The following is a 72,089-nucleotide window of genomic DNA, read 5'->3' on the forward strand; positions in this document are numbered from 1 at the left end:
GGTAATCTTTCCAATTCAGAAACTGCCCTACTGAACTGATTTTCCACAAGTGGAAGAATTAGTGTGGAGGCAATCTGGGGGAGCTGGTAATGATAATTAGCCATGTACCCTATCCTGGAAATATCTACAACTACTAATTGACATCACTACATTGCTTGGCTTCATAAATTACCATGGCTGGATAAAAAATTTAACTTGGCCAAAGAATGTTGGTCACCCACTTAAGGCAATGGAAGACACAGTTGTGTAGCAAAGTTCAGTGACATTCAGCAAAGATGTAGGGGTGATGGTGTGTGAATGTGTGTATGTATGTGACAGTATGTGTGCATGTCTAGGAGTATGAATTGACGTGGATAAGTATGTGTGCATGTATATGTCTATGTATTTGTGTGTGTGTGTGGTTGGTCTGTCTGTCGGTCTGTCTGCATATCTGGTTGCAGTCAGGCAGGTTTGGTTGGGAAATGAATATGCGTGTGTGTGGATGTGGGTGTGTGAGCATGTATGCAAGTGAATGGCTGAATGCGTCCAGAAGACCAATAGGATGTTGTGGGAAGGTGTTGTTGAGATGGTGTGTGTGTGTGTGTGTGTGTGTGTGTGTGTGTGTGTGTGTGTGACACACATGTAAGTGAATGGATGAATATGCCTGTGAGTGGATTCAAGTGTGGTGAGGGGGTGTGTTGTTGTGTCGATGTATGTGTGTGCGTGTAAATGGGGTATGCTTCGATGTATGTGTACGCACATAAATGGGGTATTCTTGTGCCAGTGCAATGCACCACCAGGGGACACAGCTGCAGTAAAGTGCTGATAGCATGAGCAGTAAAAAGATATAATTCAGAGACATGCAAATTAGTCAGTAATGAGGTATTGCTCACTGTGGCTAAAGCTGCCTCTGAGTCATATTTTCCATGATTGCATAAACAGACCTACCTGATGTAGGCAGTTTTTTTGACAGCAGACAATGTTTTCTAAATCCCAGTGATATGTTTACTTTTTGCTGAGTATTTTTTGCATCATTTCACAGGTGTGTCTGTGGGACTGCATTTTGTCCTCAATTATGCAAATCTGTTTATGCAAGCATTTGAACATCATATATTCATTGTATATATTTTTTATCTTAATAACTTTATTTGTTATGGTCAATATATACATGATCTTATTTTTGTGTAAGAGCAGTTTCTGATTTTGATACTTTTTGAAAAGCTGCAGGACAAACAGTTTGAGTAATGTTTAATAGAAATTCACTTGCAGTGTGTTCCTCGAACATCTACTGTTGCAGGTAAGTAGGAGTTACACAACTGTACTATATTCAAAAAACAATTCCTTACTGATATATGGGTAGATTACCAAAGTTTACTCGACCTACGGGGAGGAAGGAGAAGGGTCCAAGTGCCTTTGGGGTACTGCCCTAGTGAAGCCTGCTCTGGATTTAGAAAAGGCTTCCAGTTTGTAGTGCTTCATAAATGTATGGTCAGAGGAAAAAGTTGAAGCCTCTAGAATACTTCTACAGTCCACTCCTTTCCAATACACCACTGAAGTGAAAAGGCCTTGGTGGACAGTGCCCTTACCTTGCTTGGATTCACCTTGCCTTGGTGGATGTTACAAAAAACAATAGCAGAGGACAACCAACTAGCAGTGGTTTGCTTGGAGACAGGTTGACCCTTCTTTAACCCTGTGTAGGAAATAAAAAGCCATTCATCCTTCCTGAAGAGTTTTGTTCTGTCAAGGTGGCACTTGAGCTGCAGATGTACATCCAAAGTATGAAACATCCTCTCTCCCTTATTCATAGGTTCTGGAAAAGAACAAAGGGAGATTAATATACTGACTGAGAGTGAATTATCAGATGACTTTTGGCATGACGAGGGGTTTGTGTGTAACACAAGTCCATATACCTGTAGAAAATCAGGTAAGACTGTCCCACCATAAGAGCTTGCAGCTCAGAAACTTACTCTTCAGATGTCAGAGCAATAAGCAAAACAGTTTTCCACATTAAGAACTTCAGATCAGTTTGAGCTGCCAGTTGGAAAGGTGGTAAGGTCATTTTCTCCAAAACAGAGTTGAGATCCCATGAAGGAGGAATTTGCTTGCAAGGGTATCTCAAATGCAATACTCCATTCATGAGGTGTTGTACCAAAAGATAAAAAGCAGACAAGCAGAGATGTGCATTAAATTCACCTTAATGGACAGAGATGACAAGCCATCCTGAAGTAGCTTGCACACATATTTCAAGACCAGAGGGATGTTTCCATTTAGGAATAACTCAAGAAACTTCATCTATTTGTAAACATAAGGTTTTCTAGTAGCAGTTTGTCTGGCCTCCTTTAACACCTGTTACACATCCTCATGAAACAGGTATCTGAATGGAGTCAAGACTGAATCATACAGGTTGTCAGTTGTAGTTGCTCCAACTTGGGTGCACCAGTCACCCCTGAGAATGTGTAAGCAAATCCAAAGGATGAGGAAGTCTATGGTAATTGCCCCTGGCCACTACCATAACAAGAGAGAACCAAGATTGCCTGGACCAATAGGGGATCACTACAATAATCTTCGGCATTTCTTTCTTAACCTTCAGAAGTACATTGGGAAGCAGTGAAAAGGGTGGAAATGCAAGCAGGAACATCCACATCTAAGGGAAAGAGAATGTGTTTGTCCTCCAATTATGGCTGCAAGGATGTCTGGAACAGAATCTTTCCAACTGTCTGTTTTGAAAGAAGGTGAACAGATCTGAACACACCTAACTGAGGTATTCTCTACATCTGGACTAGATCCTGGAGCACCACTGCCTTGAGCTGGCACTCATGTGTGTCTGCCCAGGATCTGCCTAGTCTGTCTGCCAAAATGTTTTGCTCAGATATGATGTGTGATGCCTGAAGAGTCAGAGAATGCTGTAAAGCCAGCTCCAAGGCCATCATTACCAACTGGCACTGAGTGTATGACCTTGTACCCCCTTGTTTGTTGAGGTACCACATCACTGTGATGTTGCTCATAACCACAGGAAGAGGACCTGGAACATTTTGGGGGGAGTGTAATGAGTTGGCAGACTTTAAAAATTCTATGCAGACTACTTTGTCAGAAATACTAGGTGATCAAATTGGTGTAACTAAGGAAATTACCTTTTTTGAGCTGTGATAAAGAATTGGACTTGCTTAGACATAGTAAGGCCTTCCTGAGTTTAATTCTGGTGGCTGCCAAAAAAAGCAGTGACTGCAAAATGGAAATCAAAGTCTAAACCATCCATACTAAAAGTAGTAAATATAGTAACAGATATAAAATAACTTGAAGTGTGATCTTTGGAAAAGGGTAGGAGCAAATTACATAGAAAAAATGGGAATTGTGGGAACAATACATGCAGAATAATGTTTTAGTGCCAGCAACTGGGATTCCAAAGAATGCAAGTGTTGGATCCACCAATTTTGAACATACCACTGAATTTTCCTCATGTGAAGATGGGCCACTGATATGAGAATCATGGACTCCACCAGTCAAAGATTTTTTAGGAACTCTCTTGACGAAGCAATGTTCCTCCTAGAGAATTCCTGAAACACCATCTAGTAAAACAGGATCTTGTCTTCAGAAGGAAAGGCCATTCTTTTGTTAGTGTCAATTAAGCACTCCAGTGAGACAGGTTTTTGCAAGGGTGTTAAGTTCTACTTGAACCCTAGTTGGGAGAATAAGCAGGAGACCATCTCTAGCAATTCCAAACACCTGGATACAGGCTCTGCACAGATCAGCAAGTTATCCAAATAAGGAAAGATGTGAATGCCAAGAGTCTGACAGGGAGCCGCTAATAGGGCAAGTTATTTAGTAAAGATTCTAGGTGCAGTGGATAGCCCAAAGGGCAATGCAGAGAACTGATAGTGCGAACCAGATACAACAAATCTCAGAAATTTCCTGAAGCAATGATCCACGGCGATAAGATAATATGTATCCTTCAAGTCCAGGGTCACCATGAAGCAGTAGTCTGGCAAAACAGGAAGTACTTTCTGCAGGATGAGCATCTTCAACTTGGGGACCTTGACAAAAGTATTCACAAATGATAGATCCAATCCCAATCTTCATAATAGCATTTTGGGAACCAGGAAAATTCTGGAGTCGAAACTTTTCATTCTTTCCAAAGAAGGGACTCCCTCAGCCCAGTATTTCCCAGAATATAGAAGGGTATAACAAAGTCAGGTCCAGTGGGTGAGGGGGAATCTCCTTGAACTGAAGTGGATGTTCCTTCCACTGCCACCTGTAACCTCTGACAATGATGTTGAGCACCCATTTGTCAAAAAAGGTTTACCTTTATAATGCCGATCCTGATATGGGCAACTCGACTTGCACGAAGGCTGAAATGCAATCGTCACCAAAGTCGACTTCCGAATGTGCGAACGGCAAAACCTCGCCCCTTTTTGTCCCATGGTAGCATGGGTGTGGAGGTATTGTGTGGCCGGTAATGTCGAACATTGAATGTTTTTCGACATTTAAAAAAATTCGCAGTTTCGTTTCACGCAAAACGCGTCGAAGAAGTGGCCTGTTGACAAAGTGCAATCTCCTATTTAAAGGTAAACCGTCAAAAAACACTAATGGCTAGGCTGCATTGTTAAGAGCTAACTATCAAGATGGAGCATCAAAAAGTGGACTTGAGAAAGACAGGTACCACACCTTGGCATAGTCATAGGTTAGAAAGAGAGTTATCCTTTTTGAGAAAAGAACCCCTCTTGTTATGTTTGGAGGAATTATTGTCCTGCCATTTCCTTTAGCTACCTTGGTTTTTGTTTGGCTGCAACATCTGCTTGTTGGGCCACTGAAAATTATCCTGCATACTGGAGGGAAACTTGGGAATATGTAACATTTTGACAGCCATTGCATTAGTTTACTTCTGTCATCCTAATGTATAAGCATCTGACTAGCTACTGTACCAAACATACAATCAGAATGAAGTGAATCATTCATAATCTCTATTTTGAACTCATCAGAAATGTTTGGCTGTGCAATAAAGCATATTTCCTTATCACCATTGATGTGACTGCATTTCTGGAAATAGTATTGGTTTCCCCTTCAAGGCACTCTTCAAAGCAAGTTTGGACACTTGATAAAAATTAGAAGCAATATCTTTGACACAGACTTTTTGCTTAGCAGTTAACAATGTAGCAAAGTCATCTAAACTATATATACACCTCTACACAAACTTTCTTATAAAAGACTGGTGTTTAAAAACTTTAAAAGCTACCATGTGGACTGTGCCTGCTTCTTTCCACGAGATTCTAGCCACTTGCCTAGTTTATCTGAAAGCACTGTGTATCATGAAGCTGTAGCCTTTTTACTGGAAGAGGTCACTAGGGAAACAGAAGAAGGGTCTGCACTCAAGTGGTCTCAGAAGCCAGTCATGGCTGATGCTCAAGTGGTCTCAGAAGCCAGTCATGGCTGATGCTCAAGTGGTCTCAGAAGCCAGTCATGGCTGATGCACACTAAATTTCTTAAATACTTTTTAGGCAGAGACTCTTTCAACAGAGGAGAATTGCAAGCTATATTAAAAACATCTTCCAACAGTGGGTTCAATGGAGGGAAGGTCACCATGTCTGGGGCCTCATCCTTCAAAAGTCCATAAACCTTGCTTATCGCAGGGGTGGCTGATAATTCCTCCCAACTGAATACATCCCTAAATCCAGCCATCATTTGAGAAAAATAAATTATCTGTTTGGGTTTATGAGCCTGTTCACCTTCAAATGAAACTGACTGATCAGACCCTAACACTTCTGAAATCTCAGACTTCAGATCCCCTTCAAAATCAGGATCCTTGGGTGGTTGAACAGGGGTGGGAGTGCCAGCATTGCTCAGAACCTGGATTTGTACCCTGCAAACAATTGCCTGAACAATGGATTTAGTTACTGGCACCAGCTCAGTTGGACACGCAGTCAGAGACTGTTGACCTGCAACATGATGGGTCTTTTGTCTCTTTTGCATGCACTAAACTAGTGGGAGAATCCCCAGGGGGAGATTATCATGGGCAACAGCTTCTGCACTTCTGACTTCCCCTGCACCTAAAGAGTTTAGGTCTTCCATACTTTAACCAGACAAAGGCACAGTCCAGGAAGTCATGTCTGACCCTCCTGTCATGCACAGTTGTAGCACTAGCACCATACTAAGGGACTTGAGGTCAAAAGAAGGCAAGGCCTGATAGCCTGCCCAAGGCTACTGCAAAGTCACAAGCCATAGGATAAGGCATAGTTCTTGATTTATTTCTATGTTTTTAGGTGCACAAGGGGTAGATGGTGGGGGGATCCATATTTCAATCCATCAGGTCAGGGGGCAAAAACCTATCAAGATGAAATGCTGGTTGCACTGTCATCCAAGCAAAAAATGGACAAACTCCAAAACATTACCTCTAAACAGCGATGTGAAGTCTATTTATACAGGAATAGTATTCTGAATACTGCACTGAATAAAATGACAGCAGTTTCAGTAACACAGTCGAAAGCGCAAAAGTCCTTCAACTTCAATAAAATAAGCTAGTTTTATCCTCAAATGGTTAGAAATAGTATAAAACAGCTTTAGACAAGGAATAAAGTAAACATTTATAAAAAAAAATCCTGTTAAAAATGTTTAACATACAAAATGGCACCAAAATTACAATTTGAATGATACCTTAAGCCTACTCAGTCACCTTAAAAAATCATAACCCCAAAGACAACACTGGAAAAACTTCAAGTTTTCCTGTCAAAACTTTCAACGAAACTTAAAATAAATAATACAAAGCCCATACTGTAGGCAAAGTAAAACCCCAAGTATATATAATTTTCCAATCGGAAAAAACAAGCAGATCTGCAGAATACACTATTCAAACACTGACAGAAAAAGGCAGAGACAGAAAATAAAACCCCAAAGGGTTTCTTACCTGAGAACAGGAGCTGAAGAGATCCAGTGTAAGAAACAGTCTTCCAACAGATCCTTCTCTTACTATAGCACTAGAAAAATGAAATGGTTTTGTCTTTAGGTCTGAAAGGAAGACCCTGTACTGCCAGGTGATTGGTCCATCACACCCACATACAGCCAGTGGAAGGGACTCTGTGAGCTTTGGTAGACTGCCAGAGGGAGTGTAGCAGAGCACTACCCATATGTCAGTAAGGCAGTGGGTTTGTTAAATGTCAATAAAAAAGCAAATCTGCCTGGGACTATCAGAATGGTATCTTACTTAATATGTTCCATCTTCAAAATGAATTTCATTATCAGGGGAAATCTTGAAAAAGTAGAGATCACAAGGCATCAGTCTCACCATGGCATCCTAACTCCTACCACTGGACAGCAAGATTACAGTAAAGTATTTGTGTAACTTATCGTTGGCTGAGGCGGCAAATATGTCACAAACAGAACTCTCATTTCCATTTCTTAAAAAAATCTTCCTGGGAATAATCAGGCTTAATAGTCACTTAAGGGTGATGATTATACAGGAGCTAAGACTGCCCTGTACACCAATGGTTTTCTCCAGGAATGTGCACTGTCAGCAACATGTGGTATTTCTTAAAGGCCCACTCACACACTCTTATGGCCTTTCTGTTCAAGAGGGAAAAATGTGTTGCTCCTTCGATGATGATGCAAAATGGTTGCATATTGTCTGACTGAATGGAAACGTAAAGGAAAAACTCCAGCAGAGCTAGTAGCGAGAAGCATCATTTTCATTTCAAAGATGATATTTAATTGTGTCTCCTGGTTAGACCATAGCCTTTCAGCCATCTACTGCCTGTAGTGCCCTACACTCACTCATCCACCCACCCACCCACAGCAGACATAGCTGTAATAATATGGACTACAAAAGGAACTAAGAGTATTTTATTTTTTATAGTTTTATATTTATTTAGTGGGAAAGTGAAATGGACCACAGTGGAGCCATTTCCAGTCATAACCTAGTTACTGTAAAAATGAAAGTGAAATAATATACAGAATATCAAATTATTACCTTAAAAATATACAAGTAACAATACAGTGAATAACATATACAACCGCAGTAACAGGGAAAAATTAACACAGATATATAGTAAAATACTTAATACAATACAATATGCTCCAGAAGGCAGTACTTCCGGGTAATAAAATCACTAGAAAACTGAAGGGGTATTGTCTGCGGGTCTAAAAGGAAATCCCTGTACTGCCAGGTGATTGGTCCATCACACCCACAGTCAGTCAGTGGGAAGGACTCTCAGCTTTGGTAGGTTGCCAGAGGAAGTGTAGCAGAGTACTACCCATATGTCAGTAAGGCTGTGCCTTGTTGAAGGGTCTATATTATAACATCAAAGTGTCAAAACTTCGAATGTTATAACATCGAACCCAAAACCACGACAGCTGAAAACCCCAAAGACTGAGAACAGCGATTTTTTTCCCTGAGAAAAAAATCGCTGTTCCAGCACAAAACACGAAACACACAAACACTACAAACTATTTCTAATGTAGGGGGCTGTGCCCCCTACTTAAATATACCAACTCCAAGATCACATCACAGTGGAGGAAATAGCAAAGCCACAGAAACGGCCCACCAAATTCTTTCCCTGGGAAAGAATTTGATGTTCCGCAGCTTTGATAGTGTCAGTCTTATAGGTTTCCGGTTCGATGTTATAACATTCGAAGTTTTGACACTTCGATGTTATAATATAGACCCCTTGTTGAACATCCAAAATAATTGCATTCACTTTGATACTGTAGGTACAGTTTCCATTGTTTAAAGAAAGAGAGGAATAAGAAAATGTAGGAAACCAGTGGAGGGTATCTGGAAAAGAGTTTCTAATAGTGGGACCTAACTAACAGAAAGCATTGTCAGTACGGTAGCTAAAAAGGTGGATGTGAAGAGTGACAGCAGTTGAAATGGAACATATAAGAGCTGGAGAATAATGACTAGCCCTATTCATAGGCAAATCAGGTGGCCACTTAGGGTATTGCTCTCACTGTTCTGGTAGAGGTGCTTTCCCAGTAACTATGTATTTGCTTATTTTCCCTAAATAAAGAAACATGTCATTTCTTTACTTTTAGAAAACAAATACATACTTACATACGTACATACATGGCATGCAACATCCCTATTCCATTAGATACAGCAGCTGCCACACCCTAAGCAGGAAGTGGCTATTTGATTTGTTGTCCTCCTGCTCCATCCCACACATGACCTAGATACAAATCTGGCAGATCATGAGCAAGATTGAACAAGAAGACAACAAATTTGAAACTGTGTGGGAATATCTGTTGCATGGGTTCATAAGGAATTACTAGGCTAACAGCTCAAGAGCCTTTACAAGCCTAGCCGGTTTTATCCAGATTTTACCCAATTTCTCTCCCTTGAGAAAGATAACAAGGGTCAGCAAGTAGAGTTTTGACTATTTTTACAGACTGTCTCTGTCCATAAGAATAATACGTGTTTATTAAAATAAGTATAAATACAGTTACATAAAAGACAATTACATAATCAAAAAAGCATCATACAGTATTGTTTGGACAGGCACCACCAGAGTGAATTTGTGATTTCCTATCCATTGGTCCAGATTGCACTTGAAGATGGTCAGGAAAGAGCTCTGCTTCATGTGAAAAGAAAGCCTATTCCAGAGGAAGAGTATTGTCTGGGACACATATCTGTCTCTCCAGCATGATCTATTCATGTCAGAGATCAGGTTTAGAGCCTTCGAGTGAGTAACCCTCATGCAGTTAGCTTTGCAAATATGCAACATTTCCATCAGGGCTGGGTCAGAGACTGCCTTTGTAGGTCAGGCACAAGTCAACCTTCAGTAATCAACATGAAACTCAGTACAGTGATAAAGGCTTTTAATTGGTCCTCATATGACATGTTGGTTATACCCTGTATTTTTTGGTGATAAACATCTGAGGACGCTCCAACTGTTGCAGGTGCCTGGAGAGGTACATGCCAAAGGGTGCATTGTACTCAATTATTGATCTGATGAGGGCTGAGTTATGTGATACTATGACATTCCTAGATCTGGTTGCCATGCTCTTACTTATAAGCTGAGCCACATAGAAGGATTTCCTCACCACTGTGGACACATGATGGTCTAAGCTCAGATTACTATCTATCTCAGTACCCAGAACTCTCACCACTGGGCCCATTCTTAGAGGGTACTCTCAGTGTTGTAATTTGTAGGGGTATTTGATTTCCCAAAGGATATTATTAAACACTTCTTTGCATTTAGTTTGAGGCCATGACTCTGACAATCATTAGTCTGCATCAGACATTTCAGTAGGATATCAATATCATTTGGGGAGACAATGATTCCCCCAAGTTGCAGTCATCAGCAAACTTGGTCAGCCAAAGAGCATCTGTATTTGCCTTGACATCTGAGAAGTATATCCCAAACAGAAGGGGACCCAGCACTGAACCTTGTGGTACTCCACTGGTGACTGGCCTCTTGCTGGATGTGGATTTCCCAACGCTAACAACATGTTCCCTGTCTGTGAGGCATTTGACTATCCATCTTGTGACAAAAAATTTTATGCCCAATTTTGTGAGCTTATCTATAATACCTAAGTGGGGTATTGTGTCAGATGCCTTGGATAGGTCAAGGTAGGTGGTATGCACTATCCTACACTCATCCATGGCCTTCATGATCTTCTCAAAGAAGTCCATCAGACTGAGCAGGCAGGACCTGCCCTTGATGAAGCTGAACTGGGTTGGGTCTACAGTCTGGAGATTTCCTATGTTGCTGTTAATCAGGTCCATGATTATCCTTTCCATAGCCTTGCATATGAGGCTAGTCAAACGTATGGGTCAGTTGATGGTCCTCCCTTTTGCAGAGGGATGACTGTTGCTGTCTTCCACTCTACTGAGACAAAGTCTGTCTGGAAACTGTGGTTAAACAGAGATTTGAGTGGATCGGTTAGGTCATGTTTCAAGATATTTAATATGCACCCTGGGATTTCATCAGGGCCCACTGATGCCATGTTTCTAGTTTTAGAGAACACAGTGATGACCTGTTCTTTCATGATAATAGGCAAAGGAATGATAGGGGGAATTTCATGGGGAATGATTGTAGGTGTTGAGGGGATGAAATATGAGTTGAATTTATCAGCCAGCAGGTTTGATATTTCTTCTGGCTGAGTATAGGTACTGCCATCTACAGTCAGCTCAACACATTGTTGAGTGCTTCTGTTAAGATTTCAGACATAACTAAAAAATATGTGTCTATATTAAAATCTTGAAGAGGCGTTACATCGAATGCCTCTTCACCGATACATAAAGACCAAACGCACTAAACTGCAAACAGTCAAAACAGCGATTTCTTTCCCTGGGAAAGAAATCGCTAGTACCAAACATACACACACACACACACACACACACACACACACACACACACACACACACACACACACACACACTATTTAAAACATAACTGTTCCCCCCACATCCCCCTAACTAAATATACCAACTCCGAGATCACTCTACAGTGGGGTAAAGGGCAATGCTACGGCTCAGATCAAGCTATTTTTTTCCATGGAAAAAAAATCACTGGCCTGAGCCTTCACTCTTTTCAGATTTCGGTTTTTATGTGTTGCTGAAGACGCGTTTGATGTAATGCCTATTCGCGATTTTAATATAGACCCAAAAAATACTTTGTGGTTATCCTTTGCTTAGGAGGTTACTTTATTTTATTTTGTATTTAGCTTTTGAAGACTTGACTAGTTACCCGAGTTGCCTGCTGACAATAATGAGGGATTTTTTTCTCTGTTGTACACCCTCCCACTTACTTCTAGTCAGGAATTTCTTCCTTCATTTATATAGACTAGTTATGCCAAGGGTCCACCAGGGGAGCTAGACCTGAGTTTAGTTCATTCAGGTACTGCCATTTCTATACAGTTGTTTAAATGGTTGTACAAGGCATTCATGTGTACTTCTGCACAGGCCAGTTTAAGGGGAGCTTTAAAATTACCTACGGTATTAATTTTTGCCTTGGAAAATTTTTTTAGAGTTTTAGAGTTTGATTGGGATTTTATCATTACATTTATTTCAAAGGAGACCAATTTATGATCTGATCTTATCAATGAAGACATTACGTTGAGGGTGGGGGGAGCAACGGTTTGTGAGTAGTATGTCAAGGATATTTCAGCCCCTAGTGGGAGTGCAAACCTACTGTTCCAGAGCATCTGAATTGATAATGTCCAGGAATCTCTGAACTTGCATGTTAGTAGTCATATATGTTTCCCAGTTTATGGAGTGGTAGTTAACATTGCCCATGAGTAGTATGTTGGGCTGAATATTAAGAGATTCTAGTACTTTCAGGTATGTGGAATGGTTTTCATAGTTCATGGTTGGGGACCTGTAGCTAGTGAAGATATGGAGGGGGATTTTGCCTCTGGTTAGCTGTACATGGAGTAGCTCATGTGAGCCATCCTGCTTAATCACACTAGAGGTGTGTTTGTTTTTTTTATGTAAATGGAAACCCCCCTTTCAATTTTAACTTTTCAGAGGGTGGTCAGAATGTGTGATATTCATTGTAGCCTTGCCCTGCTGGGGTGCTATCCACAGCCTTGAACCACATCTCTGTAATTGCACAGATGACAGCATTCTCCAGGGCAAGGACAGCTTCCAGGGAGTGCAGTTTCTTGTTAATACTCCTAGCATTGAGGAGTAGTACCTTCAGCTTAGCATTAGAAGAATTTGTTACATTGGTAGGTCTGTTGGTCTGGCACTGCCTAAAAAAAGCACTATTGGGGTGGCTAATGCCTTAGCCAGTATTTGAAAGCCTAGCACTGACAGGTGCAGACCATTTCTAGTAAAGCAGCATGGTCTGTTGATAATGTCATCCCAGGCTGATAAATATTGGATCTTCTTGTAATGATGCCAGTAGCTAAGCCAATTATTGAAGTCAATCATTTTCTGTTTGTATTGTGGTATCATTCTTGGTTAGGATAGAATGCTGCTCATTGTGAGGCTCATACCAGTCTGTGACACGTATTCTGAGAGGTCCATCATGTCTCTCTTCATATAGTCCAGGGGGGAATATCTCAGGTCATTCATACCTACATAGCGTATGACTGAGTCATACTGGCAACTGTGGCCGAGAGACCTGAGTGCCTGTGAGATCTGGTGAATCCTGGCCCTTGACAGGCAACTGACTGTAACCCCCTTTTTGTCAAACTTTGTGAGCGGAGCATCCGTCTCGCACACGATGGAGTCTCCTATGACTGATATGTTTGAATGTATGGTGTTTTGCCTTATGGGCTTGCCTGTGGAAATACTGTAATGTATATTTTTATGTGTAGTGTTTGGTGTTGACCTGGTTTTGTTTACATTTGGTTTGTGAGGGCAGCATACAGGAGGCCTCTGAGGTTTTGATAAGTTACTTGTGAGTATCTCTGCATGTGTGGCTTTATGTGTCAAGACCTTATTTAGTGAGGGGAATTATGTGCATATGCTGACAACCTGTTTGTCATTTGATTTGTCAGTATGTGAGAGTCATGTCTCAATTTTCATAATGTAACTGTATCTCTCACATACTGTGCTTGTCTGTTTCAGGGTTAAGTTCTTGTCAGTATACACAAGACACTTGCTACATTGCCTCAGGATGCCCATGCCCACCAGGCTGGAGACAGAGGTAGCAGAAAAGTGCCTATCCATTGTTTCAGGATTTTACTATGTGTTTAACCATGGAGAAGAGTGGGGATATTTAACTGGACTGGGACGACAGCACATGGACGAAGAATGGGTGTTATGCTCAGTGTGAACTGCACCTATTCAACAAGGTGATGCTGCTCTACAGGCAGCTGAGATGCTCATAGAGCAGCATGGGGATGGGGAAGGTTGAAGAGATTGTTATTCTAAGAGGGAAATGTTAACTTGATAGCATTTGCATCTGTACAGGGCACTGCTAACCTCCACTGTGCGAAGACCTGCCTAGCATAAACATTGGGCTTATCTAGCCTGAAGAGAAAACTCTGAGGTAAGTTTTATATGTATAATTTTATTGGCAGAAAACAAGAAATTTAGGATGGCTAGCTAATCATACATAGTATACAGCTGTCCATGATTTTACAAAATGTCCATGATTTCTTTGGGTATACTTGACCTTGCACTCGTAAATTATTTTGATTTTCTGGTAAACTACTGAGGATTATCCTCAGTTAAAAATGCCAGACATTGGAGCTCCGTGCTTCTTATTACTCAGAAAATGCATATTAATGCAAGATCTGATGTACTATTAGTTAACTGAATTAGAAGCTAACATATAAAAATGTTGGCCAGGCTGGGGGGGGGGGGGGGGGGCTATAACTAACAGTTGTTCTTTGCTCATTTTTCTGACTTTGTAAGATTACTGTAATTTGTGTGAAGCAACCTGGAGTACTGTACTGTTTGTGTATAGCTACTGATTCTATGAAACAAAGCTGAAATACAATACACATTTGCATTTTTTTATTTTGGACATCTGAAGCGCATATGGAAGGAGCTATGCCTGCTGGGTGGGAGATGGAGCTCTGAAGTAAAATGGACTTCTTAACTGGACATGTGAAATGTGCACCGGCATAGTAGCTATAATTATCGGGACTGTCTGTGAAGGAAAATGACTAGTTGCCTGTTGTTGTTTGCTCATTATAATAGCCTTGGACAGCAAATATGGTTCATATGAAGCAATTTGGAATATTTTTAATGTGTGACTGCCTTTTGCATGGAATAGGGCTGAAAATATAGTACCTTGGTCACATACCTCTCAAGAGTCACTAACTTTGGCTCAAAATGTTGCTCTTTCTCTTCTAATCCCTCCTAAAACTGAATATTTTGGGAGGAAAAATTGTGGATTACACTTAAAAAATAATGGCAACATTTAGAGTTATAGAATTCTTTTACTTCAGAAAATGTGTTAATTCTTATTGTCTTATTCTGTCAGCTTCTCAGTTTGACAATATTAACATTTTAAAAAGTGTCTCTGATTATTACTGGATCTGGCTTAGATTCTGGAGGAAAGAGGTTAAGAGCTATGCATGGCCATCATTTTTATGTCTGAAGCCCACAGCTTTAACTGGTGGGTAGGGATGGGGTCTGCCTGTTGGACGTAATTGGTAGCAGCCTGCTGCTGCTGCTGTTTGCTCATTATTCTGGCTTAGCAGGACTAATATGACGTGTAAAACAAGTTAAAATGATTTAAAGTATGGTAACTGTTTCAGGTGGATCAAAGGTGAAATACATTGCATGGCCAGCCTTTTTGTCACGAGGATCACACTGAATTGTACACAGTAGGGGCAATAGCTGGTTGGGTGCGAGTTGTCTGGATGAAAGTAACTAGCCCTCATTTGCTCAGTATAAACAGTCATCTTTCAAAAAAAAAAAAAAAAAAACAAGACATAAAATGTATTCACAGAGCATCCAAACCTTCATAGCTTCTGGGAACCCCCACACCCAAAGCTGCATACATGGATTTTGTTGCAGGTTTTTAGAGATCTCTACCATGAGCCCCACCTACTCTGAAACTGTCCTTTCTCAGAGGTGTGTGCAGGTTATTGTAGCTTATATGGGGGCTGGGGACAATGTAATTAATTCTTTAATCGTCTTCCCAAACATCAGAGATGTGCACAGACCACAAAAGCTTGTGTTGGACTGAAGACATCATGATCATTATTTCTATAACTTTCCTCTAAAACTTCCGAGGTTTTCTATTTGTGTTTTTACAGTTTTATCACAGTCTGAATGCAGAAAATTACAAAGGCAGTGGCTGTCTTTTGGTCTTTTGGGGGTAGAGTGAGGAAGCAAGCTATATAGGTATATGACAGCAGCAACTTGAAACATACGACTGTGTCCATTTGTGCCTCCAACTTCATCACAATCTAACAGTACAGGGGATTACACAGAAGGTGATTATCTTTTTTTTTCTGGTGGGGGTAGGGAGGCAGGTAATATCCTCATATATGATTTATGTATCCTTGCAAGCATTTGTCTTCTCAGTTTATCGTGAACTGCTATTTTGCCAGCTTTGATCATAAGCCACAGATATAACTTATTTCTTCCTTGAAATAAATAATAACAAAAAGACTTATGTTCTTTCCTTAGGATTTTTGTTGAGGCCATAATTGGATTCAAAGGTTGGAAAAACTCTAAAATGCATCTTACTGCATCTATACCTCATGGCGTCTGGAAGCTTAGTGGCTTCCAGTTATTGCAATGAAGTCTTGGTCAGTTAGGGTGCTTTGGAAGGATGCAGCAAAAAGCAGAGTTGAAGAGTGAGACTGAATTTCTTTCATTAATCGGGATTGTTGTTCAAGCCATCATTAGATGAACAGGTTGTTTAAAAAACAATACAATGTACCCAAGGTCATCTTGAACCCCCCCTGGCTTCTGTGAGCACTGCAAACCACAGACTCCTGGCTTAATACAGTTATTTCCTCTATAGTTGTCAGAGTGCAGTCTTGCTTAGGAACGAAGGAATGAATGAGTGCAAGAAAAATCTGAAGAGTAAGACAAACTGTGAGAAAAGGAAGAAAAAAATTATTTGAGTGGTATAGGTAGACCAAGATGGTGGGGGGTATGCCAAAACAGAAAATGTTCTGGGTGAAAGTTCACCTAATGTTGATCCTGTCTGAAATACCATTTCACAAAGTAAGCCAATGTTGGGATTTACAGTGGTCCAAGTAAAGAAGATTATAAAACACATTGACAGTAAATAAAAAGCCATCCTGCTTATCTGACTGCAAAGCAATGATGAAGCTTTCTGCTGGCTCTAGCAGTAAATTCATAAATGTGATTCTGGAGTGTTTGAACTTTCTGTAGGTTTTGTGCGAAGAATTTCACCAATTATGAGTAAGGAGTAGTCAAGGATGGGTAGCACACCCCTGCCAATTGCAAGCTTATCCTAACCAGTTAGAAAATTGCTAATGGCACTGCACACAGAGCATTTTATTAATATTATTTCCAGCACTGTGAATGTGAGTACAAAAGATGGGGGATGGATCAAGCCATATTCCGGGATATTTTATGGATTGCATCAGTTATGGTGACCACTATCAGAAGAAAGCTCTTATAGTCAGATGGGAGGCTGGTGCTTTCTAGTTGGAGTAAATGTTTTTCAGTGAGAGGGTAGGCCAGAGCAAAGTGCCATATAGCACGTCTTACAAACTTTCAAAAGTTTAACATGATCCTTCTCCTGAAACCACTGCACCCTAGGAGTCAACTACAGGACTGTTATGCGATACAAGGCATGCAACACCATGACAATGATCATGGCCATGTATACCAGTGTCCTGGAGAACATACTGAAAGTAGGACATGGCTCTAATGACAAATTAATTTCTTTTAGAATGTCTTGAATTCTGTCAAGTGACAAAAATGCCCAAAAAATCATCTTATCTATGGAACACACTGTAAACATCAGCACCTGAAACGGTGGAAGATAGTACATTTCAGAGTTTACTCTAATGTGTAACAAGTTAATCACGTGAAACATATAATTCCTTTAATGGCGCTACCAAAAGTCAGTCATCAAGGTAAGGGAACATTCTGATGCCCCACAGTCTTGGTTGAGCAGTTACCTCCAAAGTGTTTTTAAATACCTCTAATGTTGAGGTACCAAAAAGTAATGGTGTGAAACTGGTAGTGACGGGTTTCTATTCCGAAACAGAAAATGTCATGACTTATTTGCTATATTTATAAGCATAAATAAAAAAACAAAAGTAACCACAGTGTAAAATATATCTAAAAAAACATCTAAAACATACACTGTGAAGCAGTAGGAAACACTTTCAGTCAGAAAAACTCTTCAGTCCAAGATGTTTTTATTCTTCCAACATACAAAGACACACACTGAGCACTTTCATCCCTTAAACTGGGGACTTCATCAGAATCTAACTGCATTCCATAGTACAGCCTTTAAATACTGTTAAAAATGAGTGATGTCATCAAACGTCACAATCCTTTAAAGATACAACTACCTTAATGCTCAAATGGGGGGGTCAACTATTTTGTATATATATATATATATATATATATATATATATATATATATATATATATATATATATATGTTTTTAAGTAAGTCGATGGACAAGATGTGGTTGATTTTTTATCTTAAAACAATTTTAAAGTTTACATTTGATGAATGTCTTGGAATTTGAAAAGTTCTTTTTTATAAATGATGTTTGTTAAAATGTTCTTGTGTTAAAAGGTGTTTGTAGTGCATTTCATTTTTTTATATTAGTATCTACAAACACTATTTACTCATCAAAATCAATGCCCAGTTGCCTGGGACTGACATACTGTCACATAGGTTCATAGGTAAGTACTAGGCTATCTGCCCAAGGGCATTTATAAGCCTATCCAGAATTTGTTGGCTTTCGCCACCCCCTTAGATTAGTTCCCTGCGCCACTGTCCAGCAGAGACATTAGTTCCCTGCGCCACTGTCCAGCAGAGCCAGTGCAGTGATCCCCGGGGTAAATTTTTTGTTTCCCATCCACCCATCAAGGTTTCTCTTGAAGAGTGTTAGTGAGGGGCTCTGCCTGATGTATACTGGAATCCTGTTCCAAAGCATGGGGAGTCTCTGGAATAGGAATCTATCCCTCCAGCATGTCCTATTTATCTTTGTGGTGTGGTTTATAGGTGGAGCATGTCCATCAATTCTGTGTTGGACATGGCCTTGTTTGTCAGGCAGAGATCACCTCTGAGTAACTGGTATGCAACCGAGTACAGCTGGAGTTTCTTGAGTCAGGCTGCATAGGGCATCTGTTGGAGGCCAGTAATCCTCTTGGTGAGGTACTTTTGTGGCCTTTTCAGCTGTTGCAGGTGTCTTGTAAGGTACATCCCAAATGGGGCATTGTATTCTATGATGGGTCTAATGAGTGATGAGTAGAGAGGCACAATAACCTCTTTTGTTCTAGATGCAAACCCTTTTGTGATTAGGTGGGCCACATAGAAGGATTTTCTAACCACCTTGGCAATATGATTATCAAAGGAGAGATTACTATCTACTTGGGTCCCCAGATCCCTTATTACATTTTCTGTATTTAGGGGACTACCACCTATGTGGTAGTTTGCAGGTACTTTGTTTTTTCCAAAGGGGATGACTATGCACTTTTTGGCATTTAGCTTGAGGCCATGATTTTGACACCAGGTATCCGTCTCAGTGAGACCCATCTGGAGGGTGTCTGTATCAGCCGGAGAATCAATTATGGCCCCTAGTTTGCAATCGTCTGTGAACTTGGTCAGCCGTAGTCCTCCTATGCTTGCCTGTACCTCTGAGAAGTATATACCAAACAGGAGGGGTCCTAGGACTGAGCCCTGGGGAATGCCACTTGTAAATGGTTTACAGTTGGACATAGAGCCTGCAACTCTCACCATGTGGGCTCTATCCATGAGCCAGTTGAAAACCCATCTCGTGACGTAGGGGTTTATGTTCAAGCTGGTGAGCTTGTCTATAATACTAGAATGGGGAAAGGTGTCGAAAGCCTTTGTGAGGTCTAGGTAGGCTGTCCGGACCTCCTTTCCCTCGTCTAATGCCTTGGTAACCATCTTAAAGAAGTCCACCAGGTTTAGGAGGCAAGATCTGCTCTTAACAAAACCAAACTGGGTAGGGTCCAAGGTTTGGAGGTTCCCAATGTCTCTGTTAATGAGTTCCATGATGATGTGTTCCATTGCCTTGCAGACCAGGCTAGTCAGGCTTATAGGGTGATAGTTCCTGGGGTCCATTGTGGCTCCACCTTTGTGGAGCAGGATAACTGTTGCTGTGCGCCACTCTGTGGGTATGTAGCCTGTAGAGAGGCTGAGTTTGAACAGTGTGTTGAGGTGAGGGGTTAGTTCATTTCGGAGCTCTTGTAAGACACAGCCTGGGACCCCGTCTGGTCCCATTGAAGATGTGTTTTTGGCTTTGGATAGGGCTGTTTTAACCTGTGTGCCGGTGATTGATGGGGCCCTACATTCTTCTGGTATGGTTATGGGCCCTTTAGGGGTTGAAGGGGGTAAAGTTTGCACTAAACCTGTCTGCCAGAATGTTTGCAATATCAGTCGGTTCAGTGTATTTTGTGCCATTCTGCACTAACTCAGAGCAGATCTGAGAGTTTCCACTTAGGTTCTTGATATAGCTAAAGAACGCTTTGTGGTTATCTTTGGAGTCATTGGCAATTTTTCTTTCGAAACTAGCCTTGGATGATTTAATGAGGGATCGTAGTTTCTTGCTGATTCTGATCAGGGATGTCTTTCCTTCTTGGGATTTTACTCTTTTCTGTACTAGTTTTCTCCTTCTGTTGTATAGCTGGTTTATGGCAGGGGTCCACCAGACTGGTTTCCTTTTCTTGGAGGAGTGAGTCTTGGTTTTACTTTGGAGAGCACAATCCATGCATTCCTGCAGATGCTCATAGAGTGCCTTTGTAAAGGTTTCAGCAGCTTGGACAGCATTGTCCTTTAGCATGGGGGCTGTGAACCTTACCACCTCTGTCTTAAGTAACGTGAAGTTTGCTTTTGAAAAGTTTTTCATGGTGGTTTCCTTGATTGGGGGTGGGGGCGGAATGTGGATATCCAGAGTGATTAGTCTATGGTCTGAACTAACCAGTGAGGGGTTGACCCCCGGTGTGGAACACCGGTCGCCCATGTTGGTGATGACCAGGTCCAATATGTTGTTCCCTCTGGTGGGGGTGTTGACCAGTTGATCCAGGGCGTTCGAGTTTATAAATTCTAGGAAGCATTGGGCAAGGGAGTTAATACTTGAGTAGTTCTCCCAGTTTATGTTTGGGTAATTGAAATCACCCAGTATTAAGGTGTTTGGTAGGACCTTCATATTTCCCAGTGTCTCCAGAAATGCGGAATTGGGGTCCTGGGCCATGGTGGGTGATCTGTAGCAAGCTACAATTTGGATTGCAGTTTTGCCCATTGTTAGTTGCACATGGATGATCTCTGATGCATTGTGCTGCGCCACTAACCTGGAGATTTGGGTATCCTTGATGAATATGGATACACCCCCGCCTTTTGTGTTTCGGTCCTGGTTCTGTGGCCGAAAGGTATGGTATGAGTTATAGCCTAGTAGTGCTGGGGTGCTCTCAGGAGCCTTAAATCAGGTTTATGTTAATGCACAGATGTCGGTGTTCTCCATACTGAGGAGTGCCTTGAGTGCGTGCATTTTGAGGTTTAGATTTCTGGCGTTGAGTAGCATTACCCTCAGTTTTTGGTTACTTGTGCTATTTATGGTGGTGGGTTTGTCTTTTGAACCTTGCCTAAAAAAGTCATTATGGGGATGGCAAGAGCCTTGGCCAGTATTCAAAAGCCTAATGGTGACAGGTGCAAGCCATCTCTTACGAAGCAATGTGACGTGTCGAGCATGTCATCCCAGGCAGACAAATACTGGACCCCCTTTGAATGACACCAAAAACTTAGCCAATTGTTGAAATTGATCATTTTTTCTTTATACCGTGGCATCATTCTTGGTGAGGGCAGGATGCTACTCAGGGTCAGGGACATACCGGCCTGGGTTACATGATCAGAGAGCTCTTCCATGTCTCTTTTCATGTAGTCCAAGGAGGTACGTCTCAGGTCATTCACACCAACATGGACAATGACAGAGTTGTATTTGTACTTGTTCTGGAGTGACCTAAGTGCTTGTGTTATGTGGCAGATCCTGGCACCTGACAGGCAGCTAACTGTAACCTTCTCCTTGTCCAGCCTAGTGAGTGGGACATCAGTGTGCCTGACTATAGAGTCACCTATTACTAGTGTGTTGGGTATGTTATTTTGCATTAAGGGCTGTGATTGCATGGTTACTATATATGGGCAGCTCCTATACTGAGGTATTACTCTAAACATATGATGGCTTAGTTGCTTACACATTTTCAAACAGTTTATCATATACAGACTACTATTAAGTATATAAGGCAACAAAACCTTACAATGAATTCCATAGCTGTATATTACTATACTGAAGTGACTAAGTTTAAAATTGGCAGGTGCCACCTCTGCAGGTCAAGTGTTAGTTTTGAGACAGTGTGTTTACATTATTACTGAATTACTTCAAACTATGTAAATGTGTGGGCATCTGACATACCTGCACATTCCCCTAGATTAATGAGCAAATCTTGCAACAGTTTTGGGAGGTACACTTGACACTGGGGATACTGTGTATATTGTGCCTTAGATATATTTAAGAAAACATAGGAAAGACAACTTGGGTCAGAGAAGGGAACACTAGACACCAGAAAGACTTTCCATATTGTGTCCTAAAGGCACTAAAAAATATTAAAAACCTGTACATCCATCTCAAGCAGAGGTTATTAGAACACCATGCCCCCAAGTTATTGTCTAAAAAATAAATTATGTAAAGAAAAACAGGAGAAAAGATTTCAAACCCTGTACCCTTGATACAGAGAGCAGCAGCATTAGCCCACTACACTAACTACTCCATTGGTGTAGTCAGGGTTATTTTACATAACAGAAAGTACGAAGTTCTAACATCTGGCATGATTCGATAAGTGTAACAGTCCCATGCGAGCAACAGCAGGATTGTGCAGATGGGGGGAGGGGCTTCAGTACAAAGAAGGAGGAACACTAGATGAAACCAGGGACAGTATTTAAACTATTTGTGGGACTCATTTAAAAAGTTAATAGAGCAACAGTTCTACCATCACTGTCAAGTGTACGAACACTAAGGGGAATGAAACTCTAATGTCTGCTATTATTTACTGAATGTATGGATCCGTGATTTACAAGACCAGGGACAAAACAATAACAAGACACATCAGGGGTATTCTGTCAAATCATGGATAGGTAAGAGTAGGCGGTGTGTGTGTGTGTGTGTGTGTGTGTGTGTGTGTGTGTGTGTGTGTGTGTGTGTGTGTGTGTGTGTGTGTATGCGTGAGTGTGTGTGTGTGTGTGTGTGTGTGTGTGTGTGTGTGTGTGTGTGTGTGTGTGTGTGTGTGTGTGTGTGAATGGGGTGGGGGGGGTTGGCTACAGGAAAGTGATGATTACTTTTATCATTAATTATAGAGACAATGCCTAAAGTCACTGGAAACAAAACAAAAATGACCCCAATCTCCAGCTTTACAGATCAAATCAGATAAACAATCTTACTACACCAGTCAACAAAATATTTATTTTATTTTATTTATTTTTATTTATTTCACATTTGTTGACCGGGAAAGTCCGACTGGATACATGTCCATTTTCAGCGGAGGCCCGGGGAGAAAAGCTCCACAGTGAATGAATATAATGCATTTAGATAATACATAGGACTCAGTAACTAAAGAATACATAGAACTAAAGAACAAACAAAACAAATTAGTTTCCTATACTAGAAAATGGTACAAAGGAGATGTAGTAAAAAAATAAGTTGATCATAAACAATATCAGGGGTACAACATATTAATACTACTTCTAGCATGCTGATTCTCCATCTAGTCTAACCACTTCAGTTTAGATGAGAGAGAAAGAAGTAAGAGCGAGGGGGATGCATCTAGGGAAGTATCTATACTTGTGAGAGAGAGGATTAGTCAGGACTTGAGCATTGACAGAGCCAATATAACTTTAGATGTTGGTTTAACCTTTTTGAAAATGCATAGGGAGGAAGTGCAGGAAAGGCTGGGAGGAAGGGAGTTCCATATTTTGCCAATGGCATTGCTAAAAAGTGAGTCACCACCTACATTGTTAGCTTTGACTGTTTGAACTAGTAGCTTATTGGAGGAACGCAGACTACTGAGATTATTATAGGGCCTTATTAAGTTATTCAGCGCTGGGGTTTTGTCAGGTTGGTTCAGGATTTTAAATGCTTCCATGAGTTGGGTCTGCTGTAACAGGTTAGTGAGTTCTAACCAGCCTAAGTTTCTTAGGTTAACACAGTGGCGTGTTCTATAGGGCATTCCTGTTGCAAATCTAGCAATCTGATTATAACAGTGTAAGTTTGTTTATTTCCCCTGTTTTAACATTCCTGAGTAGAGGGGAGGCATGCAGGAGGGTAGAGAGATGTGAGCGGCCATTGTCACTTTCGCTATTGGGGTTAGAAAAGATAAGATTCGGTATAGAGACACAAGTATTTTATTAACGGTTTTGATGGTCTGATTAATATGGATATCAAATCTAAGTCTGTTATCTATGGAAACTCCTAATAGTTTGGTATAGGAGTCTGGAGAGATGACAGTCCCATTTTTGGATTGGATAGAAAAGGATAGAGGAGTGGTCTTTTGAGTGGGTTGGAAGAGTAGTAATTTGGTTTTGTTTGGGTTAAGGATCAATTTACGTCCTAATAGCCAGTTCTCTACTGCCCTGAAACATGTTTGGGTTTTGGATAATAGGTTGTCAGGAGTAGTGTCAGCACAGACTACAGGTTATACAGGTTATACTAACCCTAAAATATTCTGATCTTCAATAAACAAACAAATTTATTGGCCCTGAACATTTAACCTAACCGACACCCACAACAGCCAACTTAACAGAAAGTATAGCTAGCCAATTCAATATATTCAAGCAGTTGCCTCACTCTTAAAATCCTCAACATCTACCTATATACCTATACAAGAGTCTTATCAACAACCAGATACAATACCACTGAAACCTACACAAACCTCCTTCATCAAAAAATGTCTCCTCTAATTTAAGCCAACCACTTTTGCCCCAAATAACCTTACTTCTGAATATATTACACTAACAGCAGGTGCAGTAGCCGACCCACTAATCATTCTAATCAACCAAGCCATCAAAGAGAATTATGTCCTTTTGTTCTGGAAAAAAATGTTACATTTTGCCACCTCACAAAGGTGGGCACATTACAGACTTCATGAAAAAGAAACTGCCAAGACAAACCAGATAAAACAACAAAAACCAAGGGGAGGTCAGCAAAAAAGTCAAATCACCAGGCTCCAAGCAATAGCGTACCAAAAGTTTATTTGTCCGCTTTCATCAAAACCGCTTTTGATGAAAGCGGACAAATAAACTTTTAGTACGCTATTGCTTGGAGCCTGGTGATTTGACTTTTTTGCTGACCTCCCCTTGGATTTTGTTGTTACATTACAGACTTCACCAACTATCATCATATTGCTATTTTCTCCCCTCTAACCAAAATCCTAGAGAAATGTATCCCTCGCTAACTACTAAAATCTGTACTGAAAAATAATTTATTTTCTCCTCCTACTCAGTATAACTTCTGCCCACATCACAGTGCCAACACTGCACTTTTTAGTTTCTATACTCACATTAACCATCATTATAACACCAGCAAACTAGTATTAGCAGGATTCCTTGACCTGTCCAAAGCATTAAATATGGTGTCCCATCCTAATTTTTTTAAAATAAATTTTTCTCTTGGATTACATAGTCTACCCCTGTCATGATTCTACAGTTACTTATCTGACACACACCAGAAAGTGAAATGGACAACTCACATCTCTTTCCTTCCTCCCTTCCAGTACATGTAGAGGTTCTACAAGGCTCCATCCTTGGACCACTCTTATTTAATATTTTTATTAATGACCTACACAAACCAATGAAAAATGCCTCTTTAGTACAGTATGCAGATGATTCAGTACTCATCTGTTCAGCTAAAACTATTGAAAAGTTACAGCAACTAACACAGGAATTACTCTTCTGTGTAGAGGCTTGGCTTTATAACTCCCAGCTTCTATTGAACTCCAAAAAGAACAAGCTTCTCATCTTTACTCCTAAAGGCCATGGAACATATTATCATGGAATTTATAAACAAAGACAATGGCAACCTTCAAACACTGGACCCCACCCAGTTTGGTTTCGTGAAGTGCCAATCTTGTCTCCTGAACCTGACTGACTTCTTCGAATCAGTCTCCAGAGCTATGAACGAGGGTAAGGCGGTCCACACAGCCTATCTGGACCTCACCAAGGCCTTCGACACCATCCCCCACACTGGAATCATAGATAAACTTACTAAGATGGGCATTAATCCCTACGTCACTCGATGGGTTGCCAACTGGTTTACTGACAGAGCCCAGACTGTAAAAGTAGCCAACTCCAAATCCAGCTCCAGACAAGTGACAAGTGGAGTACCTCAGGGTTCAGTCCTGGGACCGCTCTTGTTTAGCATCTACTTCTCTGAAGTACAGGCCAACACCAAGGGACTCAGGCTAACAAAGTTCACAGATGACTGCAAACTGGGAGCCATTATTGAATCCCCAAATGATGTGGATATTCTACAAAAGGACCTTACAGAAACAGATGCTTGGTGCTAGAGTCATGGGCTCAAGCTCGATGCCAAGAAATGTATAGTTATCCCCTTTGGGAAAAAAACATGTACCCATGAATTACCACATAGGTGGCAGTACACTAAACACTGAAAGTGTGATAAGAGACTTGGGGACACAGGTGGACAGTTCATCTTCGATAACCACATCACCACAACAGTCAGGAAATCCTTCTATGTGGTACACCAAATCACTAAGGGCTTTTCATCCAGAAAAAAGGAGGTCATTGTCCCACTGTACTCATCCCTCATTAGACTTATTTGCTATGTACCTCTCAAGACATCTGCAACAACTGGAAAGGCCGCAGAAATACCTCACTAAAAGAATCACAGGCCTAAAGCAGATGACCTATGCTGACCGTCTAAAAAAACTCCACTTATACTCTGTCGCATATCGTCTACTCAGAGGTGATCTCTGCTTAACATACAAGGCCATGTCAAACCCAGAGCTGTTGGACATGCTACACTTAAAGAAATCCCAATCCCTCAGAACCACATGCTCCAGGGATCTAAACCTTGTCATCACAATGAACAAAACATGCTGGGGGGATAGGTTCCTGACCCAGAGACTCCCCAGACTCTGGAATAGACTGCCCATACATGTCAAGCAGAGCACCTCTTTGGCTCTCTTCAAAAGGAACTTTGATGATTGGATGGGAGATAGGAATTTCACCCCAGGGATCACATCAGTTGCCCTGCTAGACAGGAGTTCAGGGAGGTAAATATTGTGGGAAGAAATAGCCAGGGAATTGTTATGGATAGGCTTGTATAGGGCCTAGTGCCGATAGCCTAGTATCAACCTATGAACCTATAAAATATTCCAAGAGAACAAACTCAACTTCACCATATTCTCCTGCAATAAGAACACAACTGAAACTGTTTCACACTCTAAGCTGTTAGGAGTAGCAACAGATGAAAACATGAAGTTTAATGTCCACATAAAAGAAACAGTCAAAAATGCATTAACAAAATTGGTCTCCTCTGCAGAATTAACCCACTTTTAAATACATATAGCCACAGCAAAGGTGGTTCTAATCCTTCTGTATGAGGCCTCCAGATTTATCAATTTACAAACCACCCAAATGAACCTACTAGAGCACTGCTATAACACAACTTCAAAATTCTCAGATAACCTACTGTTCAGGTCACACCATTCCTTAGCCCTAAAAAGCTCCTCTGGTTAAAAGTCTCTCACTGCTTGTCATACTCTCAGCTGAATATAACAGATACTCTAATCCACAACTCTGAAAAATGCCCAGGCTTAACCAATATTCTTACATGGTAAATTCCAAATAGAACCCTATGATCAAGTAATAAAGACTTACTAAGAGTGACCAAATCAACTAATTCAGCAGGAGACTCTCTATTCTCGTGTCATGTATAAAAAATGTGGAATGACATTCCATTCCTATAAAAGCAGACTCTACCCACAAATCCTTTAAAAAAATCCTAAAAATGCCTCTCCTGGATAAATGGACTTGATTTTGCTCCACCCCTGAATAAAATTCTATTTCTTCTCACTTAATCCTATATTAACTAGCTTTTCTTTTCTTTTAATCCAAGCTGATATCCCAATGCTTTCTTTCCCTCTCTTTCTTATTACTACATCTTCTGCTCTGGCTATTTTATATGGATTCTGCTATCTGTCTTACTCTGTTTGTGCTCTATAATCTTTCTCAATGCACTATGTAAGGTACAATTGTTATTGTTAAATGTTGCTGAATGCATGCCACTAATATGTATTTATACATTATTGAAGTGTCTGCTTATTTTCTGATCTACAACTGTTTGAAAATTGTATTGTAAAAACGTATTAATTCTTTTGTGTAAATTCATGTGGAGCTTTTCTCCCTGGGGCTCTGCCCATTTGGATCATCCCGGTAAATAAATAATAAATAGATAGTTAAGGGTAATTCAGAGACAGGCAAATTAGCCAATCATAAGGTCTTTCCTCATTTTGGCTAAAATGTCTCTCTGAATAGTAACTTCATGTAAACAGTATCTTTCTGCTGCAACCCATTCCACCAGAACTGGGGTCCTTACTGAATCCCCAGACATGACTTTTAAAACACAATATACAATACAAAGTAGAATTTAAGTGCACCATATTTGATACAGAACAAATTTAGTACAAAGTGCGCAATTTTTGTTTAGTGCATAAGCATAATGTCATGCAGTGTACAATACTAAACAGAGCTTACTTGAATTTTTCTTGAACAAGCAAACAAAAAAAGAAGTTATGTCTTACCGTAACATTCCATCTGTGTTGTTCATCTTCACCAGTCCTTAACAGTGGGTTCAGTTCCAAACCCTCAGAACCGACTCGGCAGTATTTTCGGCTCGCGCTCTCCATACTCTCGAGACAGGCTCTACCCATAACACTCCTCACAGAGATTACCTCAGATCGAGTTTGCCAGATGACAGAATATAGCCAAAGGTAGAATGGTTTTAATATATATATATATATATATATATATATATATATATATATATATATATATATATATATATATATATATATATATATATATATATATATGCATATATACAGATAGAGACAAGACCATCTATGAGTTCTTAATGAGAAACTGGGTCAGAACTAGAGAGGTCTACTAAGAGTCTTAGGAATGAGGGAAGGTGGGTATGTCAAGGATTGCTGAAGATGAACAACACAGATGGAATGTTATGGTAAGACATAGCTTCTTTATCTGATGTTGTTAGTCTTCACCTAATCCTTGACAGTGGGACAGAATCCCCAGCTACATTTAACCTTAGGAGGTCTCATGGAAGAATATTCCGAAGCACAATAAAGCCAAAGGATGCTCGACTCCTCGAGACCTGGTCTAATTTGTAATGGGCAATGAAGGTATAATGAGAAGAACATGTGGCTGCTGCACAGATGTCAGCTAGAGATGCTCCGGCATGAAAAACTGCTGATGTCACAATAGCAGTTGTTGAATGGGCTTGAACTGTTTTGGGGAGTTGAAGACCTTGAGATTGATAAATGAATATGATGCAGTCTCTCAGCCATATAGCTAAAGTAACATTAGTAACTGAATAGCCCATGCACAGTGGCGAAAAGGCTACAAATAACTGATCTGATTTTCGGAATTCTTTTAATCTGTAAAGATAAAAATGTAACTGTCTATGCACGTCTAGTAAATGAAGTGCATATTCTCCTTTGTCGGAAAAATTTGGGAAAATGGTAGATATTGTAATGACTGATTAATACTGGATTCAGATACTATTTTGTGCAGAAAGGAGGGGTTTATTCTCAGTGCCACTCTGTCTTTATGAAAGCTCAGGTAGGGCGATTTTCATGACAAGGCTTGCAATTCGGAAACCCTACTTGCAGATGTAATTGCTTCTAAAAAGGCAGTCTTCCATGATAAATAGAGATGACATGATGCTGAAGGTTCAAAGGGAGTCTTGATTAGAGCATGAAGAATGGTAGTTAGATCCCATGGTGGAAATGGTTCTTTGTAAGGGGGTTTAAGTAAGAAAAGCCCTTTTAAGAAGACTTTACAAAGTTTATGAGACATTACAGGAGCATTATTCAAACCTGAATGGAAATTTGAAATTGCTGCTAGATGGACCTTTATTGTAGAAGCAGAGGAACCAGATTGAAAAAGAGAGTTAAGGAAATCTAAGACATGCTGGATAGAAGCAGTAAAGGGGTCAAGGTCTTTGTTCAAAGCCCATTTGGTAATTTTTCACACTTGTGCTGGTACAGTTGTCTAGTAGTGGGTTTGTGGTGTGCAATGATAATATGTTGAACAAGGGAAGAAAGGGAGGGATCCTGGGAATCAAAGGAATTGGAGAATCCATACAGTGAGCTTGAAGTGTCGAAGGTTGGGGTGAACCATGCCCTCTGAATGAGTGAGTAGATCTGGAACTGGGTCCAGGATCCATGGTTTCTGTAAAAGATGAGGCCAGAGGAAGGGAAACCAAAGTTGTCGAGGCCAGAATGGGGCAATGTGGATTATAGAATTCTTCATCTTTTTGGCTTTCTTTAGAAATTGCGAAATTGGAGGAATGGGGGGAAAAGCATATAGAAAACCGGGAGGCCAACTGAGGAGAAGAGTGTCTCTGGGTGACTTCCCCGGAGGGGAAATTAGGGCAAAGTAACTTCTGCACTTGTTGTTTAGGGAAGAAGCAAATAGGTCGCAGCAAGGTTGGCCCCAACGGCAAAAAATCCTGTCCGCCACTACAGGGTTCAGAGACCACTTGTGAGGCATCAGAATTGTCCTGCTTAATTTGTCCGCTATCACATTGGAACTTCCCAGAATGTGCGTTGCTATCAGAAAGCAGTTGAAAGAAATTGCACATTGCCAAACTCGGAGTGCCTCTCAACATAGTGGATAAGATTTGGTTCCCCCTTGTTTGTTGATGTACCAGATTACTGACATGTTGTCCATCTGAATTGCAACTATCCCCAGAGGGAGGGTATCCCGAATGCTTGAAACGCTAATAGCACTGCCCTCATTTCTAGAACACTGATGTGCAAATTGGCCTCCAATTGGGACCATGTGCCTTGGACTGTCTTTCCCAGATAATGCCCCCCCCACTCTATCTAGGAAACATCAGTGGTCACTATGGCTTGCGGCTGTGGAAGGATGAACGGTCGGCCCAAATGAATTTGGTTGGAGTGAAGTCACTATTTTAGGTCCTATTTGCAATGGTTGGTGATCAGCACTAAATAAGACATTGGCTGGCAAATGAGAGACCATTTTGTTGCTAGTAGCCACTGTAGCATTTGCATATGAAACCTTGATAGAGGAACCAGAGTAATTGAAGCTGCCATTAAACCTAAAGTTTGTAGGACAAGTCTTGCTGGGACTCTGTTGCTTCGGAGAATTTGTCTGACTAGGGCCCTGATACTTTGTAGTCTCTCTGGAGGAAGACAATCTATTCCTGAGACTGTGTTTAGATGAGCACCTATGAAATCCAAATGCTGAGATGGCTGCAGATTGAATTTTTTGAAATTTATTGAAAAGCCTAGAGATTTGCAGAGGTTCATGGTGTAATCTCTTGCTTGTACTAAGTGACACCTGGTGGTAGCAGTGAGGAGACAGTCATCGAGGTATGGGAAGACTCGAAGACCTTGCAGTCTGAGATGAGCTGCAACCACTGCAATGCATTTGGTAAACACCCTGGGGGCTGTGGTGACTCCAAAAGGCAGTGCTCTGAACTGGTAATGACTGGCTCCTAGCTGGAAGCGTAGAAGCCTCCTGGAACTTTTTTCCAGTTTTATATGGTAATAAGCATCTTTGAGGCATATAAGAGCACATCCAGTCACCTTTTTCCAAAAAAGGAAGTATGGCTTAAACTGAGACCATCCAAAATTTGGTTTGTTGAACTGCCTTATTAAATCGGCCGAGATCCAAAATGGATCTCAAGTCCCCTATTTTTTTGGGCACTAAAAAGAATCTTGAGTAAACCCCGGATCCTGTTTGGTCTCATGGGACGTTTTGGATTACTCCTTTTTTGAGCAGTTTTTGAATTTCTAAGACTGCTGATTCCCTTTGATTGGGTGAAACATCTGGGCATTTTTTTTTTTTATATTTGGGGGCTACAGAGAGTAAATGTGGTAGCCTCTGGATATTATTCCCAGCACACAAGTGTCTGAAGTTATTGATTGCCTGGCTGCTAGGTGCAGGGATAATCGTCCCCTGACTGCCTCCAGATGAAGGCAATCTGGTATCTGTTCAGGGATGCTGACAGAAGGTGCCAGAGAAGGATTCCCTGGAGCCCTGGTTCTGCGGTCCATTTCTGTCCCTAGGGCGGCATCTTCCGTTGCCTCCCCCTCTGCCCCGGGAAAGTCCTTACCTCATGAGTCATGGAAAGGACCCTTGGATTTTCTAGACCATAGTCTCCCACTCCTTTGGTTCCTTGAGTAAGGCCTCTGAGGGGTGGAGAAACATATGCAACAGCAGATAGGGTCTTGCCATCTTGCTCACTTCTGGCTGGAGTATCTTTAACCTTTGGGTCAAAAAGGGTAGATCCGTCAAAGGGAGCATTGACGAACAATGCTTTAAATGGCTCCACAAAATGGCACAAACACATCTAGGAGTGCCTTCTAATGGCTATACCTGAACCCACTGTTCTGGTCATCCCTTTAGCTGCATGCAATATGAGCCTCATGGACAAGTTGGAAATCGACTCTAGGGTTGCAAGCTGTGAGGAAACTTTGTCATAGACCTCTTCAGCTATTGCTCCTGAGAGAGTATTTGAAAGTTCTTTAATCAAATCCCTGTGTAATCTAGTGAAATGCACCATATAGTTCAAGGACCTCAGAGCGAAGGTCGTTGAAGCATAAACATGCTTCCCAAATCTATCCAACATCCTAGACTCCTTGTTAGGAGGATGGCTAGTAGGACTCTCTTCTGCGAGTTCTCTCTTGTTGGCACCTGCTACCATCAAGGCCTCAACAGGAATTCCCTTAGACCAGTGTGTTTCTTCTTTTGGTGCAGATAGTACACATCAGGTCTCTTAGGTATTGGCGATATGGAGTCAGCATCTTCCACGCCAGCTGAGCAATCAGCTTGACGTGATCATCAGTGGGTGGAGAGATCCAATAAGTGGAGAGATGAGCACAAAAAGCCTCCAGGTATACTGATTCCTCTGATGAAGGTTGGGTGGAGGACCAGCCACCCCTCTGTTTCAAGATTTTCAGGATGTCCCCGAAGGAAACATCATCAGGAGGTGAATTGGGGGTATCTTCCCCTTCATCGAAATCAGTATCTTCAGTATAAGACTCTTCTGAGGAGTCAAGGTGCTTCCTCTTGCACTTCCTCTTCACAGGGACTTCCTCAGGGGGATGCTCTAGGGAAGTTTCCAAAGAGGAGACCACTGAGATGGGAGTCACCTTGGACTTTTGTGCACTCTGTCCAGGGGTTTAGGTCAATGGTAGCTCAGGTCGAGAGGAAGGAGAAGAAATCTGTCCTGACAGGGATGGAAGGACTGAGAATCCCCAATGGATAAAGCCTTTTCCATAATCTAAAAGGCGGGTCCCCAAGTAGAGGGATAGGAGCCCAGAACTGAAATGGACTGCTTTGGAACTGGGGTCACATCTTGCACCAAGGAGACCACCCCCAGACCAGGATTTTGGTCTGAACTACAAGGGCCGAAGCTCCGAGAGGCAATAGAAGGTTCAGATGGAACTGAAAAAGTACCATGCATCTCAGAGCCAACAAGAGAGTCCTGATCCCGGGAGGTCTCCTATCTCCCATACCAAAGGCTCAGAGATACTCAAGGTGGTCGTTGGAACTGAAGACAAATATGCTATCGGAACCAAGTCAGTCAGAGACAGAAGTGTCAGGATGGAGGGCTCCAAAGGATCTGGTAGAGTTGGAGGAGGAGTGCATGAAGGTGTCATTGGGCGTACTGTCTCGATACTGGATTGGCTTGGAACCAAAGGTAATACTCTTGCCACAAGTAACTGATCCACTAACCTCATAATGTCAAGTTCCGAAAGACTTTTAGTAGACCTCACCAAAGACATGAAGGAAAATCTAGGTGGTCTTACTTCCACAAATAGGGTATCTCTAGATGGGTCCACATTAGGAGAATAAGTAGTATGTGGGGCAGGCATTTCCAGTATCTTCAGTACTTGGTGCTCTGTTGGTACTGATGTAGAGGCAGCCATCTGCTCCAAAGTCAATTTTGTTGGTGTAGACAGGTCTCCCAGTGCCAATGAACTTTTCGGTGCCGAGGAAATTTCTGGCATTTTTTTAGTCGGTTCCGAAGAACTCAGAACCAAGGAAGATCTTTTCTTGGAACCATTGGAGGAAGAAGTTCCTGCTTCCCCAGTTTTCTCTTTGGAACCAGAAATGGCCTTGTTGAAGGGAGATTTTAGAAGCCCTTTTAGGATAAGCTTGTTTTTCCTCTCCATTAACATACAAGAGGAGAACCCATGGCAAATCGCACAATTTTCCTGCAAGTGAATCTTGCCAAGACAATAAAAACATAAAGTGTGCCCGTCTGAACTGGGCATTTTACCCTCACATTTTTTTACCCCTCCTGAATCCTGAGGCTCCCTTAGAAGGTTTTGAAGGAGATTGTTTCTGGTCTGCCATTATTGGTGATGAAAGGAACAGACAGAGCAGAAAGATTTTTTGATTAGATTTTTTTTTAAAGAAAAGAGGAGAAAAGAGGAAAATAATACCAACTATGGTAATAAGAGATACATGAAGGGTACTATATGAGGGAAAGATTACCAACTATGGTAATGGAAGAGATTACCGGCCAGTAAAGAAAACGACAGAAATATTAGAAGAACGAGGAGCGAATAGAAGTACTAATAAAGGGATAGTTAGGTGAAGAGTTTAAAGTAAGAAATTTGAACAACACTTACAATTAACTGACAAAGCTCAAGAGATGGAATGAACATGCCTAGTCTTCAAAGCAGCAAACGAGATCTGAGGTAATCTCTGTGAGGATCATTATGGGTAAAGCCTGGCTCAAGAGTTTGGAGAGGGCGAGCTGAAAATACGGCTGAGTCAGTTCTGAGGTTAACCCACCATCAAAGATTTGGTGAAGATTAACAACATCAGATCATAACATTTTTGCAAATTGTCATTTACTCTTCGAGTGACATTTTAATGTTCATTAGAAGTACTACATTTACTTTTGGTATTTTAACAAACAGCCACACTCTAGCAAAGAGGCAGCAGTTCTTTATTTTCATCATAAAACATGGAAGTATTATTCCAAACTATGTTTTTGTTTCTAGCCACTGAGTTTAAACACAGGTATTGTTTGAAACAGTGGCATTCATGTTCAACAAATTGCTGTCAATGAGCAAAAAGTAACATACTGTTAAAAAAAAAAAGTTTAGATGATAAGAATATGATAACAGAAAGGTAAACACAAATGCATAAGCAGAGGGGGAAGAAAAAGCCCAGCTAAAGTTTCCTCAAAAGTTAAACTGTGATAGTGAAATATGTTATCTTAATGTAGTACAAATGTGACAAAGATAAACAATTACCTTTTCATTTTCCCCTGTGGTGTCAGTGGTTCAAGATTTTCCAAGTTTATTTTGAACCCTGTATGACTCCACTATAATTGGTTATTAAATTTGCTTTCTTGTACACCACAGCTACATTTTAACATAAACAGTTAAATAACAGGAAATGCCTTTGCACAGGCTTTCTAATTAAATCATTTATTAGTAGAAACTGATGAAACAGTCTAATAATTGGGACACAACAGGGAGCAAGTATAACAATTAAGAATCAGTCCCTTGAAATGAATGAATGAACGTTTTCACAGGGGGCCCATCCTCATCACATGTTGTTTAGTAATAAGTTATGGGTCATAACACATAGATGGATTTGGCTGCAAAGAGCTCCCATGTATACAATTTAATACCAGATCTTTCTATATCTCTCATTCTGTCTCTCTCTCTCTCTCTCTCTCTCTTACTGTCTTAAACAAATACTTCTATGTTTTTCATTAACCTTTGCTTACTGTTCCATGAATGTTGATTCCAAAGGACTATTCAAATTCATTACTTCTATTATACTTTGCGCAAACTCTCTCATCATATAATACAGATATAAAAACTAGACAACATTCCCTACAATGCTTGTGTTCAGTGTACCACATAATTCATTAATATGATATTTTATTTAGCTTGGCTAGATCCAAAAATGTATTTTTTTTCCAAATACAAGGCAATTAAATTTATTATCACAAACAGCAAACACCTTTCCAAATGAAACAATACAATACAATACTCTCACATTTTGTTTTATATATGACATTTGTACCATATGCTTGACCAAGCACAATCCTCATAAAGTAACTGATAGAGGTTATCCTGGAAAGTGAGTTCATCACTTTCAATTATAGTCTTACTACACTGTGATGGCATTTTGCAAGTGCAGCAAACGTAGCCCCATTAGCAATGAGATACAGAGATTCTTTTAGGTGAAACTGATTAGAATTCAATCAAAAAAAGGAATATGTCTACCACTCCTGTGGTACCAGTGAAGTGGCATGTGCTTCCTAGTCACTAGGTCACATTTGGACTGGCAAAAAAGCATCAGCACCAGAACACATATCCCCAACAATGGTGACAGCTTGCATAATGTGAATAGCTATACACCATCCCATTCCTACCAAATAAGCTATAAAGGAGGTATAAGCAGTGAGATGAGAGATGAAACTGCAATAATATTTCCTCACATCCCTTGCACCCACAACTGTGACAACTGCTTTTCTGTTCAGTCAACCCATTTACTTTTCTTGGCAGCATATTCATGACATGCAATAGAGCCATGCAGTATGTTGGCATGCATGTTTCTTCCCACATCACTGCAAGAAAATGTGAATATTAGTTTGTTACATGCTTCGACAGAAGGCAGCTCAATGGCTTTATCGCTGAAAGAATCTTTCAGCAAATGAGAGATGTTGCACTTTCTCCAGTGTTGCATGACTATGAAGCAGGTAAATATATAGTCTGAGAATATGGGGGGGGGGGTTATCCCTACACTGAGGGGGTGCAAGGCCTCTTGCAAAAAAAAAAAAAAAAAAACTTAAAATTGTGTTTACTGAAAATAATTTTCTGTGAATCATATTCCTGCTTTTCTCCATTGAAGAATAATCCTTCGAAGAATATTCGTGAATCTCAATGCAACAGATTTCTGTCCATATGCTGCTGTGAGAGCAGGCAGCTTAGGAAAGGATTCCAGTCACTGCCAGTAGTCACTGCCGAGGAATAATGCTCCCCACACTCTCCTCCTGAAGAAGACATGCAAGCAGTAGCCACTATTTCCTCCCTCCCTATTTGGACCTCTAATAGCTAAGCTGATAATCAAGTCTCAGGTAATGAAAAAGACAGACTTATGCTTTGCCTCTGAGCCTACAGGCCAGTGGTCAATAATGTCTCTCCCTCTATCTGCTGTCAGCTGTTTGAATATACATTTAATATGATGCATGAGGAGAATTCATTCACAACTACAAATGACAAGAAAATTACAATAATACTTCTGAGCTGCAACATCTACTTTGTCTACTCTTCAATAGTCATCCTGCTTAAAGTCACCTAACACTGCTCCAGAGTATGTACTGAAATAAAATGCTCATTATATGTACATTTTCTGGAGCCATTCCAGTCGTACAGAGGACCCACCCTAATAGTTTGCTGGAAATGTGTATTTGAACCTTTACCTGCATGCTAAAGGACTTCCTAAAAATAAAGACTACAGTGACCAGAAGCCCTTTCTCCTCCCTTAGGAGCAATGTACCTCTGCCCTGAGTAGTTTCCCACTATTAGAGAATGAAGGAGGCACTGCAGTGACCTTGCTTAGATGGTCTAGTAGAAGCTCACAAGAGAACATTTAAAGCAGGGCATGGCAGAAGATGCCTGTGAAATCCTTTGATTTTCGACTGGAAACAGACTGCCTGCCTTGCGTGGATTACTTTCGAATACTTATTAATGCTGTACAATTAAATGTTTTCTATTATTATTTTTTGTTTTGTTTTGACTTAAGACGAATATAAGTTTGTTACTTCTACTACTATTGTCTGATCTGATTAATATACAGTGATTGACTAGAAATATACGGACTGAAAATCTTTCACACAGAGAAGTTTCTTACACTGTTTTGTTTTTGGACCCACTACACTTTAGTGGGTTGTTTTGAGACTTTGGGGATACCACGGAGATTACTTGTTTCATATGAAATATGTAATTACACATAAATTAGAACAAATATAAAATAATAAGCCTGTTTTCACCAGAGAAAATAAAAAGGAAATATTTTTTTACAAAAATATAGCAAAACACAAACTTCACTTCTAATTTATTTTCTTTTAACAGTTTAGAAATGGCATTTCATGGGTATTATCCAGTGCTACATAGGTTCATACGTAGGTACTAGGCTATCGGCCCTAGGGCCCTTACAAGCCTAGCCAAAAAATGTACCCTGGCTTTCACCACCCAAGAAAATTATTTTCCTGTGCCCCTGTCAAGCAGAGCCACAGAAGTGATCCCTGGGGTAAATTTCCCATTTCCCATCCAATCATCAAGATTTTTCTTGAAGAGTGCTAATGAGGAACTCTGATTAACATAGATAGGTAGTCTGTTCCAGAGTATGGGAAGTCTCTGGGACAGGAATCTATCCCTCCAGCATGTTCTGTTTATTGTGGTGATAAGGTTTAGGTCCCTAGAGCATGTAGCTCGGAGGGATTGGGATTTCTTTAAGTGGAGCATGTCCAACAGCTCTGGGTTTGACATAGCTTTGTATGTTAGGCAGAGATCGCTCCTGAGTAGGCAATATGTGATGGAGTAAAGCTGTAGTTTTTTGAGACGGTCTGCATAGGGCATCTGTTTGAGGCCAGTAATCCTCTTTGTGAGGTATTTCTGTGGTCTTTCCAGTTGTTGTAGATGTCTTGTGAGGTACATACCAAAAGGGGTGTTGTACTCTATAATGGGTCTAATGAGTGATGAGTAGAGGGGAACAATGACCTCTTTTTTTCTGGATGAGAATCCTTTTGTGATGAGATGAGCCACGTAGAAGGATTTCCTGACCACTGTGGCGATGTGATTATCAAAGGAGAGACTACTGTCCACCTATGTTCCAAGGTCTCTTATCACATTTTTAGCATTAAGTAGACTACCAGTTATGTGGTAGTTCATGGGTACAGAGTTTTTACCAAAGGGGATGACAATACATTTTTTGGCATTGAGCTTCAGGCCATGGCTTTGACACCAGGTATCTGTCTCAGTGAGGCCCTTTTGTAGTTTGTCCACATCATTAGGAGTTTTGATTATGGCTCCTAGTTTGCAGTCATCTGCAAACTTTTTTAGCCAAAGACCTTCTGTGTTGGCCTGCACTTCAGAGAAGTAGATATCAAACAGGAGAGGACCCAGGACTGAACCCTGTGGTACTCCACTTGTCACTGGTCTGATGTTGGATTTGGAATCCGCTACTTTCACAGTGTGGGTTCTGTCCGTGAGCCAGTTGGCAACCCATCTTGTGACATAGGGATTTATACCTAGTTTAGTGAGCTTATCTATAATTCCAGAGTGGGGGATGGTGTTGAAAGCCTTGGCGAGATCTAGATAAGCTGTGTGAGCCATTTTACCCTCATCTATGGCTTTGGTGACTGCTTCAAAGAAGTCTATCAGGTTTAGGAGACATGATCTGCCTTTTACAAATCCAAACTGGGTAGGGTCCAGAGTTTAGAGATTACCAATGTCTTTGTTTATGAGTTCCACGATAAAAATGTCTTGTTTAATAGAATCATGCAAGGAGAATATATAAGCATGATTTTTCATTTAAGTAAAAGTATTTTTTCTAGTTTGTTAAGAAATCCTTTTAATATGAAAATGGATGGGTCAATTTTATAAAACACAAATTTTTGCAAATATTTATGATATCTTAATCATCCTGTCTTAATGTTATTAATGAGTATTTGTAATGCAGCATTTCAGTGACATTTCTATTACACTTGATGGGTCCCTGTCACAAGTACAACTAAAATACTATAATGCATTTTATACTATATCCAGCATGGACATAACTGAAAACGTTAATAGCATTATCCTTAATCAGGTTTCAGTTCTTTTCTGAAACCACCCCTATGCTTACATAGCCCTAAAGACTGCACTGCAAAAAAGAAAAAGGCACATGATAATTTGTGTACTTATGTAAGTCACGCAAGAATGGTTATCAAATTCTCAATGGACATATTGGTAAAGACAAATCTAAATAATAAAAGTATAATACACTTCAATTTAGTGAGGTGCAAGTTTTTTTTTTTTTTTCTTAATGTAATTACAAAGGCAGTTACTTTATACCGAGAAAAAAATAAACAAAAGACACACATCACTGTCTTATGAAATAAGTAAATATCTGCTATTATTTTCATTAAACTTGATACTGGGGCAATTTCAGATACTGGGGCAATTTCAGTCACTATGTTGTACTTAAAGTTGGCATGAAACTATAACATAGCACTTAAAAATCATATTCCATAAATGTATGTAGCAATTTCAATACACAACTTATTTAGAAAACATTTTTATTTCTTATTTAATATTTAGGCTTCTGTTTCTTAATGTGACATACCCGTACCAGTTTCAATATATTTAATAAAATGCATCAGTCGTCTTGCTATTTAATTGTCTCTAGGCTTTTACTAATGTACATGCCTTCTGTGCATCAGAATGACGTGGGTTTTGACTGGGATAGAACCTTGTACTGACTTCACCATATCTTACAACTGCCTGGATTCATAATGTACATTTATAGGGTTACCACGCTTCGCTATGAAATGCCGAACACCAAAACCCTGCACATCAGAGTGCAAATACCTAATGTCCAAAATACACAAAGGTGAAAAAACGAACTTCAGGCACATTTTACAAGGGGCAAGCCCCTACCCCCAAAACATATATGTGTATGTGTGTATGTATGTATGCATATACTAAGTCCAGTGGCACACGAACTTGTAAAAAGGAGAAATCGCTCATAAAAAGACGTCACTACAACTGAAGTGACACCACCAATGATCTGCTATGGGAACAGTGATTACCATTCTCTTCATCTGTGCGCTATAAGTCAGGCAACTGATGCTCACGGAATCACACTTCATACACTTGTAGAGCAACTAAGCATTGCCTTCGTTTTACAGATAGGCATGGCTCTGCTCCCCTCCTAACATTGCTGCCTTTGTTTTACAGATCAGCATGGCTCTGCTCCCCTCCTAACATTGCTGCCTTTGTTTTACAGATCAGCATGGCTCTGCTCCCCTCCTAACATTGCTGCCTTTGTTTTACAGATCAACACAGCTCTGCTCCGCTCCTAACATTGCTGCCTTTGTTTTACAGATCAGCATGGCTCTGCTCCCCTCCTAACATTGCTGCCTTTGTTTTACAGATCAGCACAGCTCTGCTCCGCTCCTAACATTGCTGCCTTTGTTTTACAGATCAGCACGGCTCTGCTCCCCTCCTAACATTGCTGCCTTTGTTTTGCAGATCAGCATGGCTCTGCTCCCTCCTAACATTGCTGCCTTTGTTTTACAGATCAGCATGGCTCTGCTCCCCTCCTAACATTGCTGCCTTTGTTTTACAGATCAGCATGGCTCTGCTCCCCTCCTAACATTGCTGCCTTTGTTTTACAGATCAGCATGGCTCTGCTCCCCTCCTAACATTGCTGCCTTTATTTTACAGATCAGCATGGCTCTGCTCCCCTCCTAACATTGCTGCCTTTGTTTTACAGATCAGCATGGCTCTGCTCCCCTCCTAACATTGCTGCCTTTGTTTTACAGATCAGCATGGCTCTGCTCCCCTCCTAACATTGCTGCCTTTGTTTTACAGATCAGCATGGCTCTGCTCCCTCCTAACATTGCTGCCTTTGTTTTACAGATCAGCATGGCTCTGCTCCCCTCCTAACATTGCTGCCTTTGTTTTACAGATCAGCATGGCTCTGCTCCCCTCCTAACATTGCTGCCTTTGTTTTACAGATCAGCATGGCTCTGCTCCCCCCTCCTAACATTGCTGCCTTTGTTTTACAGATCAGCATGGCTCTGCTCCCCTCCTAACATTGCTGCCTTTGTTTTACAGATCAGAATGGCTCTGCTCCCCTCCTAACATTGCTGCCTTTGTTTTACAGATCAGCATGGCTCTGCTCCCCTCCTAACATTGCCTTTCCAACTGATGTTTTCACTTTATAACGACTGGTCACTGCAGAACAGAATATGTAAGTATTTGTAATTTTGAGGCACACTCAGACCCATTATAGAGTACAATGCCCCATTTAGCATGTACCTCGCAAGACATCTACAGCAACTAGAAAGGCCACAGAAATACCTCACTAAGAGGATTACTAGCCTCAGACAGATGCCATACGCAGACTGTCTCAAAAAACTCCAGCTCTACTCCATTGCTTATCGCCTACTCAGAGGCGACCTCTGCCTAATATACAAAGCCATGTCAAACCCAGATCTGTTGAACATGCTACACTTAAAGAAACCCCAATCCCTCCAAGCCACATGCTCCAGGGACCTAAACCTTGCCACCACAATAAACAGAACATGCTGGAGGGATAGATTCCTGTCCCAGTGACTTTCCATGATCTGGAACAGACCACCCATTCATTTCAAGCAAAGCTCCTCATTAGGGGTTGGGAGGATGGCCTTATGGTTAAGGTGTTTGCCTTGCAAACACAAGGTACAGGGTTTGAGTCTCATGGCTCTCAAGGGCAGTTAGCCTAGTACTAATCTATGAACCTATGAACCTATTAGCCCTCTTTAAGAAAAATCTCGATAATTGGATGAGAAATAGGAAATTCACCACGGGGATCACTTTTGTTGCTCTGCTAGACAGGGGCACAAGAAAATAACTTTCTTGGATGGTGAAAGCCAGGGAACCTTTTTGGCTGGGCTTATATAGGCCCCAGGGCTGATGGCGTAGTACCTACCTATGAACCTATGTATGTTAGTGCCATTAAGACTTTATTTTGTATTTTTGTCAGGAATACAAATTTTAATTTTGTAGCTGAAACCTATGTTTCTATGTCAGTATCAACTTTTGCTCAAGAAACCTTAACGACTGTGCTTCCTGTGTAATATTTACTACACTCTCTTAGTTATACCTATTCATTATCTGACACTGTAAAAACATGCTGCAGTAGCTTGATGTTGTATGTCATAAAAGTGTGGGTTATTAAAATATGACACACTGCATGTCATCATAGTAACCTTATAGGCTGCTAATTAGTGTCAGCCTGTAGTTCTGAGTTTGATTCCATTATCTACATTTGCATAATGTACAGCTCTGACCAAGTTACTAAACTAGAGGAGCATTTCAAAGAATTCCCCAAAAAGAGGTACTTGTACTTAGCGCTTCTTCTCTAGTCAATAAATAAGTACCTTAATTAACTAATTAATTAACTTCTGAAGTATGTTCTGAAAAGGAAGCAGAGTTATGGTATGAATACTTCAGACAGTAGAAATACTTCAGCAGAATCATTTTATTGATTCTATTGCTACACTTTTTCACTTCTCATATTACTAGATTTCTAATATTTTTACATTTTTGACATCTGGTGTCTTTGTTAAAGAAAGATCTACCACCACATCAATAAGCAGTTTTCAAACTGCATACTACTTGAAAAACAAAAGCTCAGTACTTATTAAACATAGTACCAGGGGCATGATTAATAATTTCATGTAGTACATGGAGCACCCCATTATGTCCTGAAATTGGGGAAAAAGATATACAGGATAATGACTTAGCCAAAGATCATAAGCAATTTGTTTTATGTTTTAGAAATACATGTTAAGAAATTCAGCTTGAGAGGAGAGTGAAGAGAAGCTTGAGAGGTGAATAGTGATGTCCTTTTTAAGAACGTATAACAATTAGTTATGACTGAACAGCTTCAATCATAAATCATTGTAGTGCATGGAAAGAGGACAGAGAGAAATAGAGAGAGGGAGGGAGACAGACAGTGAGTGAGTGAGAAAGAGAGAGAGACAGAGAGACAAAAGTGTAGGGCATCTAAGATTTTCATAATATTGGAAAATGACAAGACTCTCATTCATGCCAGATATGACTTTCTAGTAAATGGAGGTTTATCTTGTCCCGTGAACAATAAGACAAAGGGAAAAAAATGTAAAAGCATGCAGTGTTTTACATCTTTGAAACCTATAACACACTTAGCTCTGCCTCCCAAATTGCAGACAAAAGTAAAGTGTATCCTTTATACCGTAAGAGTTTTTAAAAACAGTAATACACTTTTCACTGCCACACGCAAAAAAGAAGCATGATAGTCTGAAGTGCTTTACAGCTTTTAAAGCTGTTTTATTTTCTCAGTACTGCTCTGTAGTGGCCACTGTTTATTCTCTAGGGCAAGACTAAAGCTTAAAAACCACTGAGACATGCTTAACAAAACTGAGTTAAGAATGTTTCTTATATCAGCAAGGTGCTTAACAAAGTTGTGTTTTCCCAAATTCAGAGCATAATCATTTTCTATATACTACAAGTTTTGTAGTACAAGGAGTACATTGGTTACTATCCAAAATCAGGAAAAAGACAGCCAAGGTATTCTTCTCTGTGGTGTCAAAGAGGTGCACAAAAAGCTTTTTATGCACTTTTCAGAGCTATATACTCTAGTCTTATACTTCAACTCACACACAGCATCCATGGCAGAACAGCACAGGAAAATGGTAACAACTTTGTGCTGCCAGACAAACAAGGTAGACTGAAGTGTTTAACAGCTTGTAAAGCTGCTATCAGAGGTACACTTGACTTCTGGATGCTGTCTGAGTGGTACCATCAAATGTTTTTAAAGCTTCTAAAGCTATAAAACAGTTTTCACTGCTAAACTTTTTTTTCTGCAACTAGCAGTTTATTAGAGCAGTTGAAGCTCCTTGTATTGTAAAGAATTATGATTAAGTCTGTAGTTATAGCTACATTCTATTTATTTTCCACATGAATATCAAGATTTTCCAGTCAACCATTGATTTACACCACTCTCAAAATGAATTGCTTGTCATCCATGTTGGTGCAGCGGTTAGCGTTGTCGCCTCACAGCAAGAGATTCCCTGGTTCGATCCTCGGCTGAGGTGTCTTCTGTGCGGAGTCTGCATGTCCTCCCTGTAGTTGTGTGGGTTTCCTCCGGGTGCTCCGGTTTCCTCCCACATCCCAAAGACATGCTGTAGGTGGATTGGACACTCTAAAATTGGCCCTAGGTGTGAGTGCGTGTGTGTGCCTTCTGTGGAAGGTTGGGCGCCGGGCTGGCAACTCGACACCGTAAAACTCCACTGCCAATCATGAGTGGACATGTGATCCACTGTGGTGACCCCTAACCGGGAAAAAGCCGAAAGAAGAAGATGAAAGAAGTCATCCATGTTTCAAACACATAATCAGTCTCTTTCTGATTTGTCATTTTAATTATGTTCACTTTTCTTTGAATATATATCAAATATTTTTCAACCTATTTATCTGATGCAACAGTCAAAGAAACAAAGAAAAGTTTATTTCATATTTGTTTGTGATATATGACTTAGAAATCACATTTGCCAAGTGTCAGTAGAAATCCATGAGTTTGGGTCATATGACTTATTCACAAATGTGCAATTTACTGTTAATGTTGCCAGAGTATTATCTAGGTTAGCAAAGTCAATGACTTAAAATGACACATGCTACAGTGGACTCCTCATACAGTACAAGATCACAATCATCATTAGTAATAATATATGCATATTTTATGTTATTTTAGCCTTGCCAGATAAGCATTTTCACGGCCAGCAAAGGTGAAGTATCAAAAGCATATTACATGTAATATTAAGAAAGCATACCTCATGATCAAAAAAGAATTCAAATGACTTCAGTACACACAAAGCATATTCAAAATATAATGCATTGTGGGTCTTCAAAACTTAGAAATGAGGAAACTACGCATGTAAAGAAGTTGTCAAAAGCGTATCAATCATAGCTGAGAGGAAATTAGGCCAATACATTACACTTTAGCATGGCTTACTAATTCCTATACCAACTTTCAAATAGAAACGTATTTTTCTTTAACATTTATAAAACAAAATGTATCAAAAAGAGATTTTCCACAGCTATCCTACAAAAAAAAAGTTTGGTAAGCGATATTGTTTTCCTCGGGTGCAAGGGGTGTTATCTAAAATGAGCACAAAAATTAATGATATTTTATCAGTAATAAGCTTTTATCTAAAATGTTACAGACACCTCCAAAGTAATTGAATTGGGTTACATAACTGAGAGGATCATGAACATAAACAGGATATAATTGTTTCCTTTCCTTCTTGAGTCAGCTGAGGCAACATTGTTAACTGGGGAGCAGAATATACTGTAAAACAACCTGAGAGATCATTCTGGTCCAATTGTTATAGGGTGGCTCAAGCATAACAGACGACTTGTTTAGTGTGCACATTTATCAATGGTCCTGTGATTTATGCTATATGCAGTAACAACAAAAGACAATACAAGAACATCTGTGATGACACAGTGAAGTGGTTGTCTTACCTTTGTCACCTCAGATAACGCTACTAGAAACTTGTGCAATCACAACTGCAAACAGACATCACAAATAACTCAAATAGCACCCCTATGTTACAGCTCAGATAAGGAAAAGCTGAAACAATGTCAGATGAATAGAAATTTAGTTTCAGAGCATTTTAGACAAATTAAAGTGATGAAGTGTTTGTTTCTTCTTGAAGGTTAGCAGGTTCAAATAATAATAAGACGTGGCATGTTCGAAATGATATATTTCTGAGTTAGTGCAAAGAAGGCTTACATTTAATGAGTCAAGGTGAAATACAGTAGCTACAGGACTGCACGATGTGTCTGTGTACTTTTCTTTTTTCCCCCTCAATGAGCTACTCCACAGAATGCATTTGGTAAAGTCGTCTTTATTTTCTTCTCTACTATTTTAAGGAAAGTTATTTACAGATTATTTATCTCGACAAGTAATGAACTATTTCACGTAATCAAACATAACAATGGAAATCCGAAATGCACGTAACAGGAACCTGTATTGCACGAAAATCAGTTATTTTTTATGCGTGTGCACACTTAATTAACCAGCTTAAATCGGACAGAAATTGCCAAGGCTAGAACCAAGTTCATCCAGTTTTGTGTCTTCTAACCATTGCCTAAGATAGCACTGGTTGACATGTTTACGGTCACCGTTTGCCCTAAGATTTAATTACTGTACAGCATACTTAAATGCAGTCCTTCTAATGCGAGCCCGTTCCTTGTTAATCTTAGTCACGTCGGTGGATACAAGGACCGGTAATTACGCACTGGCAACTGCTCCAGGCTTGCAAATAAACTCGTAGACCTCACTCTGATCCAAACCATTAAGAGTTTACAAACGGTATTGGCTATGCAAGACATTACGACACTCACAAAGAAAAATAATAATGACTACTACTCAAGCAATGTCACCCGTATGAATGGATTTGTGGTCAAGATGAAAAACTGTGAACTTGTACTTCGTGACCCAAATTTTGATTTATACATTAGTTAGATAGGTACTGGCTAAAGTTCTTATGTTGCCTATAAGTAACGCTGCTTATTCAGCAGGTTTCACCCTTAATAAACATCAAGAATAAAATCAAACTCATGAATTCCACTAGTAGCTTAAAAGGCATATAACTCCATGTTAGACTTTAAGAATTTAGAGGCAAAAGGCTGACACAGTGATAGCTTAATAGTGGCATCCAAAGAAAGACCTGATAAGGATCTTGAGAATATATAGCGTGAGTTATTGCAAAATTTCCAGTTTGCAAGACGCATTAGTTCGACACACAATAACAAACCAAGAATGTTCGAATAAATTAACTGATCAATTGACCACTTGCAATCTCTCACAGTTCTATTAATATTTAGTAAACACATTTTATAGAATCATTATGTTTCTGACCAACAAAATTGAATTAACACTGATAGATGACTGAATTATTTTAAAAAGGTCTTGGTGCATATACTTGAGAATGCTGTTATCATTTAAAGACTCCTCTCCATGACTAGTCAGTCTAGGGAACAGGAAACGAGCTGTGCTTGTGAGTACTCACCGGCATTCCTCAGCTTTCGGTTACGTAGAACTGCGATGATAACAAGAAGGTTGCCTACGATGTCCACCACTATGGTAAAAATCAGCACGCTGGCCAGCGCTGTGGGCAAGGCAGCAGAGGAGGGGCGCCCTTGATGCAGCTCACTTGGGGCACTATTACCCTGCTGAGGCGCGCAGTCTGAGCAGCTTAGGTTTGCAGTCACCGACATCTCTCTACAACATACTGGATGGGAACCTGTAAAATGCTTTTGAGCTTCACGTATCATCAGTTCTTCTAGAAGAAGAGGCAGGAGGCAAGTCAAGTCTATAAAATCATCAAACTTTTGTTGGAGGTGTGGGGAGAGAGTCACGTTGTGAATGCCATTACACTGAAAAGCCAAAACAAATCAAGTTATCGGCCACCACGGGGCACGGAACTGCTTCATTAGTCATCTGTTACTATCACACTACTGGCTGAAGTACCACCCAGCTACGTCTTCTACTAACAGGGTGGGGAATCATCTGGCCGAAGCTTGTAAGACTCGTCTTAATTTTTTAGCTGACTACTATTGTATTCATCTAATACATAAATTTTACGTTTTCCATTTATTTCCTGAAAAGCAGGTCTGTGACCGTCACCCATATGCGGACTATCTATGTCTGGGAATCCACGCAGGTCACTTTCTCGATGTATACATACTTCTGTAAGAAAACTTTGCGGCTTGTCCTGTCTGGCACTCCATTTGTTGGCTGTGTGTGAGTGACGTGTGTGTGTGTGTTTGTGTATACTGCTCTTATACTCCGTTCCTAATTACCTCAAAGCTACAGTTTTTCTTCCAGCAGTGGTTCATTCAAAAGTAGCATTAATTCTGCTGTCTGCATTTCTGTCCTAATATATTTTACAACGTTTTGATCACTATTAGGAAATTGAATTACACGAACTTTCTGCATGCAACTTATGGGATGTTTTCTCATGTCCAAACTTCCTTAATAAAGTTGAGGGCTGCATTTTTTATTTATTTAATATGGAATATGTCCTACAGCTGCAAATAGTATCTATGTACTTCTGTGCTAGATATCTGAGATAAGCATACCAATGCTGACGACTAATAGCAAGCAGCCATTGCCCATTGCTGCCCTCTACTGAATTTTATTGGTAAAACAGATTTTGGAACTCAGAACGGGTAACGCCTAAAGTGCAGGAATGGGGTTCAGGCATCCTTGGTCCTTAACGTGATCATGGAGAAACTATTTAGTGAAAGACAAGTAATATAATGTTAATATAAATTGCGCTCTATCTTCCACAAGAGTGTAGTACAATTACAGTTTGGAGTATACGTGTGTGTGTGTGTGTGTGTGTGTGTGTGTGTGTGTGTGTGTAGGAGGCATTGTGTGGAATCTAATGTATAACTTTCAATTCTACTTATGAACCAGGAGTTCCAAAACTCCTGCTTTTCAATAGCTGATAGCATTCCCTGGTCTAACATGTCAAATATATTTTCTTTGCTATAATCTCAGCCAAGTAATTTAGTTTACCATTTTGGGTATTATATAGTTGCTTAAATGTCCCTGATTTTCGAAAAACGCCACTTAGTTTTTGTTGTCCACATGCCAAATGGTGCTACAACATACAGCCTGCATGTAGTCAGGATTATCTCAGAAATGTTTGGATGTAGGTCTTGATAAACAGTTAACTTTATTACAACTATCATAGAAATACAGCATAAACAATGTAAAAACTTCAGCATTTCACATCTAACTGCTCAACAAATCAGTACCCACAGTGCATAATGATACAAATTCTTGCGAAACATGGGCAATGCCAAAGGGCAATACTGTAACACACATATGTACAATCTAATTATATACATGCACCATTTTAGCAGTTTCATTTCACTTTACACTATGTCTCCACACTTTAGAATGAAAAATCACATTTTTCTAAAAGCAGGAAGCACACTATGAACTGGACCTGTGAAAGAGAAAATGTTAGATATAGGTTCATAGGTTCACAGACTATTACTAGGCTAATGGGCCAAGAGCTTTTACAAGCCTAGCCATATTTATCCCAACATTACCCCGATTATCAAAGGTTAGATGAGTGAAGTTCACATACTGTAAGTATGAGCCTATGGTATGGTAATTAATAGTGACTGCCTCTGTCCATGAGGGCCACTCCAGCAGAGAATTTATGATTACACATCCATTAGACTGTGCTTAAAGAGGGTCGGGGGAGGGGGGGCTCTGCTTCATGTGAATGGGAAGCTTGTTCCAGAAAAGGAGTAGTCTCTGGGAAGCATTTCTAACTATCCCGTATGATTTGTTCATGTCAGAGGCTAGTGTGACTCCCATGCACTGACCCAGTAATCAAGGAGCCTCAATCCTCTCCACTAGCACCAGTGAGGGGCATCCACATTGGGAGGATAACAAGTACACACACAGTAAAGTCCAATTTCCCTTAAGAGCAGACAGAGATTACAGTCAGTCTGGGGATGGTTTCTCGCTTCCTCTCCAAATCCCCAATAAGACTCCCCACTAGCATAGCTATAGGGTCCAGATCTCAGCCTAGTGGTCAAGCTAAAACCTCCAGCAACCTCTCTGTCTAACCTGTGCTTTGTGTCCCTGCTCAAGTAGCTGACACTCACACATTTTAAGATTTGATTTATATACAAACCCACAGGCATTCCTGGCGAAGGCTGGCACAGGTTCTCCAGCTATGCCACCTTTCTGCCCAGACTTTCTGCCAACAACCACTACTATCAGCTACTATAAGGCCCTTCCCAAAGGGTGACCACTTCAACTGTGCAATGTTATTATTATCTATTTAGTAAGCGTGATGAACAGCAAGGCTATTGAAGTGGCGTTGTACAGCATCACCAAATGCATGCAAGTACTCTAGAGCTTAAATTATCTCTACACAAACAGCCACAGTTGAAATGTTTAAAAATATTTAATAATAATAATAAAAACACAAGACAATACTCAGCAATTCAACACAATGACATTATAGGGTTCAGAAATCACAGGAAATACTTTAAAACAATATTGTAGGATAGTCTGACATAAATATAGAAAACAGCTAGACTAATCTGGCTATATTCCTATCTATCTCTAAGAGAAATCACTGTTCTAAACATTACTTACATACAGAGCAAGCAAGTGCTGGTGAGTGGATGTGTTCAGATCCAGAACAAAATACAAAATGCTCAGTCTTTCTCTCCGAGAAATTCTTACATTGATAAAACACAGTACTGCTGACTCATCTCAGATTACATCATTTTTATCACTTCTCCTTTAGTTCCCAGGCTAACAGAAAAATCAAAATTTACATTTCTTTGTAAGCTGCACCTGCCAGGAAACCACATCAATAAGACACTTTTTACACGTGAAACCTAGTAATTATCTAAGTCTTAAAACAATAGAAAGAATTTCCTAGCCCAGACATCCTGTATCCGAGCTTGAGATCAAACACAGTTGTAAAATTCTTTACTTAACAGCTTTCTTCTAGCAGTGTGCACTGTGGTTACATTTTTGATGCTCAGTACAGCATATAGTTTAATCATAACATATAGTTATCTTTACATTTGTAAAACCAAGCCTACGGATCATATTAATATTTACAATGACATAGAATTTTCTACAAAATTCTATCTGGCTGGGCTGGCAGTCCCTCAGTTTTTCACACCCCCCCCCCCCCCCGAGAACACAAGCTAATTTTTCAAGTGTCCCTTGAAAAACATTGCTTGAGAGGGTTGCGTTTACCTGGGTATACCTTACCCCATTCCCTGTCTTGAGAGCCCATCTGCACTGGCATTGCTAGTCCCACTGCAGTGCTGCACTGACATATCATATGCTTGCAACTCTAGGCTCCACCTGAGTAACTTGGCATTTTGCTGGCTGGCTAGATGTAACCATGTTAGGGGATTGTGATCTGTAACTACAGTGAATTTTCTTCCATACAGATAAGGCTGAAGAATCTGCAGTGCCCACACTATGGTTAGACATTCCTTTTCTACAGCTGCATAGCATTCCTCCCTGGGTTGCCACCCAATGGTTGGAAGCATCCACCTGCACAACAAATTCTCTACTGTAATCTGGACTAGCTAACACAGGGAGTCCTCCCAAAGCTTCTTTAAGCTTCTGGAATGCCTTCTCACATACTGTGGTCCACACTACATTATCTGGCCTGCTTTTCCTTGTCAGGTCTGTGAGGGGAGCAGCTATGGTACTATAACTGGGGACAAACATTCTGTAGTACCCTGCTGTCCCTAAAAATGCCCTTACCTGCAGGTGCAGGCCATGCCTGAATGGCTTCCACTTTGGCAGGTTCTGGCCTGATCTTACCACTCCCCACTCTATGTCCTAGGTAGGAGACCTCTGCCATACCCACCTGACATTTGCTGGGCTTAATGGTCAACCCTGCCCTCTGTAGTCTGCCCAGCATCTCCCTGACATGCTGAAGGCGCTCTTGGCAGGAATGGCTGTAGATGGCAATATCATCTAGGTAAGCAAGGGCAAAATCTCCTGCTCCTGCTAGGATATGATCTACCAGCCTCTGGAAAGTCACTGGGGCATTTTTTATCCCAAAGGGCATCTTTGTGAACTCATACAAGTCAAAAGGAGTCACAAAGGCTGACCTTTCTCTAGCACTGGGAGTCAAGGGCACCTGCCAGTAACGCTTGGTAAGATCAATGGTGGTAAGATACTTAGCCCCACCCAGCTGCTCTAGGACTTCATCTGTCCTAGGCACGGGGTAAACATCTGACTCTGTGTGACTATTTAATTTCCTGTAGTCCAGACAGAACCTGGTGCTACCATCCTTCTTTGGTACCAGCACCACTGGGGAGGCTCAGGGAATGTTGGACTCTTGAATTACCCCTAGTTCCAACATTTCCTGTATCTCCTCCCTCAGAGTCTGTTTGACTCTCTCGGGCACCCTATAAGGGGCCTGCCTAATAGGACTTTGGAGTCCTGCATCCACCTGGTGCTGCACCAGGTAGGTGCACCCTGGTTTGCCAGTGAACATGTCCCCAAACTCCTGTAACACTGCTTGGATTTCTCGAACCTGGGTAGGAGATAGCTGCTGGGACATTGCTACCCCTTCCACTGAGGTGTCAGTCCGAGCTTCACTGAGATGACCAGTCACCAGATCTCCCTCAGACTTCTCCTACAATCCACTGCAAATAATCAGCACAAGGGCTTCCCTATCATGGTAAGGTTTCATTATGTTAACATGGTACAATTTGTGCTGCTGCCTCCTGCCTAGCAGTTCCACCATGTAGTTAACATCACTTACCTTTCTTACCACCTTGTAGGGTCCCTCCCAAGCTGCTTGCAGCTTGTTATGTCTGACAGGAATGAGAACCATTACCTGCTGCCCTACAGCATACTCTCTAGCTCGAGCATTCCTGTCATACCAGACCTTTTTCTGCTGTTGAACTTTTGCCAGGTTCTCCTGGGCCAAGCCCATGAGTTCCCTGAGCCTTGTCCTGAGGTTTAGGACATATGCTACAACAGACTCCGTATGAGATTCACACTCACCTTCCCACTAATCATGAATTAAATGTAGAGGCCCCCTCACCCTATGCCCATACAACATTTCAAAGGGTGAAAAACTTGTGGATTCCTGGGGAACCTCTCTGTAAGCAAACAACAGATGGGGCAAATATTTGTCCTACCCCCTCTTAAACTGGTCTGCAAATGCCCATAGCATGGACTTGAGTGTAGAGTTTAACCTCTTAACAAGACCATTAGTCTGGGGATGGTAGGGGGGGTCTTTAGGTGTTTACCCCACAGTACTTCCACAGACAAGCCAGCAGGTCTGACATGAAATTGGCAACTCTGAAAGTCAGTATTTCTTTTGGGAAACCTACCCTGCTGAAAATCTCTAACAAAGCATTTGCTACCTTTTCTGCCTCAATGGACGATAAAGCCACTGCCTCAAGGTATCTTGTAGCGTAATCTACTACCACTAGAATATACTTTTTCCCTGTGGAACTTCGGGTACTCAGAGGCCCTACAATGTCCATAGCTATCCTCTGAAATGGCACCTCAATCACAGGCAATGGCAACAAAAGAGCTTTCACCTTATCTCCTGCCTTGCCTACCTTTTGGCACTGCTCACAGGTCCCGCAGTACCATGTTACATCTCTGGAAATCCCAGGCCAATAGAAGATCTGCATAATGTGTCTCTTTGTACGTTTTAAGCCCATATGACCTGCAAAGGGAATATCATGGGCTATGGCTAGAAGTGTCAGATGCTAGGCTGTAGACACTACCAACTGCTGTATTCTATCACCTTCTAGCCCTCCCTCAGGGGTCCACTCTCTATACAGTAACTCTTTGTCCCAGTATACAGATTCCCCCTCTTCTTGAAAATCATGTGCCTCACTAGCTACCTGCCTCAGGCCTTGTAATGTAGGGTCTGAGAGCTGAGCCTGTCTCACCTCTCTCTTTGTAACCCTTCCCAGCTCCCCTTCCACAGGAAGTCTGGCATCCTCTGACAGCGGTGCCTCACTGTCAGCCTGGGTACTACTACTCATCTCTACCCTTGCAGTCACTCTGACTAAGGGATCATCAGAACCCACAAGCAGCTGTGGTTCACCTTCAGTCTCACTGCTACAGGGTAGCTCCCTTCCCGAAGTAACCACCTCACCAGTCCTGGCTGCAAGTATGCGGTCTGACTGGGTCTCCTCCAGGCTACCAGACTCACATGCTTGTCTCCAAGCCTGACTGCATGTAACTGCATGAGCACATGGTACTGCATTATCAAAATCATTCCCTATCAGGACATCTGCAGGATATCCTCAAACACACCTACTTGCTGGCTTCCTTTTCCACCCTCCCAGTCAAGGTGAACCCTAGCCAAAGGTATTTGGAATGGGGTCCCTCCTAAAGCTCTGACTGGAGTAGACTGCCCAGGCAAGTAGTGCTCCTCTTTAGCCATTGCAGGCTTCACAATGGTTATGTCAGAGGTGGTGTAACTCTTAGCAATGGCCTCTTTGCCATTAACTACGATAGGATATAACCTCTGGTGGTAGTTTGGTACCCTTTTTGTCTCAAGCCAACCTATTGTTGGCATTTTGTCTTTCCCACTTACTGGCTCGCTCACATTTGGTTCCTCACCTTGCCTCCGTTGACATCTATATGCCACATGGTCCCACTGGTTGCATTTAAACACTTAACCCTAGGTCCTGGATGTGTACTTGGACTAGTCTGTTGGGGCAGTCTGGCCTGCCCACCATGGGTTCTTTTAGACTCATGAGCAGCACTGGGTGTCCCTGCTTGCTAGGTATAGGTCCCCATTCTTCTCCAACTCATCTGAAGTAACACATTGTCTATCAGCTAGCCAGATCCTTATGTCCTCAGGCAAAGTGCTAAGGGCTTGTTCCCTCACCAAAAGGGGTGCCAGCCCTTCAAAACTGGTGACCTGACATCCACTCACCCACCTGTGAAAATAAGTGCTCAGTTCAGCAACATAGTCACACACACTTTCATCTGCCTTGCATCTATGCTATGCTCACAAAACTTTTTCCTATAAGCTTCAGGTGTTAGCTTAAAAAATTCTAGCAAACAATTCTTAACAGCAGTATAATTAAAAATTCATGATCAGATAGTTTAGACAGCACTGTTACAGCTTTACCATGGAGTAAGGGGGTCAGGAACCATACCCAGAGCCTTTGGTCAACATCAAACTGTTTACATACACTCTCAAACATATGAATGAAACTATCAAAATTATCCCCCTCTGTAAATTGTGGAAGAAATTTACTGACCTTTTGTGCTTCTGGAGTCCAGTTACTCCCTTCCCCATTACCTCCATGACTCTGGCAAAGAGTCAGCATCTCCTTTTCATGTTGCCTCTGCCTCTCCTTCTCTACATCTTCTATTTCCAAATGCCTGGCTTCCAACTCAAGTCTCTTTAGCTCCAGATGGATTTTTAAGTCTTCTGCAGAAAGGTTGAGCTGTCCATTCTCTGAGTGTTGTACATCTCCACTGCCAGTCTGGTCATCCTCCTGGTTGCTATTTTTTGCTGCAGCTGTGACCAAAGCTGTAATTGTGTCTGCTTTAGTCAGGTTTCCATGCACCAGTCCTTTAGACACATACATCTCAGCCAACTGGCTCCTTGTCAGCTTGCCATATTCCTCTGCTGACATGCTTGCTTGCTCTCCCTGACTAACTAAGCTAACGCAAGAAATAAAACAATTGTGATCTGAACTCTGAATATTCACTGTGTGGCTGATTTAGAGTACAAAAACACCTTCAGTGATCACTGTACACAAGCTACAGGAATTCAATGTCCACACCACTACAAGCCAGTTAGTATGTGATGTGGCTAACTCACCACAATTAAACAATTAATATTTGATGTGGATATCCCACCACTGCCAAATAATATGTGACACCCGTGCACTGGCCCAGTAATCAAGGAGCCTCAATCCTCTCCACTAGCACTAGTGAGGGGCATCCACATTGGGAGGATAACAAGTACACACATAGTAAAGTACAATTTCCCTTAAGAGTACACAGAGATCACAGTCAGTCTGGGGATGGTTTCTCATGTTCTCTCCAGATCCCCAATAAGACTCCAGGCTGGCACAGCTATAGGGTCCAGATCTCAGTCTAGTGGTCAAGTTAAAATCACCAGCACCCTCTCTGCCCAACCAGTGCTTTGTGTCCCTACCCAAGTAGCTGACACACAAATACTTTAAGATTTAATTTATATACAAACACGCAGACACTCCTGAGGAAGGCTGGCACAGGTTCTCCAGCTATGCCCCCTTTCTTCCCAGACTGTAAGGTAGTACTGACGGCCATCAACCACTACTCTCAGCTACTATAAGACCCTTCCCAAAGGGTGACCAATTTCACTGTGTAATGTTATTATTATCCAGTTGGTAAGTGTGATGAACAGCAAGGCTATTAGAGTGCCTTTGTACAGTATCACCAAATACATGCAAGTACCCTAGAGCTTAAATTCTCTCTACACAAAACAGACACAGTTGAAAGGTTTAAAAATATTTAATAATAAATAATACAAACACAAGCCAATGCTCATCAATTAAACACAATGACATTACAGGGTTCAGAAATCACAGGAAATATTTTCAAACAATATTGTAGGATGGTCTGCCATAAATATAGAAAACATCTAGATTAATATGGCTATATTCCTATCTATTTCTAAGATAAATCACTGTTCTAAATACTATTTACATACAGAGCAAGCAAGTGCTAGTGAGTGGATGTCTTCAGCTCCAGAACAAAATACTAAATGTTCAATCTTTCTCTCTGAGAAAGTCTTAAATTGATAATACACAGTACTACTGATTCATCTCAGATTATATCATTGTTATCACTTCTCCTTTAGTTCCCAGGCTAACAGAAAATCAAAATTTACATTTCTTTGTAAGCTGCACCTGCCAGGAAACCACAGCAATAAAAGACACTTTTACATGTTAAACCTAGTAATTATCTATGTCTTAAAACAATAGAAAGTATTTCCTAGCCTAAACATCCTGTCTCCGAGCTTGAGATCAAACACAGTAGTAAAATTCTTTACTTAACAGCTTTCTTCCAGCAGGGTGCACTGTGGTTATATTTTTGAAGCTCAGTACAACATATAGTTTAGTCCTAACATATAGTTCTCTTTACACTGGTAAAACAAGCCTGTGGATTATATTAATATTTACAATCACATAGTATTATCTACAAAATTCTATCTAGTCGGGCTAGTAGCCCCTCAGTTTTTCAGAGCTAGGTTAAGATCCATGGAGTGAGTGACCCACATCCAGTCTGATTTACAAATGTGTAACATTTATGTTGCAGGTGTCTGGTGAGGTACATGCAAAATGGTGCTTTGTACTCAATTATTGATCTGATGAGGGTCAAGAACAATGGAGTTATAATGTCCTTAGATCTAGATACCATGGCTTTGTTTCTGAGATGCGCCACATAGAAGGAGTTCTTCAGCACTATGGATACTTAGTGGTAAAGTTCAGATTTACATCAACCTGAGTACCCAGATCATGTACCACTGGGTCTACTCTTAGGGGGTGCTGTCTATATTGTAATTAGCAGGGATATTAGCTTTCCCAAAAATAATAATTATGCATTTTTTTTTGCATTTAACTTCAGTCTGTGTTTTTATCCTTTCTGCTATATATTGACATCATTGGAGGTCTCAGTGATTACTCCGAATTTGCGGTCATCAGCTTAGCTAGGTCAACCACAGGGTGTCTACATTTGGCTGGACTTCTAAGAAATAAATTCTTAACAGTAAATGGCTCAGCACAGAACCCTGTGGTATGCCACTGGTGACTGGCCATTTGGTAGAGGTGAATTCACCCACTTTGACAGTATGTGTCCTGTCAGTGAGCTACCCTTAATGAATCTGTACTGGGTTGGGTCCAGAGTCTGGAGACTACCTATGTCCTTTTTGATAAGGTCGATAAAGATTCTTTCCATGGTCTTGCAGGTGAGGCTAATCAGGCTTATAGGTCTATAATTCCCTGGGTCATCGGTTGATGGTCCCCCTATGTGCAGAGGGATGACTGCTGTTGTCCTCCATTCTGCTGGAACTTAGCCAGTCTGGAACCTGTGGTTAAATAGAGATCTAAGTGGGTCTGCTAGGTCATGTTTTAAGTTGTTTAAAAGGCAACCTGGGATGTTGTGTTGTCCCACAGATGCAGTGTTTTTGTCCTTCAAAACTGCAGAGATGATCTGCTCTCTTGAGATAAAAGGCTGAGGAATGATGGCATGTATACTTTGGGGGATGACCTGTAGGGATGGAGGGGTGTAGTTTTGATTCACATCTGTCAGGTAGCAGGTTAGCTATTTCCTCTAGTTAAGTATGGGTGTTGCTATCCACAACCAGCTATGTGCATAGCTGGGTTTTCCCCTTAAGATTTCAGACATAGTTAAACAATGCTTGTGATTTCCCTTGGCTAGGGAGCTTATCCTTACTTTGTAATTTTCTTTTGGAGGCCTTGAGAAGATCTTTAATTTGTTTGTTTAGACTAGTGAGGGATTTCTTCCTCTGCTGAGCCAGTTTCCTCTTGTTTTTGGCATTAATTTCTTTCTTTCTTTCTTTTGTTGTAAAGGTTGTTTATACCAGGAGTCCACCAGAGAGGCTAGTTTTCTGGCAAGACCTGATTTAATCCAGTCCAGTACAGCCAGTTCTATTCAACTGGTTATACAGGGCATTGCTGTACACCTCTGCTTAGGAGTCCATGTTTTTTGTGTAAAGGGGGCTTTGAAATGTCTTATGCCATCACTTAGTAGGAGGTCATTTATCTTGGAAAACTTCTTAAGCATTTTTGAGCTTGATGGGGTATCTGGCCTTACAATTATTTCAAAGCAGACTTATTTATGGTCTGATCATACCACGGCGGACATGACATGGGGGACAGCTGCAATGCTGCCATTGTTAGTGAATACTATGTCTAGGCTATTTGCACCCCTCATGGGTGTGCTGACTAGCTGTTCCAGAGCATTTAGGTTCATAGGTGTTTACTAGGCTAACGACCACAAGGACCTTTTTAAGCCTAGCCATGCATCCTAAATCTTTGATGAGTTCTGATATCCTTGACAAGTGTAAGCATGGGCCTGGGAGATGAACCAGTTACAAGTTACCTGTTTGCATCAGAGATATAGGTACCAAACCAGGATGAATTTATGGTTTTTCATCCAATTGTCCAAGTTGCACTTGAATTGTATTAGGGAGGAACTCTGCTTCACATGGATGGGGAGCCTGTTCCATAGACAGGGTAATCTCTGGGATACATACCTATCTCTCCAGCAGGTCCTATTTATATCACAGGCAAGGTTTAAGTCTTTAGAATGGGCAATTCTGGAACAGTTTGTTTTGTGGATATACAGGAGGTCCATTAGAGTGGGGTCTGACAATGCTCTGTATGCCAGGTGTAGATCTCCCCTCAAAAGCCTGTAGGAGACAGAATACAGGGATAGGGCCTTGAGACGGTCTGCATAGAACGCATTACTTATGCCCTGTATTCCTTTAGTGAGGAAACTCTGTGGACACTCCAATTGTTGGCTATGCCTGGTTAGGTACATACCAAAGGAGGCATTGTACTCAATGATAGGTCTGATGAATGCCAAATACAGTGGAACAATAACTTTCTTGGACTTAGATGCCATACCTTTGTTTATAAGTTGCGCAACATAGAATGATTTCATCACCACTGTAGACACGTGATAATCAAAGGCTAGATTACTATCTATGTGTGTCCCTAAGACCCTGACTAGTGGGTCACCTCTAAGGTATGTGTTGTCAATATGATAGTTACCAGGGATGAATAACTCCCCAAAGGATACTATTATGCATTTCTTGGCATTTAGTTTTAATCCATGACTCTGAAACCAGTTGTTTGTCTGTGTCAGCCCCTCCTGGAGAACATTTGTGTCAGTGTGAGATTCAATGACGCTCCTAATTTGCAATCATCTGCAAATTTAGTCAGCCAGAGACCACTGACATTGGCTTTGACTTCTAAGAAGTAAATGCCAAAAAGGAGTGGTCCAAGGACTGATCGCTGAGGGACTCCACTTGTGACTGGCCTCTTTGTAGATGTGGATTCCTGGGTCCTGTGAGACAGTTGGCTATCCACTGGGTGACATACAGGTTTGTACCTAACTTCTTAAGTTTGTCAACAATGCCCAAGTGGGGTACTGTTTCAAATGCCTTGGCCAGGTCAAGATAGGAGGTGTAAATGATTTTGCCCTCATCCATTGCTTCGGTGACCTTCTCAAAGAAGTCCACCAGGTTGAGTAGGCATGATCTAACCTTTACGAAACCAAACTGGGTTGGGTCCAGGTTTACTATATCTCCATTGATCATCTCCATGATAATTCTTTCCATAGCTTTACATATAAGACTAGTGAGACTTATGGATCTGTAGTTTCCAGGGTCTGTAGATGGCCCACCTTTGTGCAGAGGGATGACTGTTGCCTTTCTCTATTCACAAGGCATGAAGCCTATTTGGAGGCTACAGTTAAATAGCAATTCCAGAGGCCCTGATAGGTCATGTTTCATAGTTTCATAGGTTCATAGGTAGGTACTAGGCTATCAGCCCAAGGGCCAAAGTAAGCCTAGCCAACAAGGTTCCCTGGCTTACGCCACCCAAGAAAGTTATTTTCCTGTGCCACTGTTGAGCAGAGACACAGAAGTGATCCCCGGGGTGTATTTTCTATTTCCCATCCACTCATCAAGATTTTTCTTGAAGAGTGCTAATGAAGAATTTTGCTTGACATAGATGGGTAGCCTGTTCCAGAGTATGGGAAGTCCCTGGGACAGGAATCTATCCCTCCAGCATGTCCTGTTTATTGTGGTGACAAGGCTTAGGTCCCTAGAGCATGTAGCTTGGAGGGATTGGGATTTCTTTAGGTGTAGCATGTCCAACAGCTCTGGGTTTGACATAGCTTTATATGTTAGGCAGAGATCACCGCGGAGTAGGCGATATGCTACAGAGTAAAGCTAGAGTTTTTTGAGGTGGTTAGTGTAGGTCATTTGTTTGAGGCCAGTAATCCTCTTTGTGAGGTACTTCTGTGGCCTTTCCAGCTGCTGTAGATGTCTTGTGAGGTACATTCCAAAAGGGGCATTGTACTCTATAATGGGTCTAATGAGTGTCGAGTAGAGAGGAACAATGACCTCTTTTTTCCTGGATGAAAACCCTTTTATGATGAGGTGTGCCACGTAGAAGGACTTCCTGACTACTGTGATGATGTGACTATCAAAGGAGAGACTACTGTCCACCTGGGTCCCAAGGTCTCTTATCATACATTCGGTGTTAAGTAGATTGCTGCCTATGTGGTAGTTCATGGGTACAGAGTTTTTACCAAAGGGGATGGCACTGCACTTTTTGGCATTGAGCTTGAGGCCATGACTCTGACACCAGGCTATTCGTGCTATTTAGAAGGCATCCTGGGATACTGTCTGGGCCCACTGATGCGGTGTTCTTGGTCTTAGAAAGAGCATTAAGGACCTGTTTCTTAGAGATAGTAGGGGGAGTTAGATTTGATACTTCCTGAGGGAAGGTTGACGTGGGGAGAGGAGTAAATTTGGAGATGAGTTTATCAGCCAAGAGGTTTACTATATCTTCTGGCTCAGTACAGGTGGCTCCATTTACAATGAGCTCTGCACACAATTGTGTATTGCCTTTGAGGTTGCAGACATAGCTAAAGAATGCTTTGTGGTTGTCCTTGGCCTGGGAGGCCAAAACTACCTCAAATTTGGCTTTGGGAGACTTTATTTGTCCTCTGAGTTGTTTGTTTAGTTTAATGAGAGTGCTTTTATCCTGCTGGGTGCTGCACCTCCTAATTTTTGCCATGATTTTCTTCCTCCTGTTACATATCTGATTGATTTTGTGATTCCACCAGGGTGGCTTGTTTTTTGAGTTAGTTCTGTATTTCTTCCTGGAAGGTACAGCTGCCTCTATACAGCTATTAACATGCTTGTACAGGCAGAAGTGTTCTCAGGGTTTATAGGGGCTTGAAATTTTGCCAGGTTCTCACTTAATAGCAGGAGGTTAGCCTTAGAATAGTTCCTGAATATTACCAGTTTAGCTGGGGGTCCAGGTTTTATTTTTACTTCAATTTGTGGTCTGACCTTACCAGGGGAAGGCATTACGGTAGGAGCTGTGCAGCACTCTCCCATATCAGTGAGGACCAGGTCCAGTATGGTTGCAGCCCTAGTTGATATATTGACTGTCTGGTCCAGGGAGTTTGTGTTTCTGTGCATGTATGTTTGATGTCGTATAAGATTCCCAGTTAATAGTGGGATAATTAAAGTCACCCATGAATATGGTATTGGGTTGGATGGTTAGTATTTCTAATAAGTTTAACTGCATGGTATGGGTTTCCTAGGTCATAGAGGGGGACCTATATTTTACCTATGGTGATTTGAACATGGAGCAGTTCAAGTGCATTGTCCTGTTTGACCAGCCTTGAAGAATATTTATTTTTGATGTAAATAGAGACACCTCCACCTTTGGTCCCTGCATGTGAAGTAGCTGGCCTAAATGTGTGGAAGGCATTATAACCCTGCACTGTTGGTGTGCTGTCTGCGGCTGTAAACCACATCTCTGAGACTGCACATACATCAGCATTCTCTAGGGTAAAGAGAGCTTCCAGGGAGTGGCTCCTAGCATTGAACAGTATGTGTTGACAAACTCCAAGAACCTCTGAGCCTGCATATTTGAGGATGTGGATGTTTCCCAGTCAATTGTAGGATAATTAAAGTCATAAATAAGTAAGGTATTGAGCTGCATAGTAAGTGACTCCAGTAAGTACAGGTATGTGGTATGCTTTTTCCTGGTTCATGGTGGGGGACCTATAGCTAGCAATGATGTGGTAGGGAATTTTGCCTATGGTTAATTGGACATGGAGTAGCGAAAGATAGTCATACTGTTTGACCAATCTTGAGGTGTACTTATCCTTAATGAAGATGGATACACCTCCTCCTTTGGTTCTTTCCTGCTCATTTTGTGATCTGAACATATGGAAGGCGTAACCTTGCACAGCAGGGGTGCTTTCCACAGCCTCAGCAGTGTCTCAGTGACTACACAGATGTCAGCATATTCTAAGGTGATAAGTGCTTCTAGGGAGTGGAGTTTATTGTTTAGATTCCTAGCATTAATTAGCAGTACCTTGAGTTTATCTAGAGAGGATTTTGTTATGTTGGGGGAGGGTTGGTTATTTTGATACTGCCTAAAAAAGGCACTATAGGGGTGGCTAATGCCTTTGATAGTATCTGAAAGTCTAGAGGAGACAGGTGCAGACCATATCTGGCAAAACAGCATAGCCTGTCAACCCTGTCCTCCCAGGGTGACAGATGTTGGATCCCTTTGAACTGATGCCAGATGTGAAGTCAATTGTTAAAGTCAGTTTTTGTTTGTATTGAGGCATCATCTTTGGTGATGGTAGAATTCTGCTTAAGGTTAGGCTCATACCTGCTTGTGACACATAATCTTAGAGCTCAGTCATGCATCTCTTCATATAGTTGAGGTAGGTACCTCTCAGGTTATTCACACCCACGTGGACTATGTTGGAGTCATACTGGTACTTGTGGTTGAGTGACCTGAGTGCTTGAGTGACCTGATAGATCCTGGCAGCTGACAGGCAGTAACCTTCTCCTTATCTAGCCTGGTGAGGGGGATATCCATGTGTCTCACTGTGGAGTCACCTATGATATATACATTGTGTACTGTGGTGTTACTCCTTTTGGGCTTGTTTGTTGAGCACTGGGGTGTGTGTTATTATGTGCTGTGGTTGTTGCTTGCTTTGTTGTGTGTAAATGTGGTTTCTGAAGGCAGCATTTGGGAGGCCTCTGGGCTTTTGGTAAGTTACTAATGAGTACCTCCACATATCTGGGTTTATGTATCAAATCCTTATTTATTGAGGGAAGTGATGGATGTGTACTGACAACATTTTTGACATTTGATTTGCCTGTATGTGAGAGTCTTCCCTCCAATTACATAGTGTAACTACATCTCCTATATATAGTATTAGTTTGTTTCAGGAGTAAGTGGCTGTCAATATATATGAGACAATTTCTGCATTGCCTCAAGATGCCCATGTCCATCAGGCTGGCCAGAGGGATGATGGGAAACTGCCCATCCATGACTGAAAGTTCTTACTATATGTTTATTAGGTAAAGGAATGGGTTAAGTAGCCTGGACTGTGTTAACAGACCAGAGACTATGAGTGGGAACTATAACTAATACAACAACGCCGCTCAGCACACAACTGAGTTGCTCCTAGAGCAGCAGAGGGCTGGGAATGGCTGAACTGATGGTTATTTAAGAAAAACTTATCTACAAGGCATTTGCAACTATACAGCAACACTGTGCAAACACAAGGTTTAAATATAAGCTGGAATAAAGAAGTATAAAGCTATCTACTAATCATGGAAGCACACAATGAGCCTTTCTTTAGCAATCCCCAACTCGGATGGGTCTAGATCCAAACACTTCTGCCACATGAGTGCAAAAAAAAGCCCTCAATGTAAGATGACTGGTATAGTCTCCAAGTGTAAGAAACCACACAATCTAGATTCAGCAGCCTTGAATCTAGTAGACACAATGTAACTAGTAACTTAAAGCAAGAGTACAGTTTTAAAAGTGCAGAAATACAGCAAAAACATCAGCAATGACACAGTAAATAAATAAAGCACAATCAGTGAAGTGCAATTAAAATGTAAATAATACTTATTTTTGGTTTCTCAGAAGTGGATGGCTTTAGAATTCATCTGAATCACTCAGTCACTCTGGCGCAGTTGCCAAACGAAGAGGAGCACTGATTAAATGAGCAAAATGGTTTACTATTGGAATTTCACAGTGCCGGTGATCGAACAGCATGTGTTCAAAAGGCACTTTTCAAAGAGGCACAATTCCGAACCGGACTACAGTGAATACACAATACTGAGTATGCCATGTAATTCTGTAGCCTGAGTTCGGTATTGTGAGTGGAAATCATGATACAGCGTGGAACAGGTAATTTATCCATTTCCTCACTGTAGTGTGATCTCAGAGATGGTATATATAATTTGCCGGGGGTGTGTGGGGTGCAGGGGGGCTTCCCCCCTACAAAATAGTAAAAACCATGTGCCGTTGACTTGACAGTCTAACAGTAAGTTATGCTGCATAGCTTAGGTAACTGACATCACCTAATGCTATGTCGAATACATCGAACTACAGATGATGGTTAATTCACTTTTGAAATTGTGCCTTGTAGACTTTACGGATTTCCACATTTCAGTTCTACATTTCCATCGGCTGATCATTGCATTTTCCACATTTCAATAGTAAACTAAGCAAGACAATTGGATAATATAGAAAGCTTACAAAAAGTGCAATTACAGTACTTGAATGTCCGAGTGACTGCTATTATGATTAGTGTCTTTGACGCACTGTCATGGGTCAACCTTTGCCTGATACTTGCAGGCTGTATGTACTCTGGTTATATCCACTCAGGGTTCCTGCAAAAAGATACCTATGAGACACACCATGAAAGCATGCATCCATACTTTTAAAGTCGCTAGGCAAAGCAGAGTTTACTAAATTAAGAACACTCGGTAATAAAAATTGTTGCGTAGTTCGAACAATACTCAGTCTGTCATCAAGACGAAACAAACTTGAGTGCCACCCTTGTCTCAAAATGTCTGGTATCTCTGGTACAGAAATGAACTTGCTAGATATCAGTCTAGTTATTCCCGGTTCAGTTTGACTGGATTGATTTGCCAGAACATTAAATTCAGGTTGACGTACATCAGGAATTAACTGAATATATTAGCTGTTGCATTAAATTATGGTTCCATCTTTGGTAGGCACCATGTTGGATATGGTTCTGTGGTTTTCTGCAGTGTTATGCCTATAGTGTCTCCCCTCCCCCAGCTAACTTTAGGTCACAGCTTGTCCAGGTTGTGGACAGGTAGTAGATGTGCAGAATGACATTATTTGGAAAACAGTTTGTCCAAAGGCTTTGCTTTTTGATCTTTACTCTTTACTGTTTGATATGCAATCATTTTTGGTTTACATTTTGACTGTAACTTTGGCACGTCAGTACATATTCATCTTTCAATATCAGTTGTGAAAGACCTACTCTGATGGCACTGTGGAAAGTAACTTAACTGTTCATTAAAGCTTAGTGCAGATCTCTTGCCTTAATTTTCTTTTGGCTGTTTGCACTGCTGTCTCATCTTTATTCTATTGGTATACTATATCTCAAGAATAGAGCATTGAATCTAACTACTAATCATTAGCATGTTGTACTTGTACATGGATTATTTTGATTTCACATGAATAGCAATTGAGAATAAAAGTTAGCTTTTTCTTTCAAACTCACATAAATCAGTCAGTATCTTTTGCCAAGGACTTTCTGGCAATGGAGTAGAAATCAGAGGTTCAAGTTAATGCAATGGTTTATGCCCAATACAGAACTGACACTTTGATACCAAGTTAACCATTTCCTGAATGGTACTTGGATTCCCAAGGACATTTTGGCTGTTACTATGCATTTGGCGAAGCCTTGAAAACCCTCATGTACTTGACATAGCATTTCTGCTTGTTGATTTAATGGTATTATGAGTCATGCTCTAATAATTGTATTTTAACTAAAAAATACTTGTGCATAAGCTGTTTGCTGTGTTTCAACAATTTGGCCATCCCTGATACACATGCTACATAACAGCTTGCAATTTAGGATTACTTGAGTAGCTTGTTTAAGCTTTACTAGTCTTTCAGTATTTACAAGCTTGTCATCTGGTTGATCTGCATATGGGCTGTGACATCAGTTTCTGTTTCAAATAACGGTTGGTCATGTAGGGGATTTCTGGACAGCATATCAGCTACTATGAGTTGATTGCCTGGCATGTTTCATTTTGATACTAAACCTTCTTAAATGCATTAACAGTCTCTGGCACCAGTCTGGAGTTGGTTAACTGGGTAGGTAGGCTGGTCCAAAGACCCTTTTTAGCTAGCTAAAAGCTCTCAATCTCTGTTATGTGCCTGGAAAGTTTTTCATATGCCCAAATATTGCAATACATTCTTTTTCAGTCTAAGACTCTCTTTGTCCTGCATCTGTTAACATTTTGGAGCAACAGACTAGACATTATAACACTCATTCATCATACTGCTCCTGGCCTAAAGCTACTAGCATCCACGCCTACAATTGTCTGTTTAGTAACTTCATAATATGAAAGAACAGGAGCAGTTATAAGCAAACCTTTTACTCTGATGAGTGCTTTGGCTTGCACATGTCCCCAAGACCATGACACGTTTTTCTTTAACAAATCTTCTAAAGGACATAGGATAGTTGAAAGGCCTGGTGCAAACCCAAATAGCTAATCATGCCTAGAGCTTGTCTCAATTCATTTGCACAGTACCGATTTTGCAGCTTAGCTACTGCTCAGAGTTTGCTTACATCTAGTTTGATACCACTAGTGCATATATGATGCCCAAATTTGCAGCTCTGTTTTACTAAAACAATATTTGTCTTGGCTAAGCTTAAAACTTAAGTTTTTGATTGTTTACAATACTGCTTTTAATTTCAGAACATGCCTTTGTTTGTCTGAGCCAAACACCACAATGTCATTCATACCAACACCATTCAGTCCCTTGAGTCTGGATGGGACACTAGCCAATGCCAAGATAGGACATGTAGCTAGACAGGTAGGATACTGGACTCGGGTGCAGACATAGGCTACTTTTATAGCTTTGAAACTGGTTTCCTTTGGGTTGGTGTAATTTGTCCTACTGTACAAGATAAGTCTGTATTGGCATGTATAAATACCTCTATGTGGTAATATTCCAGAGCTTTATTTAACCCCCACAGAGGTCCCTCACCAACAGAATCCAGAGTATTAGCACACTATCCTATACAGATTGCCTTGGAGCCCTGTCTCTATACTCTGTCTCCTATGGGTCATTGAAAGGCAATCTGTGCTTGGCATATAAAGCATCCTTAGATCCACCCCCAATGGAGCTTTTGCGCATCCACAAAATGGGCACGAGAAACATCAGATCCAAGGATTTGCATTTTTCGTGTGGCATGAATAGAACATGCTGGTGAGACAGATATGTGACTCAAAGGATTCCTGTATTCCGGAACAGGCTCCCCATCCATGTAAAGCAAAGTCCATCCCTAACCCTATTCAACTGTTACCTTGACCACTGGATGTGAAATCGCAAATTTATCCCCGGGCAGACCCCCATGTCTCTTATAGACAGAGGCCAACAGTAAACATTCACTAACCAATGTACCTCCCCACATAACATTTTAGTAATCTCCTAACATACACCCCTCCTAACAAATATACCTATACCAATTAAGATACACATGTTACAGGGAGATGTAATTGGGTTGGGTTATGTGGCTAGGCTTATAAAGGCCCAAGTGGTCAATAGCCTAGTATATATCGATGAACCTAAGTAAATCAGTCATTTATATAAGGAAATCTGAAGTGCTATGATTGAACCAAAGGTCAGTCTTTTGATACAGAATCTTCCAATGAGCTAATGAATGTTTTCAACATTTGGCTTTCTGGGAATAATGCAATTTGCCAGAAACGTTTACTAGCTTTGATGCTGTGTCTTCAAATGTAGGCAGTATAAACCTTTCACCCAGAACTGCATTACCATGACTGGAGGAACTCCCTGGTCAGCCTCAGTAAGAAGCTGAGATCCCTCATAAAATCCTCCAAAGCTAGTTATGAAAATAAAATTGCCACTGACTCTAAAGACAACCACAAAGCATTCTATAGCTATGTCAAGAATCTCAATGGCAACACTCAGATCTACTCTGAGTTACAGCACGATGGCACTAAATATACAAAACCAACTGTTATTGCCAACATCCTGGCAGATAGATTCAGTGCTAACTTTATCCCCCACCCCCACCCCACCCCCTAGAGGGCCCATCTCTATACCGGAAGAATGCAAAATTCCTGTAATCATGGCTGCACAGGTAAAAAACACACTCTCCAAAGACAAAAACACAGCATCCATGGGACCCGACAACATCCCAGGCTGCGGTCTACACAAACTACAGAATGAACTGGCACCCCACCTAAGTACCATGTTCAATCATAGCCTCACCTCAGGCTTTGTGCCCACTGAATAGTGCACCATGACAGTTATCCCACTCCACAAAGGGGGAGCCACGAAGGACCCTGGGAACTACCGCCCCATTAGCCTGATGAGCCTGGTCTGCAAGACCACGTAATGTATCATCATAAACAAAGACATTGGTAATCTCCAAACTCTGGACCCCACCCAGTTCGGGTTTGTAAAAGGCAGATCATGTTTCCTAAACCTGATAGACTTCTTTGAAGCAGTCACCAAAGCCATAGATGAGGGTAAGGTGGTTCACACAGCCTATCTACATCTCGCTAAGGCTTTTGACACCATCCCCCACTCTGGAATTATAGATAAACTCATTAAACTAGGTATAAATCCATATGTCACAAGATGGGTTGCCAACTGGCTCATGGACAGAACCCACACTGTGAAAGTAGCAGACTCCAAATCTGACTTCAGAGCATTGACAAGTGGAGTACCACAAGGTTCAGTCCTGGGTCCTCTCCTGTTTGGCATCTACTTCTCTGAAGTACAGGCTAACACAGAAGGTCTTTGGTTAATGAAGTTTGCAGATGACTGCAAACTAGGAGCCATAATCGAAACTCCTAATGATGTGGACATCCTACAAAAGGGCCTCACTGAGACAGATGCCTGGTGTCAAAGCCATGGCCTGAAGCTCAATGCCAAAAAGTGCATTGTCATCCCCTTTGGTAAAAATTCTGTACCCATGAACTATCACATAGGTGGTAGTCTACTTAACACTGAAAGTGTGATAAGAAACCTTGGGACACAGGTGGACAGTAGTCTCTCCTTTGATAATCACATCACCACAGTGGTCAGGAAATCCTTCTACATGGCACACCTCATCACAAAAGGTTTCTCATCCAGAAAAAAAGAGGTCATTGTTCCCCTCTACTCATCACTCATTAGACCCATTATAGAATACAATGTCCGTTTTGGTATGTACCTCACAAGACATCTACAATAACTGAAAAGGCCACAGAAATACCTCACAAAGAGGATTACTGGTTTCAAACAGATGCCCTATGCAGACCGTCTCAAAAAACGCCAGCTTTACTCTGTCACATATCACCTACTCAGAGGCAATCTCTGCCTAACATACAAAGCTATGTCTAACCCAGAGCTGTTAGACATGCTCCACTTAATGAAATCCCAATCCCTCCAAGCTACACGCTGTAGGGACCTAAACCTTGTCACCACAATAAACAGAACATGCTGGAGGGATAGATTCCTGTCCCAGAGACTTCCCATACTCTGGAACAGACTACCTATCTATGTCAAACAGAGCTTCTCAATAGCACTCTTCAAGAAAAATCTTGATGATTGGATGGGAAATAGGAAATTCACCCTGGGGATTCTTTGTGTGGCTCTGCTCGACAGGGGCACAGGAAAATAATTTTCTTGGGTGGCAAAAGCCAGGTACCTTTTTGGCTAGGCTTATATAGGCCCTTGGGCCAATAGCCCAGTACCTACCTATGAACCTATGAACCAAGCCTTTTTAAATTAACACAGATTCCCACTCAACAATTCTTTTTATTTACTGGGACCATGGCAGGACACCAGCCAGCTGGCACATCTACCCAGACTTCTTTGATTCTTGCTATTAAGCCTATTTCACATGACACAGTACTGCTGAGCAGATTACTTGTATACGGACCATCCAGCACATAAAACCAAAACTCAGACTTGTGACCCTTCCTCTCAGACACATCTTGAAATTTGCCAGTACACTCAATCTTGTCTGCAGGGCCATGTATTTCAGTCTCTTCTTTGTGCAATTGTGAGCTTTTATTTGGGCTGTGGAAGGCACACTTTCACTGCCCAGATATGTCATCCAGTGCCCTGCAGTATGACCCTGCTATATGTGCAGTGCTACATGATATTACACTTAGGCAACAGTTACAGCAGGGCACCAACTGCAGAAAGAACAGCTTCCAGCACACCAAGCAGTGGAGGTCGAGCTAGATGAGGAGACAATGGAGGAGCCAGCAGCAGGGGATGAGCATGCTAGATGGTGGCAGGTGCAGTATGCAGGGCATTGGCAAAGAATCAGTGGCTTGTGCACAGAGATGGCCAATAGTACTATATATACACTACAGTAAAAGTGATGCATTCATACCCAACACCAAACTGTGCTTATCCATGCATAGGCTGGCTGCATTGTGCATGCTTCTCACTTGTCCAGAATTTTGCATAATGTCCAGATTTTTGCCTCACATTTTTGGCCTGTTCCTCACAAAAACTGTGGTTTTCTAGCAGATACTTGAGAATTGAAGTCAATAAACAATGATAGACAATTGAGTCTGAAACATTATATCCTTCAGAAAATTTGTGCTAATTCAAAACCCATTATTCTATCAACTTTCTAAGTGTTTAAGAGCAATATTTAAAACCAATTTCTATTTTTGGGTCTTTGTCCCACCATTATTTTTGTCTTTGTGTGCAATTTTTTACAATGGAAAATGTATGAGTGCTATAGAAACCATAAATTATGATTGCACTGTGTGTATGATGTCTGGCTCGGGGAGATTACTGCAAAAGACTTTATGATGAGCCACTGTCACTGTTATCTGAGTGTGGGAGACACTGCAAGCTGTAGTGATTTCTGTGTGTGTGCATGCTGGGACACAGCCTCGGTAGTAGTTGCAGCATTGTCACATGATCTACTGGGCAGGTCCATGGTATGCATGGTAGATGGCTGGGCATCTAATGCATGCCTCCCACCCATGAGAGCTGCCTCAACCAGGAGTTATCTGATGAAGCCCTGACAAGAGTGAAAGCACTCATCTCTTGTTTTTAATTAATTAAACAAGCA

The sequence above is a fragment of the Protopterus annectens genome, chromosome 15.part0 (assembly GCF_019279795.1).
Source record: "Protopterus annectens isolate FY-2018-M chromosome 15.part0, PAN1.0, whole genome shotgun sequence".
In the NCBI taxonomy this organism is placed as follows: domain Eukaryota; kingdom Metazoa; phylum Chordata; order Ceratodontiformes; family Protopteridae; genus Protopterus; species Protopterus annectens.